The 60,477-nt window shown below is 51.8% G+C and overlaps 1 protein-coding gene across 1 annotated transcript; it reads right to left on the bottom strand.

Moving 5' to 3' along the window:
- Positions 1-539: 539 nt before the first annotated feature.
- CYSTM1 (cysteine rich transmembrane module containing 1) lies at positions 540-30,150 on the bottom strand. The gene is made up of 3 exons (XM_086621691.1): positions 30,107-30,150; positions 16,706-16,953; positions 540-977 (listed from the first exon to the last, which is right to left on the bottom strand). Exons 2-3 carry the CDS (start codon positions 16,932-16,934, stop codon positions 871-873), a joined length of 336 nt encoding a protein of 111 aa, XP_086477817.1. The 5' UTR covers positions 16,935-16,953; positions 30,107-30,150; the 3' UTR covers positions 540-870.
- Between the last annotated feature and the right edge of the window lie 30,327 nt (positions 30,151-60,477).

The raw sequence follows: 60,477 nt of genomic DNA, 5'->3' as shown, positions 1-60,477 counted from the left end.
TGCCCTGAAACAGCCCCCCCGTAAATCCTCAGCACTAAATTAATCCATGGGTTTGGTTTTTCTTTTCCATTAATTTAGCCCCTGCAAGCCCATACTCTGCAGCACGGGGATGATGGATGAGCAGGCTCCGTCCCCCCAAGAGGTGTGTGCACAGTGTGTGCTCCCCCCGGCTCCCTGCCCTCCCAGGAGCTGCTGGTCTCAGAACAGGACCTGCATGTCCAGCAGGGACAAAAACTCCCCTGAGCTGCCCCGTGCAGGACAAGGGGGCTGGGGGTGTCACACACAGGCATGCCCCCCTCCCACCCAGCTCATTTCACAGCTCACACAGAGAACCCCCCAGTGCTGGGACCAGCAGGGCCAGACGCCCGCAGCCCAGGCCCCAGCGAGGGGGTCGAGGCACAAACTGGTGCAGCAAAGCTGCTGGAAGCCAAGTCGATCATTGCTGCTGCGGTCAGTGCCTGCTGGAGGCTGGGAACAGCCGGGAAGCACACCCTCTAGGGGACAGAGTTATGGAAACAGCCGGCACCTGGCAAAGAAAATCAACTGTTGGCTTTAATTATTGCGAACGTCTCCATTTCTAGGCCTAGGAAAACTTTAACTGATAAATACACATTTCATCAGAATGCCTTTGGCTGAACCAGACCATTAGCACATTCTTCAAAGTTACAACAAAAGTCTTAGAAACGTTAAAAAGGAATCTTTTCTTCCCTAAACCAAAGGAGTGCACCCCCCACCCTGCCAAGGCGCTAGGACGGGCAGACGGGAGCTCGTGGCTGTGCCAAGCAGTGTTGATTACAGTGACAGGAGGAGTCGGGACAGGAGCGGGGAGCCTGCGCAGCGCTCGGGGCGCGGGCCGGGAGGCAGCAGCCGTCAGGTCAGCATGTCCCACAGGCAGCAGCAGCAGAGCGCGGTCCAGCACGCCGTCAGGCAGGCGCTCTCGCCCGTGTCATCCCGCCGCCGCTCCTCCACGACGTACACTGTGGGGACAGGAGAGCTCGGTCAGTCGGAGAGCGGCGTGGCAACACCCAAGCACGCCTGCCGCCCCGGCACAGCCGCGGTGCCCCCCTGCACGCCAGCACCCAGCGTGGGTGGCCCAAGCTGGCTGGAGACATTGTGTGCTGCAGCCCCCTGGACTGCGATTTCATCGCTGCAGCAGCACCCCGTGAGGACGTGCTGCCCCCTCCCATCGCTGCAGCACCCCTTGGATGGGAAGGGTCCCCGGGGGAAGCACTTCTTTCCACAGCTGGGCCCAGGCTCCTGGAACCGCACAGTGCCATGATCTGGACACAAGCAGCCAGCGCAGGTCAGCCTGGAAGGTACCTGCTACCAGTGAGCTGCCCTCCCAGCAGTGCTGGTGCTGAAGGCCTCACTGCCACCTCCTGTCCTCTGGCACCCCCCAGCCCATGGGAGATCCCTGGAGCAGAGCACCCACAGGTGCCCCAGCTGAAGCCAGTGCCCCCCCCGCCCCGGCCAGGCACAGCTGCCCTTTCTGGGATGGGGGTAGCCAGGAGGGGACCCTGCACTCCTGTGGCACTTGGGGTGCTGGGGAGGGAGCACGTGGGAGGAGGGTGGGAGGGTGGTGGGGCAAACGTGGCCAACAGCCAAACTCCCCCCCCAGCCGCTCACTCGCTGCCCTCCTCAGCAAGGCAGGATGGGAAAAGAGGATGGGAAAGCGCGTGAGCCACGTGAAGAGAGGGAGATTGCTCACCCACTACCATTGCGGGCAAGACAGGCTCAACTTGGAGCAAATTAACTTCTCAGCAATGAAAAAGAGATGTGGGTAGTAAGGAGCAAAGACATCACCAAAGCACCACCTCGCCTCCTCACCCTGACAGCACAGGGGTTGCAGCCCTGGCACAGCAGCTCCTCTCCTCTCTGCTGCTTCTGCCAGGAAAGGTGATGTATGACCATGTGTGCCACCAGGAGCACGACACCCACGGGCTGGGGTTGTCCCCTGCAGCCTTGGCAGAACCCCCGCGCCCACCCTAAAGCAATCCACATTCCATGTACATTCGTCTCCAGAGGGATTGTTGGGCACCTGGTGAGAGGGAAGGCAGCAAACAGTGCTGAGACCAGCAGGAGCAGCTGCCCTGGCCTAGACCAGGCACTGCCATAGAGCTTCCGGCTGGCTGGAGCTCCAGCACTGATGTGGGGTCCCTGCCAGGAGAACCTGCTCCAGCAGGGCTTGTCTCCACAGGCCCTTTGGGAAACATCCACCTGCTCCATGGTCCTCCACAGGTTGCAGCAAATACCCAGAGCACCTCCTCCAACCTTCTGTTGTTGGTCAGTCTTCTGTTCCCTCCTCTCTCTCTGGCACTTTTTGCCCTTTCTTAAGCATGTTCTCACAGAGGCACCATCAGCTTTGCTGATGGGCTCAGCAGGGTCCTGTGGTAAGTCTGTTGCCACCCACAGCAGGACAAAGCAGTGGGGTCCCAGGGGCAGGAGGTGGTCTGAAGGTGAGATTCAGCTACTGCACAGGAATGAGGAGGTGGTACAGACATGCCCAGAAAGAGCCGAGGTCAATGGCAGAGCAGCGTCTCTCTTGCCTCTCAAGGCTGGAGAAAGCTCACTCTGCATTTTGGGCACAGGGCAGAGGGTGCTTTGCACCAGCCAGCACTTCTCCATGTAGGAAGAGCTCGCCCTTCCCAGGCAACAGGGCCCACAGAAACAGCTGGTATCAGCTCTGGCTGACCCACCTACCCAATTATAAAGCCATGTGGTAACTGTGAGCAGAGCAAGCAGAGGAGACCATGGCAGAGCTGGGATGCATCGCCTTCAGCACCTCCCTCTCCCCCAGCCCCACAGCTGAGGTCAGGGAACACTGACAGTGCCCATGTCCAGAGGGCTCCAGGATCAGCAGCAGCTGACTCGGAAAACAAGCAGGTGGGTTCCTTGCCCTTGGGTCACTTCTGTGCACAGTGAAAACCCACAGTTCTAGCACAGTGAAGATGAGAAGAACCTGCCTGCTGCCAGGCCTGGTTGGGCCCCAGGCAGGAGAGGTTGGATAGGCACGCAGGGCAGGGTTTTCCAGGAGATGCCAGCTTCTGTAGCTCCAAGTGCATTTGCAGTTTGTCTGCTTGCTCTCTGCTCAGACTGGCACCACTAAGTCAGCTGTTCCCTGACACTGTGCCAGCCCCCCATCACGCACATACCTGCCTCCTCCCTTAGGAAGTCAGGGCAGGGTCAGTCCTTGCTCCAGCTCTGTGTCCATTTTGCATGCCAGGAGACTTCCAGCTCTGCCCGCTCAGCGCCCGAGGCACAGCCAGCTTTTACCAGGCTAGGAGGTGGCAATCCTCAGACACCTCACCTGTCCAAGGGCAGGTGCCTGGATCACAGCCCCAGACAGTCAGGGTATTGCCTCACGGACAGAAACCATTTAGAGTCTGCCCTTCGAGGGCTGCCCAGAGGCTCCCAGTGGGCTGTTGGGATTTACTGCGCAGTGCCGGCTGCCTGAACGCACAGAAGGAAGCCCCAAGCGCATGCAGTGCCCTTGCTCCAGGAGTGCCAGGGTGGAAGCACATCTCTCCTCCAGACAGCCCCAGGGAGAGGCAGCAGCGTGCTGCAGTGCTGCAACAGGCTGTGCTGCAGGAGAAGTGCCACATGCTCTCCTCTCCCCGGAGCTGCTGGCCCTGCCCACCCCTGCAGGGTCCAAGCCAGCACCCTCCAGGCAGGAGGAGACCAGGACCTGATAGAAAATTGGCTCCCAAGCACAGACCAGGGCCCTACAGTGGTGGGGGCGGCTGCCCGGCCTCCTCCCCATAGCCTGTGGCCAGCAGAGGGCTGTGCCCAGGGCCAGCAGCCTGCCACACCAGCAAGGAGAGCAGAACGAGGTCAGTGACTTGTGAGCCCAGCACCCTGGGCTCCTCCTGTGATCCAAGAGCACCTATTTCACCCCTTTGAAAGGGTGGACCAAGACCCACCCCATCCAAAGGGGGAATCTGTCCCAAGGCAGAGTACCAAACACTCCGAGAGTCCTGCATAAGATGATGACATGCAGTTGTTCAGCAAGGCACAACACACACCCAACAAGCAGGGATGGCCAAGAGCTCCTCACCAGAGCAGGCTACCAGCCATGCTCTCCTGCCTACCTTCTTCAGCTGGGAGAGGATGCTCACCAGCTCCTGCCGTCCCTCTGTGAACACCTGAGGGTGCTTTTCCCATGGCTGCTCAGGAAGCTCCCAAATCAGCTCCCTGTGCTGGAGCCCTGAGGCAGCTCTGGTTTCTAACCAGCTGCCAGATGCCATTCAAACTGTCCTGCTTCACACTCACGGAGAGCTGGATTGCTGCTGCCAGAGCACTGCCATACCCAAAACGGAGGGCCAACAGTGCCCTGAGACATCCAGATCCACACAGCAGAAGGGGGCTGGGAGAGTGTTTAGAGAAGCATTGGTTCCTGGTGGTTTGGAGGCAGCAGGGTGACTCTGACCTCTGGAAAACACCAGCAAGAACAGATACCGCAGAACTTGCTCCAGAGCAAAGTCCTTGCAGCTTCAGACTGAGTGAAACACAGGGGAACTCGACAGCCTTCCCTGCCCCAGAAAAAGCTCCACAGCATGTGACTCTCCCAAATCGGGCAGAAAGCGTGAAGTTCCACTGCTTTAGAGGTGCCTCACATACCCTGGGCTACCTTGCTGGAGCAGCTGGGATGGACTGAGCTCCCAGGCTGACACCGCACCACCTGGCCCGAGGGTGGGTACCCTCTCCTCTGAGCACTAAGGCATGGCACTTCACCACTGGCACTCCTTGCAGCCACCCCAGCCAAGCCCATCTTTACCCTCGTTGAAGGTGGCTGTATCCGTAGCTGCAGCCAAGGCACCATCCAGGGAAGAGCTCTAACACTGCTGCCTTTTACTGCCAGAGTTAAAGGAATGTTGCTTTCTGGCAGGTCAGTACTAAGCTACCAAGGAGCAATGCTTGAGCACGCAGAAGACACCAGCTGCTGAATGATACACTAACATTGACAAGTCCTCTGTCATAGCACACAAACCAGTGAAGGATTTTGCTGGTTAGTCAGCAACTTGCAAAGAAGTCAGTGAAATGGAGTCTAACTACATACTGTGCTGGAGGACAGGTCTGTGCGACCTTCCCCAGCCCAAAGCAGAGGTGAAAGGGATGCTGCCCCATGCAGTTTATAGTAAGCTGTCCATGACTGCAGGCATGCAAGAAGAGTTGCCTGAAGTATCTATGGTTAATCCATGAGAAGTTTTAAACTACAGCCAAATGTTGAGGACGTACTGGCAAAGCATGTTCCAAGCATGTGTAAAGTGCTGTTACGAAACACTTGCTGAAATATTAAACAAAACAGCTTTTCCAAATCTGGGCCTGTGCAGTGGGCGATGGGCACTTGCACTGCACGGCCACTCGGCTGACTTGCACCGGATGCTGCTCCTCAGCACAAGCGGGTCACAACGGCAGCACCGCTCCTGCCCTGCCAGCCCGCACCTGCGGCCAGCAAGGTCCACACTGAACCGGCTGACACACAGGCACAACTGCCCACCAACAATTCCAGGCAGGACTGGGACAGGAGAAGGACAACAAGCGACAGCAGCTATGTCAAGACCTTCCCAGGACTCACCATGGGTTTGGGGAGTGTGCCTTTCTGTTAGAAACAGTGAATCAGCACCACAAAGAGACTTAGGCTCTCTTCTGCTAAAAGCTGGAAGTCATTTAAACCAGCAGCACATCATGGCACAAGCACCTTTCTGCAGAAACCCTCTGACAAAAAGCTGAGTTTCTCCCCATGCAGGAGGTTACAGCACTTTACCAAATCCATTCCCCTTCCGAGTTCAAGGAAAGCCCAAAGACGACTGTTTGAAATACACATTTGAGAGGTCACTGCCTTCCCTTGCAGTTCCTCTCCCAGAGGGAACGGGAGTCTCTAGAGGGCAGCTCTGTGTCACCGCCAGCTCACAGCAGCTGGTGTCAACTGCTGCTGTGGTTTGCGAGGAAACAGTCACCACTGAACGTCTTTAGGCTTTGAGAGCATCTGGGCTCTACATCAATACTCTAAACGAAAACAACCACCTTTCCTTTACGCTTTAATGATCACTTTCTCTGAGGCTTCATCAATGCTTCAGAAGCTGTAGCTCTGCTGCTGTCACCAGACAAATTGCCAGAGAAACTTCAAACCACAGCCACACAGCATTAATGCTAAAAAAGCTTTTCTCATCAACCAGTTGGCTGTGGGGCTTATACAGAAAGGACTAAGAGCAGAACAGCTGGAGGCTGGTCGACATCACAGGGTAAAAAACAGTTCAAAGGCAGGCTGGATAAACTGTTCCCAGCCAAGCCTCTCATTGAGCTGGAGACATCCTACACCAATCTTCTCATTTTGGACACCGTGCAGCTGAACGTCAGCTTCAAAGCACTAAACCAGTGACAGAAGCACCCAAGGAAACCAGAGTGCACGGCAGAACCTTTACTCACTCCTCCCAGCCTACGTGTTAGCGCTCCTTGAAACGCAGAGTAAGTAGCACAGTGGGAGAGCACAACACAGCCTGAAGCACCTTACTCAAACCCCTTAAAATCATCCCTCAGGAAGTCTTGCAAGGCACCCAACTTCTTCTCAGCTCACTTCAACCAGCAGTCTTCCATTAACAGACATCACGAGCTTTGCCAACAACAAACACCCAACGCAAAATATGCCAGTTAAGGGAACTGCAGGTTTTGTACGCATCTCCTCAGAAGTCTGACTGTCTCCAAGCTAAAGCCACCCTGTTTGCTGTGCTGAGCCTTACTGGGGACTTCATTAGCTGCTTTGTGCCTCTCTTTTGTCTGAGGTCAGGCACTCCAAAGATCTCCCATGGCATGCCAGGGTCCTTGCCACTACGAGCAGAAGCCCATTAGTACTTTGGGTCTGGTGGTCCCATAGAGAAGAGAAACAAGGGCGACTTTTTCTCAGAGGTGCTAGACAGCATTCAGTTTTAGGCTCAAGTTTTGATGCTTGCATTGTTTTTTCTAAAACAGGACAGGAGATGGTATAAACTGAGCAGACCCTTCCATCTTCCAATCAACCTTAAAGAGCGTAGATCACAATGAATCATGCTTAGCCTGAAAATGGTGGCACTCCCTGTAACCACACAGTACCAGCCTGCACAATCCAGTGCAAATAACTCCCACTTTGTTTTTAAAACAAATACCATAATACCTCATTATTTCATGTACAGTCTGCTTTATCTTAAGCATACACATTTTGTTTCTTCTCATACCTAATTGATAGGTTAATCATTAGCTCCATGAGGGAAAGGCATGAGTAGAACTTTTCACCCAGTCAGGTATAAAGGAAAACCGTGACCTTAGACTGCAGCACTCCTTGTCGCGGTGCTTTATTGAGTCTACAAAGATTGCAGCACAAAAAACCATACTGGCTTCGGATGGCAGAACCAGCCCATCCTGGCCCAGGGCGAGACATCACTGTTAAGGTTCTGACTTACCTGCATGTGAAGCCCCTCTGGAAAGCAGGCAGCAGCAGTGCCCGAGAGCTCTGGAGCTCTGCAAGCCCTCCCAGAAGTCCTGCTGCACATCACCAGGAGCACTGGCCCTTGTCTAGGTAGCTCAGGTATGACATCCAGGCAGGCAGATGGCAAGCAAAAGCTCCCTTTAGGCAAGCCAAGGGGAAGGCTCAGCTGAGAAGTCAGCGCCCAGAGAGAAGTGAGGTGTGTGGGACCCCAGGGTCGGCCCAGCCTGGCACCAGCCAGCTGCAGGGACTCTTTCCTCTTCCTAAGGCAAAAGGGCCAGGAGCATGAGAAAAGCAGTGAGTCCTGAACTCTCCTTCTTCAGCCCCGGCAGCGCACGAGCACGCTGGGCCACCCTGCATGCAGACAAGTTAGTTACACTCCCAGCTGCCCCACGCCATTCGGCGACGCCTGGGGTGCCCAAGAGGAAGCAGCAATAAGAAGTTTTACCAACCACTGCTCTGCAGATCAAACATTCTTCCTGCGGTATCTGAACGGCTGTTAGCCACAGTAATGACTGCTCCAAGCAGAAACATTCATTAATACCACAGTCTCCTCATCTGGGAGGAAGCATGTAGCAGAGAAGGGGCCAATAAGCCTTTTCCCACATGTGGATAAAGTGGGGTTTATCACGAGCCACTTGTGCACCAAGAGCTTTGGTTTTGCTTGTCCAGCCAGCAAGCAAGCCTTGCTTGAAACTGCACAATACCATTTTGACAATAATTTACCACCAGGTTAAGTAGTGCCTGCAGCAGATTGTGAAGTCAACTCAGTCTGTGTATCTGGTCCTACCTTCAAAACATTCTTACCCAAGTCCTTTGAAAGTCTTTCCATTCAGGACGGAGGCCAGAAAAGGGACAGTCAGCACAAGAGTGTCTGGCAGCCAAGGGATGCAGAGGTGACAGCGATTAGAAATCTAAGGGTTTCTGAGCCACTCGGTAGGGTGCACACCCCAGGTCTGCAGACCCAGCACTGCAGGAGGAAGGAACATCCAGCCCTGACCTCCGAGACAGCCACATTTCCTGGAGTAAATCCCAGGCAGGCAGCACGTGCAGAACAAGGGATTGCATGGCTGGGGAACAGGGACCCCAGGACTTCAACTAAAACTTTCACAGCAGCTGCGAACAAGTCTCCTCTCTGCCTCAGGCCTCCTCCCTTGCCCACAAGACCTCCTGGGCAGAGCTTGGGCACAGATGAGATCTAAGTCCCTTGGCAAGAAAGGCATTTAATTGTTCTTTCTCCTCTCTGGGAATATTTGTTCATGCTTAGCAGCTCCACGCCTGTCACGTCACGTTCCCTGGCCCTCCAACTCCTTCCTCCCCGGAGGCTTTCACTGTAGGCACAGTCCCTACCGACCATACTCAGATTTCAGGAAATACCTTATCACGCTCCTGAAGCAGGCACCAGTCAGAGGCAGACGGGAAGACAACAGCCTACTTCCAAGCAAAAATCTTCCAAAGTTGCAAAACGCACAGAGCGAGTTTCCCAACCCCCATCTCCAAACACAAACAGCTCTACTGCCAGAGCCACCTGAGCAAGACTCAAGGGTCAAGGATGCAAATCGCTGGTGAGTGCAGGTAGTTTCACCTGCACATCCCCGTCACCAGACAGCTGCTGCTGACCCAGCCCAGATTTCAGCTGGCCTCAAGCAGAAGTGACTGATCTGTAACTACCCACGCTGGCACCAGACCTGCCCTCTTCCGTGGCTGCATGCTTAAGCAAGCAGGTTAGGAAAATTCCTGCCTTTCAGTTCCTGCAAGTCTGAGAAGCTCTTACGGTCACCCCAGAGAGCTGTTTCAGCTTTCAGGGAGCTGAAAAGGCAACACATTTCAGGGAAATTGCCGTGCAGGCGTGCCAAGCGATCGCTTTCCAGAGCCAAGCCGCACTGGCTGTGTTTCACACAAGGGTAGAGTTGTTCCCCGCTCACACACTGCACATGCTCCAAGCACGGCGTGTGTCTGACCATAAACCCTGCAGAAGGTATTCTTGCAGCTGAGGTCAGGGCTGGAAAAGAGGGGAGTTTCCTCACCTGAGCACACAGGGATGGGATTCAGAGAACTCCGAGATAATGGAGGTGATACTAATCAGCATTTATGGAGTATAAATGTGCCTGGGAAGGATTCAACACCTCTAAAAAGCAGGGCTACAGGCCCTCTTTATAGGAGAAGAGTCTACCTTACACAGGCAGTACTCAAGCCTCTGTAGGATGCCAGCAGGCATCAGCCAGCTCTCCAAAGCACCATAAACCCCATCACACAGGTTAGAAAGTGTACAGGACATGTCATACAAGAAAACAGTGTCCTCCCAGCTCAAAAGTACAGTAATTTAGGGCTTCAGACCCTTCAGTTTTCTTCTAGACTGCAACAGATGTGGACACATCTCCAAAACTACAGAATTTGAGAACTTCCTCTAACATTTTTTTTTTTTTTCCATCAGTGAAATCTTAATTTACTGTTAAAGCAAGGAGGCATTTTCCACCATGTCAACTGCAGGGCTAAGAACAGCACAGGCCTCAGCTTGAGTCAGTGTCTTCATTGAAAATCAGCATCAGTCCTAAATTTAAACAAGACCTGGCTTAGAGGGATTTACACAGCACAAACTCAGTCTTAGAAGGGTCTTGCAAGAGTGACAGGGCAAGGGTGGCAGTCAGGAGGGACAAGGTCCAGCTTTAAAGCAAAGGGAACATGCCACAGTGAGTAGTCACTCAGGGTAGCCAGACTCTCCTTGAGCAGTCCCCTCAGGGCTCCAGTGCCACAATTTGAGTAGGCTTGCCATGCTGGAAAAACACTTTACACCATTTGCTTCTCGCCCAGGCTAGGTGCCCAGCTGACGAGGGCAGCAGCCTCATTTAATTCCGTCCACTACAGAGCCAGCCTCAGCCACACTCAGCCGGTTTGCCTGAAGCACATTTTCAAGATACAAGACCTGGATTTGGAAATCGTTTTCTTTGCATCAGGCTTTTCTCAGATTATCCCCTCCTCGGGGGTGCAAAGCAGAGCGGATGAGGTCAGACAGCAGCCCCAGGACAGCACTGTGTGCCAGCAAACAGCCCCGCTGTTCGTGCGGTCAGCTGATGAGTCAGGTATGATACAGCAAACTTGGAGAAAGAACATCAGGTTTCAACGCGCACTACAGTATCAGAAGCAGGTAAGAGGACAACTGCCAAGGGAGATTTTTTTGGTTTTTTGGCAGGACACCAGCTGTCTGGAGTTGCAGGTCCTGAAGGCGCAGCAACAGTTAAGCTAAATGCTCTGAAAGAGTGTTTGGAAAGGGTCCATATACAGAGAGAAAGCCCGCTGGAATTGCTACAGGCTGCCCTCCAAACTAACTTCTGCTGGGGAAGGCTCAGTTTGACACGGTTTGAGAAGCGAGAGTGACCACTGAAAGGCACCAGAGAGCCTAACCAGAGCGATCAGAATCCCCTCCTTTCCACAGTGAGACCCATACAGAGGAAAAAATCTGCTCCTCTGGCAGAAGGCAGTGACTGTACCGAGGTGACCTGTTTACTCTTGCAGCTGGCCAAACATTCGGAGGCAGGCGGCATCACTGTGACTATTACTCTTATCACAGCTGGCTTTGCTACAAGTAATCAACTTCCAGAAATAAGATTTCCACCCTGTGCATACAATAGGTCAAAGGCAATCCTGAGCTTTGTTTGGCTTCAGCTGGAAGGGAGGCTGCTGACAGATCCTGCTTCCCTTTGGCACAGCATGGAATAGCCTCGTCCATTACATCGCTACATATCAATGGGAAGGGGGGAGAGAAACGAAGCTGGGCAAATTGCTAACATCAGCTAGCGCTTTGGCTCATTCCACTTCTCTTTTAAAGCACGCCATTATCAACAGCATTACTTTCACCTCTAATTTACACTGACAAGAAAGTAGCTGCTGACCAGTCAGCAGATACTGTGGCTTCCTTACACCAGTTGATACCGAATTGTTCTGTAATGAAAATACCAATGGGGAAACGAGGTATTTTCTGAAAGGAGATATTTTCTTCCTCCTAAGCAAGCCCCTCCTGCTCCAGAAGGCCCGGCTACTCACATCATGCTCCACACAGGCACCACGTTCCTACTGGTGCCCATCTCTCAACTTTGTTCCGGTACAGGCGAGTTCCTTCTAGCTACCAAAGCATTGTGTGACATTGAATGGCAGATCTACGGTACTCCAGGAACTCACGCCTGGACAGACACTAAGACAGCCCTCGGTTTTGACAGCAGGAAAGATGCGGACAGAAATCAGCACAATTCAGTTCACAGAGTTCGGAAGCTGAATCAGATACCCTTAGGGATAACGTCCCTCAGGCTCAGCATAAAAATTATCAGCTCTAAAGGCGAAGGTCAAGTTCTTTACTTCTAATGAACAACAGCCAAGTCAGTTGTTAGCCCTTGCAAGACGCAAGGGGTGTTGTTTCTTTGGAGACTTTGCTATCGGCAGCCTGTGCAAGCACAAAAGCCAGCTATCAAAAAACCAAAACCATAGCCATGAGGTCTTCTGTGCCACCTCAGCAAGTCACCTAGCCTCTCTTGCTTGCTGCTTCTCCACCTGGAGAAGAAACACCTGCTTCGAGGCCTTTCACACCCAATAGTGTCGGGGTAGCTAGGGTGGCTCTGAGGAGCTACAAGTTTGCACACCCTGAACTCCATCTACTCTGGGAGAAGGGACAAAGCACCATCAACTGCTGTTATCAGCTGCAGTCACTGTTTCTACAGTGCTGTAATACACAGGAGTCGGATGGCCAACACCACTAAGCCTTAACGTGTCAACTGCAAGCTGATTTTTGTCATGGCTAACCAACCCTACAGTCCAGAGCAGAATGTACTTGTTGTCCTTGTTCAGCTCTGTTCTGGACCGCGCGCTCCTCTAACAAGCCTTTATGTATGTCCCTCTATTCCATGTCATACTGGAAAGATGGCAACATCCTCCCGCTCTCACCTATTTCTAGCGGAGCCATTGCTCCCTTAACAGTAGTAACTTTCCAGCCTAGATGTTCCCTACCCTTGCCAAGCATGACCCCAACAAGAGGGACTGAACTTTCCAGTCTGGGCTTACAGCTCCCACCTCCTGAGGACAGGGAGGAAGAGGTGCTGCAGCACACACGCCCGGCACAGGCAGCATAACTCACATCCGTGCTGCTCAGCCCAAGGAGTCCTTCAACAGCAGCCTTTGAAACAAGGCTCAGGGGTTCATGAACTCTTCTGCAGGGTGGGTGACACAACCAGTACCAAGTTTAACCTGTTTCATGGTTACATTGCAGATGCTGCTTTCTTTTTAATACAGAAAGTGGGTCATACGAGTTTTTTTCTTCCCCAAGGGCCAATCAGACAGGCTATGTCTGTTGCTGCTCCAGACAGCCCACAAACCATCAGATTAAAAAACAATGTTCACCATAAAATGCTACTTCACCATCAGATTTTGAGAGCTCAACAGTAATGAAATAATTCCATGATCCACTCAAGACCAAAATATGATGCGTAATTACTTCCACACATTAGCACACCAGCTACGATCCACAACATAAAAGCCCACTTTGCAGTTTGTCTACACAGTAAAATACTTTAATGCATAAAATTTGAAGTGCAGTAAATGTCCTAGTTTTCAATGTGGACACGCCTTTGTTCGGAAATACTAATGCATTACTTGGACATTAGATTAAGCAAAGTCATCTAGGAGGGCAAAACATCTGCTCTGAAAGGAAAGCATCCACACAGCAGCTCTTCCCAGATAACTGCCTGGAAACACCGCAAGAACTGACAAGCCACATGAAATCACACCAGACCAGCTAGGCAGACTGTAATGACTTCACTAAATTTAGATGTCATTTTTTTTATATTTGAGGTTCAGCCTCATCAATAGATATATAGCAATAGTATAACAGAGTTTAAAAAAATTAGCTTTTATGGGGCACCCATTCTATACTAGAGACTCCTGGAGGTGATCATTAAACAAAGCTTCATTGAAAGCTCTCTCAGAAGACTTCTGTTAAAGTGTCACAGGACAAAGATCAGGCTCCAGTTTGATGGACTAGCCAAAAAGAAGCAAGGGCGAAAAAGGGTGTTTAACAGAAGGAGAATCAAGAAAAAGGAAAAAGCTTTTGCAGCTAAACAGAAAGTTAGAGCCCTGACTTCATTTTACACACGTTAATAAATGATTTGTACCTTACACCCACTTCAGCAAAAGCAATGAAAAATTGAAGGCTCCCAGGTTGGGTTCAGAGACCACACACGGCTACAGGAAGGCAGAGTTCAAAGACAGGACTTGCTGGAAGGTCTTTGGTTTGTGGATTAGGGCGATGCTTCTGCAGAACTGCAGTTGTGTTAGCTCAGGTTTAACAACAAAACCATGCCTCCTGCAGCGTAAGCCTGGGCTCTCGGTGAAAGACTCACTCGAACATGGAGCTACTTGTCCTCTCCAACTTCCTAGCCTACTCCTTTGCACTGGTCCACAGGTTTGCGAGCAGAGCAGAGAGCTGACCTGAGCGAGCAGAGCAGAGAGCTGACCTGAGCAGAGGACGTTCAGTGTCATCAGTTCCCTGATCCAGGCTGATATGAGATCCTTTAAGTCTTCAAGGCAGCAGACCTGGCTCAAAGCCAGAGTATCCAAAGCAGCAGACCCACTCTCCCTTCGGCTTCTGCTGGCATATCCCTTTTTATGGCTATAGCACCAAAGTGACACTTGCACTCACCAAGGATGTTCTACATGGCAGACTAGGAATTTTCCCCTCTCCCCAGTATCAAGAAACGCCTGTTAGCCACCTCAAAACTATGTGAGTTTCCCATGGAAAACCCTGATTACACTTTGAGTCAATGTGGTGGAAGTGGTCAGAAGCATCACCATGCTGCTGCCTCCTCCTTCCCAAAGGCACATCTTTGAGGTTTTCACTCTGTAAAAGAGGAAGCTGATTCATGACTTGCACTTATTCAGGCTCTTATTCACTCACACCAATTGCCTGCTGCTTACATTTAGGTCCTCTGGCCAGATCCACACCACAATATTCCTGACATCTTACATCAGCTATAAATCCAGGAACACTTTTATACACACTGGTCCAGTAGTCCACCATTTTAGCCAAGAATACTGGAAAAAAAAGAATTCTTGAAAACATCCTCTCCACAATTCAGCCTGTCCACCCATCTATGTCAAGCCTCCTTTGGATTCACTGCAGTGGAAAACTCTTGCTGGGAACTTCTCAAGTTCCAGTTTCCCAAAACACATGGGCTTTGAAAGACCTTTGTCACAGCGTGCTGTTGAGCCAGAGTAACATGGAGTGGCAGGGGGGCACAGCAGGCAGTTGTCTCAACATGCAGCAAATACATATGAGACCTTGGTGCTGAGCAGGCCCCAAGCGCAAGTGCACGTTGTCCCAAGAGTATGTGGAGCACAACCTTTACGCCCAAAAAGAGAGCTTCGCATAGCAGCAAAGGCCTCAGGGTACTGCCCTAGTCCTGGCAATTTCTCAAGTGATGTCAGCTTCAATACCCACTTCATCAGCTGCTCTTTACAGCAATGCTGTCCAAAGTGCTAGGGCCTTACACAGCTGTACAGCACTGACTTTCGTTTTGATTTGAGTCTCATTTCTTTCCACCCCAGGTTAGTCTGTCCATGACCATGCCAGACACACCCAGCACATACAAACCCTGAGTCTCCTTTCCTTCCTGAGAGCAGCTCCCACCTAAAGCACAGTGCCTGGACAGCACCTCTACAGAAGTGCTCCCCACACTCCCTCTCGCAGAACTGCCCTTTGGTAGCTCTGGCCACGTCCTCTGCCACCCCAAGGCAGTCAGAACAGCTACAGGTACTTAAGACTCTACTCAACAGCTCAGGTCTGTTTGTGATAGTCTCTGTAACAGAAGAGGGGTGATGATGGTTTCTGGCTTCCCAGCCTGGATGAGTATGTCTATCACTGAAGAAGTCTGAAAGAAGGCACTGGAGTTGGCACAACAGCATGAGTCTCCATGCTGATGGTGAGGGGGTGAGTACACCCCCATGATATATAAGCAGAGGTTTTACAACCAAAGCCTGTGAAACACTGATGAGAATAAACTTGATCTCCAGGCAACTTTCCTTACCAGCAAGACAGAGTTACCTAAAAACCCCAAGCTAAATCCTCCTCTTTGCAATAGGGAAAGGCAAGGACCATACACAACCTTGCCAGAATCCCAGAGTTGTTCAGGTTGGAAGAGACCTCTGGAGATCATCTGGTCCAACTCCGCTGCTCAAGCAGGGTGAGCTAAAGCAGGCTGCCCAGGACCACTGTCCAGTCAGGTTTTGAGTATCTCCACAGATGGAGATTCCACAACCTCTCTGGGCAACCTGTGCCAGCGTTTGATCACTCACAGTAGAAAAGTGTCATCCTGTGTTCAGAAGTAACCTTTAGTGACGTTTCAGTGTGTGCCCATCGTCTCCGGTCCTCTCACTGCACGCTACTGAGAAGAGTCCAGCTCCCTTTTCTTCACTCTCTCCCATCAGGTATTTATACACATGGGCAGGCCACCCTGAGCCTTCTCTGGCTGAGCAGTCTCATCTCTCTCAGCCTGTCCTCACACAGAGATGCTCTGGTCTCTCAATCATCTTCTCGGCCCTTCTCTGACAATTGGAGCCTGCACCAAGCACTGCAGCAAGCTCCACGAGTGCTATGGGTGCCAGAGTAAACCAGCATACCATATTGAGGGGACAGCACACAGCTGGACCAGCTAGCTGCCAAGGTAAGTTACAACACCCTCTTTCCCTTCCCCAGAAATCTGTGGTTTTCCACAGGAAAACAATAGCTTCAGAGAAAAACCCCAAAACCCAGGAATTATTCCAATGGCACTATTAGATCACTTGGACAGATAGTAATGGGCTTAAGAAAGCTGATGTCCATTAATTCGTTAGGAACTGCACATTTGAATATTACAAGCTTTAACTGTGCAGCCTTCAGCTGAAACCTACCAAGCAAAGGACAGGCAGAATGAGTTATGGCACATCTACAGCCAGCAAGAGGCACGTATAACAACCTCAGCACAAGGATTCCCTTGAGGGATCAGCATTAAGGACGTTCAGCAGTATCTTCCAACAGCCAGAGAACTGTCAGACACAGCAGCAAAATAACACAGGAGAACAGGCTGTAAACAGAATTGCCACTTCAAAGGAGTCTCAGCCTCCCCCAGTCCCATCTGGGCCAGACGCTGGTAACCGTGTCACCTCAAGGTCAACCTGTACTCACGCATTTGCAAGCCAGAAAGGGTCACGCATCACGGCTGCTCCGCATACCTGTGTTTTTAGGCCCATCGGCATACACTGGTCCTGGAGGCGGAGGTGGATTTTGCCATCCATACGGGGGATAGCCTTGATAACCTGGCTGGCCCGGCTGGTAGGGCCCGGTAGGTCCAGGAGGATAGCCTGGGTACGGGCCAGGAGGACCACCCGGTTGTTGTGCATAGGGTGGGTAAGGGGCAGTCGGGCCCGGACCGGAGTAAGGTGGAGGATTTTCGTAGTTCATGTGGGATGCAGAATCTGTCCTGCAGAAGAAGGAAAACAAACAGAAGAACAGGTTTGCTTTTGTCTGCTTCACCCATGACCATGTAATTCCCGTTTCAGACTGCTCTCCAGAGGGGTCTACACTAGATGTGAGAAACAGACCTCAAAATACCTGGTCAAGCAGTAGGTTTATCTTTAAGCCTATTTTTAACGCACAGGAGCAGAGACTGAGTTGAAGTTATTTCTTTTAAGTGACACGAGCTTAGCTCAGCAGCAGAGTGACCTGCTGCTTTTCAGACATGCATCAGCTGTTCACCCTAAGACATTTAACAGTCTCGCAACCACAAAGCAAAATCCTCTGCTTCCACTCACAATTAAATTGCTTTGAAGAGAGATTTAGGAGTGATTACTTCATGTTTCTGTCAATAGTAAAAAAAGAAAAACGTGCAGAAACGCAGCCTGTTTCAGACACATTTGATAGCCTCGACAGGAGAGAGTGAACCCGAGTGTCCATTACACTTCTGCTAATTGTGAGAAGCATCCAGACCAGCCCTCTGGAGCAAGACTGCATATGAATAATTTCCCGATGACACTGTAACCCAGCACATGGCTTATTCCTCCAGTAACATGCCACTGAATCACCAGGCAGCCACAAGCAATCAGGCCCTGGGCACAGTCTCATTTAAAAAGCAGCATTAAAGGCACCTCAGAGTCGATGTCCATAAAACCTATCTAACACATCACTCGTGGTACAGCCAGCAGAAGGCCCGACTGTCACAGTAACACAACTCTAACTGACCGCCAAGCAGCGTGACTAAGCAAACCATTTCTTGCGTTAGGTCTCTGATGCTTCCTCCTGTTTGAGAAACAGGAGTGTCCTTAACGCCATGTGTTCAGGAGCCATCCTGACCAACGTAGTTGTACTCAATGTCCTTCTACCATGACAGGGCACAGAAGGTCACCATTTCCCCTTTGCTGCACAACTGCTCCCACATGCCACTGGCTTCAGGGAGAAACACCAGGAGCATGTTTGCCTCTGCTGAGGCTCGCTGCTGCCGGCACGGAGCAAGAGAGGCTGACAAGCAGGATCCTCTTCGGATGACACTGGAAGGGGCATGCAGCTGGGCTAGACTGACCTGGATGCTCAGTACTGTGCACCCACTCTTAGGGACATGCTTGAGTCCTTGAGTCCAGAGGAGACCATTACATCTAGACTGAGCACTGGCATGATGCAGATCGAAGGATTTCACCTTTGTAACTCTATAGCAAGCCCGGAGCAGCCATCTGCCAGGCAGAAGCCAAGGGAGTCAAGCCTCTGGGGCTATGTTTAGCTGCTGCAGTCCCTGGCAGTGTTGAGATGAGCTTTGATTGTGTATGGCTTGCTATTTCATCACCTCGGAGCGCACCGACTGTCCCTCCCCCAGGAAGGATCCCTAGGCTCTCTGCTTATTTACACGTTACTCCTGCCCAAATGCCACTAGCACAGGCACCACGGGGCTCTCCCACGCGTGCAGCCCCGTCCCACTCTGGCAGTAACAGCCAATCTGATCACACGCGATGCCCAGGAAAGCATTGCCGACTTGAAACGACCCCAGAGGTGCACTCCAAGGGAACAGGGCTACGACACCAAGAAGCCCTTCAGTCTTGGCAGGCTGGGTCTTCCCTGGCCTCACCACACTGCAGTTGTCCTTCACCCAAATTCATTCTAACACTACTCTTGCTGTGCAAGCCAGGCACGGTCCCAGTTAACTGCTCAGGCAGCGCTGTTACCTTTCAAATGAGATTTCTTAATGTCTTCACATGAGTTTTCACTGCTTAACTAATGCCAGGGATTAGAGGAATTGTACTTACTTTCTTTCCTACTGCCAGGCCTGCCAGACAGCCTAACTACTGATTTTAAAACAGACAAGCACAACGTACGTCTAACTGGAGGCTCTTTAACTACCGTACTGCACTGCAATGTCTCTACCAAGTCTGCAGCAAGGAAATTCTCCCAAAGAGCCAGTGCAAGGCAGGCAGCAAGCCCTACAACTCACTTTGGTGCAACAAACTAGAGAACTGGGACATAATGGGTCACTAATGTTCATCTAACCCAGAAAATCATCCCAAAATAGCAGCCAAAAGCAAGTTCCCAGGGAAGAACAAGGCCAGAGCGAGTGTGTGTGTATACCTACATACCATTGCACATGGAAGGGTAACCACTTTGTGCCCAAGCCAGACAGGGCCCAGGCAACCAGCAGACTCTGATGAACTGCCCCTGAGTCTGCTCAGCCTCCCTGAGACAGCATACAGCAGCAGTGTCCACTTCCAGCATGAGGGGATCCAAAGCTCTGCTCCATGCCTTATGGAAACTCTCCTGCCCCTCCGGGGTGACTGCAGGAGATAGGGACCAGCAGTCAGCCTCCTGAATTTAGGGATTCACCAAACCAGGGAGAAGGCATGTGGGACCCCCTGTGCCAGGCTGAAAAGCCCCAGTCCACTGTCTCGCCCTTGGGCAGGAGTCAGCCCCTCCACCCACCTCTCCCTTCTCTGAGGCCCTCGGGTCTGTTCTAGGCTGTAAGCTGGCATCCTAGGCATACGTATTTGTGTATATAAATACACACACCCCAGGCATTCAAAGGCAGCAGACCACAGATCATGTGTTTTATTCCTAAATCTCTTCTTAAGAACCCCGAGGGCTCAGCTTGCTTTGGTGATCACTGCCAAGCTCCAGCAAAGAGTCACATTCACTACTTTGGTTTTCTAAAGCCCTCCTACTTAAGACAACAGCCAGTTCAGTCCATCCTTCCCAGTGAAGTTCAGTAAAGTCCAGTCTTCTCTTCTGTCCCTTCGTGTGCATCAATTCATTGATCTACATTCAATATCATTGACATCTTAGTGCTGTAGCAAGGCTTAAAAGATGCTGCAATTCTTCAGTTGTCTGTGAACTCAAATTCAGGCAGTAGATAAACAGCCATCACACTGCTCCCTTGCCATGGGGACTGGCATGCCCCAAGGGCCATCCTCCACCATCAGGGCTGGCCATTCACTCCCTTCCCTGTTCCCTTCAGTACCCAAGCAGGGAGCCAGCCCACCATCCCATGGCTGTCTGGTTCCTGTAAAAGCACCCAGTGTGGGACGATACCAAAAGCCCTTCGGAGAGCTGGTACAACTGACAAAGGAACCACATGGGTAGAAAAGCACCTCTGCAGAAGGGTCTGAGATGGCTATCAGCTGTACAAGGCTGTACCTGGTAAAGCTTAGAAACCACTGAAAGAGCATGGTAAGACGAGAGCATGGCTAAAACCCACAGCTGTGGGGGATAGGTAAAGAGAACTGCACATCAGCAGCTCTGCAGAAAAGTCTGAGAAACTGGACAGGAGTTAAAAATCCAAGTCTGACAATGGCTTGAGCAAACGGAAATGGTGGCACAAGGAATGCAAAAGAAACACCGGCACTCTTGTTCTGTTTAACAGCTCCATGTCAGCCATGTCAAAACAGTTTTCAAGAGGCAGCAAGTTTGGAGGGAAGCTAGTAACTGAGCTTCTGCCTGTTAAGGTGGGAGAGGGACTGAGGAGAAAACTGGAGAGTCTACTAAAAGCCAGACAGATGCCTGGGCATAGACCTCAGAAGAACAACAGAGCAGCAGAAAAGATGAAGAAAGAGATTAAGAAGGGCATGTTCCACCAGGGCAAAAGTTTCTTTTCCCCTCAAACTTGAGGGTAAAGCAACACAACTGAGATTAGGCAAGAAGTGGAAGAGAGCACCCAGCAAGAACGGTTTCAGGTAGATCTCCAATACAGTTGCTGCTGTGATGAATGAGAACAGAAAACTCCTGAAGAATTATCAAGACATTCAGCAAACCCTGGAGGTGGTGGTGGAAACCAGGTCCAGGTCCTCCAGAGGACCTAAATACTACTTCTGTTCACTCCCTCCCAGCTCCGCCTCAGCTGTGAAGGTCAGCCTTCCTGCAAGGGTTTTTCTCCCCAGCTACATTCTCAGGAAGAATTTCTCCTTGTTCTCTACCTCCACTATCAGTTACTGCCACACATACACCCTTCCCTACTCGCCCTTTTTGAACTGTGTGACAATATTTAGATCTTCCTCATTCTCAAGAGCTCATACGTGAGTTTACAAGCTTACTAGCCCTATTTACTCACCTGGCTATGTGTTTGCAAAGCAGAGCCTTGAATCATTAAGCTGCTACTTTTCAGAGACATAGCTGAGCTCCTAGTCAAATGCTTTATCAAGCTTTGTTGTGGGTTCTCACCCCAACTAGTAATTCCATGTCAGCTGCAACCGAGACCAACTTCTATGACCTTGCATCAGGGCTAGTATCTGTGGTTACCAATGAGTACCTCCGGGAGACAACAGCTCGAAAGAAGGAAGCCAACGCATCAGTGAAGCGTTTTTTCACGGCGCTGCAGGAGGTCCTGATGGCAGTAGAGCACTGGGCAGCCTGACCCCATGCGAAGCTTCATTTAGGCTGAATCCAGCAAACAAAGGCTGCCACTAAGCATTTCCCTATCTGTTGCTGGTTAACGACGCAGAAATCAATAGTCCACCTGAAGAGAGTGACAAAACATGTTCCTATTCCTTCCCTTCACCCCCTGCCTTCGCACTTTTGCTAAGAGGTAAGTTCATTAACATATCATTAAGTTTCCTTAAGCTATCTTCGAACTCCTTTGTTCCACACTGCTGAGCAAACACCATTTCCCCTACCCTAGCAGAAGGGTTTTATCTTTAAACAAGCAGCTTACCTTACCGAAAAGGCTGCACCATCTCCCATTCGGTCTGCAAAAACCAAACCACTGAAGTAGGAGAACACACACAATGTATCATATAGGGAATACATATGGTACTGTATGTGCATTCACACGTATAGACACACATGGAGATAATCAACACGTAGGAACTACCTACATAGTGAGAATGTAAGTCTCTACATCCCTCTACCTGTCTGTGACTAAGACTTAGCAAAAGGTGCAAGTACAGAACTATGATGCTTTGTATACACTACATACTTTTTTTTTTTAACCTGTCCATTTTGATAAACAATACACCTTAGAGAAACAAATTTCATCATTAAACTTCGAAAATACCTACTTCTGATTGCTTTAAGCTTACTGTCGCACACAAGGCCAGCATACCAGCACAGCCACTACAGAACTAGTCGGTCACTGCTCCTGACTCTCCTCTTCCAGCACGCTTATGAATTTATCATCTTTTTTTTCTCCAGACATCTCTCCAGAGCTGAGGACTCTGCATCTACAAAGCCTGTCCTTGGTTGTTCTTGCCACCCATTGCTGTGCCTTTAGTTTTACCGTTTCCCTGAGACGGAGCAAGCAGGCTGCATGAAGCTGTGCTGCAGCTGTCTTCTGCTTTCTGTCCGTTCCTAACCCCCTTCCAGGACACCTCTTGCCATACATCAAGCCAAACACAAAGCTCAAGCTGCACTGTACTGACTGCAAGATCCTTCCAAGTGGGAATAGCTCATGTAGAGCCCATCACTGCACTCATCCAGCTAGAACCATCATCCTTCTCACAGAGATTGCTCTAAGTACAGTCTCTTCCACATAGTGAATCATGAATCAAATGATATCTACTTTCAACCCATCCAGTTTAGAAACCACTGCAAAGGATTTCCCCACCCACCCCACCCCCAACTAGGAAAGAAATTGGTAGCCTCATTTAGATACTTGACCGCCACCTCACTCTGCAAGAGTAGCCCTGCAGCACACCGTGAGGGCCCCAGCAGGCAGAGCTTTTGGTCAGAAGACAATGTGTTGCAGGAAAATAACCAAGAACGAAGAGCACAAGGGAAAGCGTGATGGAAGGAAAGCTCTTCTGTTAGCACAACGGGTCCCTAAACAAAGAGCCTTCACACTCTGCCAAAAAGATTGTTTCACCCTTTCCCTCCTCCAAAAGGCCACTTAAAAGGCTAGTGCTCCCAAGCATCTCTTCTGAGGTCAGCATAATTCTGACCTTCAAAGTGACTGGAGACCAGTATGAATCTGCTTCTACCTGTTGGCACTGCAGACACCTTGCTATCTTGGAAAAACTGGAAAGAGCATGTACAGAAGAACCATCTGCATTTTTCCACAGTAGGTGTTCACAGCTGCTGTCCCCCTGCAAAGAAATACCAATCCCTACAGATGGCTGCCTGCAAGTCAGATCCTTCAAATGCAGTCTCCTATGTGAGTGAATCCATTAAATAAAAAGCTGTGTACGTGGGGGGAGATGACATCTAATCTGGGTATTGAAACAGGGTTAAATGCCTTCTGTTGCACAGGGAACAGTGCAAGAAATAGCCCTCTGAAAACAAATAGGGCATTAGTAAATCTAAAAAACCAAGGCAGATCAGCCTGGTTCCAGATCAGTGATCTGGAACACAACCTCCCCCCCAAAAAAATAAAAAAAACACAGCAGGTTTTAGGAATTTAAAGGCAAGAAGTGGTTTGTTTTTAGGACAGTAGAACAAGCACCGCATCTCTCATGCTGCTCTAGTCAGGAGGAACCACGTTTTGGGCAAGTCAGTTATTGATTCAGCTGGCCTTTGCACAGAGGAAGATGGAGGGCATGGTGAGCGGCACAGATCCTGAGAAGGGCAATCAGGGCACCCTGATGTCACCCACCCCCTCCAATGCCTGCAGCGCTAGGAAGTAGTTTTCCAATACAGAGCTCTAATGGAAAGTACATCTAACATCAACAATCCAGCTCCTGGCAACTAGCCTAGAATTTAAATTACATTTCATATGAACAGTATCCAAATGAAAAAAGCACAAGCGGCATTTAAGTGGCACTGGTTCTGTGTTTCCCTCTTACCAGCAAGCTCCATTTAGTGACTGCATGAAAGGTACATTAAGGATAAACTGTAATTCCATTCTTGCTCAGTTCACTTCCAGGACGAGCCTCCTCCCAAGTTTGCCCACCCACTTCACCAGGCAGCACCACCAGCCCAGAGGAACAGGTGATGGGGACTTGCACAAGAACTGTATCCACCTTTTCTGCCAAAAAGCTGTTCAAAACTGGTTTAATTCCCGAAATGCAGGTCTAGGCAGAAGAGAACAGCCCAGGTTTCTGCTACCAAAGGAAAAGCTAGAAAGTGCTGCTTTGTTCAAGCCTATTTCCTTAAGAGGCCTCCAAGGCTATGGGATACTTCACCACCATTAGGAAGAGGTGTATTTCCTCACCTCGAGTGGCTGCCAGGCATTTCCTGCACAAAAAACTCCACTGCTGTTCCAAGTGGCTGCAGCCACCGATCAGGCAGCTCTGTGGAGTGGACAGCAGTGGTCTGGATGAACAGACATCTAACATCTAACCTTCCGAATTCCTGAGTGTCATGGTTTAGCCCAGCCAGCAGCTCACTTACCACGCCGTCCCTCGCTCACTCCTCCCCTCAGTGAGGTGGAGAGGAGAAAAACTAACAAAGGCCCGAGGATGAGACAAGAACAGGGAGGGATCACCCACTGACCATGACCCCCGGGCAAAATGGGCTCAGTTTGGGGACCAATGAATTTAATTTGTTTATGGCTCATTCAGAGAGGATAACAAGAAATGAATCCAGATCTTAAAAACACCTTCTCCCCATCCCCTCTTCTTCCAGCTCTGCTTCCTCCCCAGCGGTGCAGGGGGACGGAGAATGGGGGTTGCAGGTCAGTTCATCACACGTTATTTCTGCCACTCCTTTCCCAAAGGAAGAGGACTTCATACACTCTTTTCCCCTACTCCAATGGATCCTCTCCTCACAGGACAGTCCACAGACTTCTCCAACACGAGTCTTCCCTGCAGGATGCAATCCTGACCCATCAGATTGCTCCAGCACGGGCTTCTTCCCCGCAGAGTCATGGCTTCTTAGGAAGCTGCCACCCACTCTGGCATGGGGTTCTCCACAGGGTTTGGATGCCTCTCCACCTTGTCGTCAGCTTCCAGCAGCTCATGGAGATCATGCTCTATGATCTCCTTCAGGCGCAGGCATCTCTGCTCCAGTGTGGGGTTCTCCACAGGCTGCGGGTGGATCTCTGCCCCACCATTAATCTCACGGGCAGCAGGGGGGCCGCTGCTGTCTCACCACAGGCTGCAGAGGAATCTCAGCTCCAGCACATCTCTTCCCACTCAGTCTTTACTGTCCTTGGTGTTCACGCAGCCATTTCTCTCAGGTCAGTCCTCTCGATGAACCTCAGCAGTCCCGACAAGTCAAACTCCTTCCAGGGGGTACCCTGGGAGCGGGGCACTTCAGAGCTCTCCAAGCTGCACTGCTGTGGCCACCTCCAGTCCGGTAGCGGTGGCCCAGCTTGGGCGGCCACCCACCTAGGAGGCCGGGGGTCAGCCCCCGCCTCCCCACTCTCCCCAGTGTAAGTCCAGCCTCAGTTCGGGCTCCTTTGTCCCAGTCTTAACTAGGGCATTCGCAGAGGTGCTGGTTGGCTCGGCCCCGGCCTGAGGGGATGGGGAGGGTGTGACCTGGCCAGAGGCCGGGTCCGACCCATTTTGGAACTGGGAAAGCTTTTCACAGCTACTTACAGGGGCCATTTCCACAACCCCTCCTGTGCTACCAAATCCCATCACGTAAAGCCAGCACATTAACCTTTTAACAGCTACTTACAGGGGCCATTTCTGCAGCCCCTCCCATAAACTCAGCACACTGAGCCAGGTATTCCCTCCTCCCAGTACCCTCCGGAGGCCTGAAGTCTAGCCATCTATGCGAATGAAGAGCATATCGATGTGCGAGGCTGACACTTGTGTCCCCACAAATTGCCTCTCCAGTCCCATCATCTGTCCTGCCTTCTTGGCAAAACCTTGATTGATACACGTGTTTCCAGGTGATTCTGGTTTCATAAACCAGAGTTCTGACCAGCTGTAAAGGGCCTGTAGTCATGTTGACAGTATTTGCCTCAGACACAATGTCCTTCATAGAGCTTCGCAGTCACACGATCTGTCCTTGTTGCTCTATCTCCAGAGGACTCTAACAATGCAGCCTCACGCCCACGAGGGTTTGAATGCCAGGATTTTCCTTCTGCAGACAAGGTTCAGTGTCTTGTCAATCATCACAAACACACAAAACCTCTTCAGAAATACTACTCATAACTCACTGCCTAGTTTTCCTGCTTGCAGTATCCTGTCATGGCATAGGTCCACCTACATGTTCTGCATGGCAGAAGTACGAAGCTGAAATAGCTGCCTGTGTAGTTCCTACAACAAAAGCGTCAGTAAAAAAATCAAATCCAATGCTCTGCTACTGTCATTACATGAACTGCATCCTTATGGGGAAAAATTTTCAAGTTTTTTAGACATCTGATGAAAAGTTTCAAGAACACATGCGTTAACACCAGAGTCTAACAATGACAATGCCAGGAATTCCCACAGCACAGCCCCTCCAGTGCTGTAAGCCAAGGCACTTATTGCCAACACACCAGCTGAGACTCTGCCCAGCGACAGAATAGCCTGCAGTCAAAAGCACGAAAAAGCAAAGCCGTGTGCACAGAAATCACTGCAGATACAGGCACTAACACTACCCTGGGTTCAGGTTTTGAATGCTTTTGCATGCACTGCTCTTGTTCAAGTCTTTGTATAACGTGCTACATTAGTTACTTACGGAAACACATAAATCTATTTTGCTCTTAAAGGAACGTATTAAGACAGTTTTAAGGTGCAATAAATCCTAAAAACAAAAATCAAGGAACACATCCAATTGTCAAGTTAAACCAGACCCTGCAAATAATAGTTAAAGAAAGAAGCTTTGTTGGTCCAACTGAGAAGAGAATGTGAAACAAACAACATGACTGGCAAGAAAATTAATGAGCACAGTTAATACATTCGTATGTGTTACTCAGATGGTGTTCTGGCAGCGTCCCAGCAATGAAACAGCAGTAGTCTTTCACGACAACCTCCCCAGCTCTGATCCACTGATGGATTTGATGGAACACACTGCCCGGACTGCATGATGATTTTCTATCATCTCAAGTAGGACACACGCTGAAGGGCAGCATACAGCTCCTAAGACACAGTAAAGTCAGTGTATGCAGACAGAAATACATGCATTTTCTACAGCTAAATCTCATCATTCAGAAAGATAATTCCGTGACAGGCTGGAAAATGGAATGAGACAGATCCCCCCTCCCCCCCCGCCATGTTTTCTCACTTTTTCTGCTTTTCCACACCCTACGTGTACTTGTAATACGATGCTTTACTTTGCCCACAGGGCATACGCAATAATCTTTTAATGGCTGCGTGTCACGGGGCACCTCTGACACCAGTTGTCAGGAAACCAAGAAAGCCTTTGCCTCACTCTGTCCCAACTGAAGCTAAACTGACAAGAAGCTATTACAGCTCAGGGTGCTGCCCTCAACAGCTCCCAAGACCAAATAATGCCTTAGCAATACATTATACCGCTAGTCTGGAAAGAATCTTCCTGATATGCAAGTGAAAAACAGCAGCTTTTGTTTAGCAGTGGTGGTGGCTGCCAGAAGAAATACAATAGATCAGACAATAGAAGCCCCCTGCAATCCTGATGGGCCGTGGGCAGGCACAGAAGCACAGCACAGCTCCCTCTCCAAGGAAGCAGTGCTGTAGCAGCAGGAACACAGGAATGTGCTTTCATATAACCAGGTCCTGGCTGGAAAACACTCCCCGGGATATGACTGCGGAGGGCAGGGCAGCACAGCACACGCCTGCCCCGCAGAACGGGTGCAAGGCCAAGCACTTCATCCCAAAGTCCAGAGAAGGCAACCTCTCCCATCCCAGGGCGAGTGGCCTTGGAGGCTCCAGGCTGCTTTGTGCGAAGCCAAGCTGCAGCCAGCAGGATGCCAGACCTGGCACTACCGACTGCCTGCTTGAATGACTCAGGCTTCTTGCTATCTTCCCTTTTCCCAGAAATGAGAGTGCTATTTTCTACTTACTGAGCCACACGGTTTCAATTCAGAAACGGGAAGTTGAGAAAGACAGAACATAAAACCGGGAGAGCAGACAACACCAGTATCAAAGGCAAATATTCAAATCCTGCCCATTCAAGTCCTCAGCTCCCACTAGAAGTTCTCACAGCCCCCCTGCGAAGCCTAAAGCCACACCACAGGGAGAACACCTAACAGGAGAAACGCAGACCTGTGTGTTGCAAATCCAGAGTTACACAAGCTTGCTCTGTCCTCCTAGAAAAAAAATTAAGTAACATATGAATCCCATCATGTGCATAGAACTACCCCTGAAAATAGGTAACTCCTCTGTTTACCATAAACATAGCCCTCCAGGTAATTCTCCATCGTCCCAGTGCAATGCTATGAGCAGGAACATCTTTGCTTATGCTCACAGGACACCTCTGGTTTTTTGAACAGCAAACCACTGCTGATTTTAAATGTAATATGGACCTGGGGGGACACCTGGCAGCAAAACATCAAAGCCCTCTCCTCTAACTGACACTGGAGTACCACCTTGCAGGGTCTGCTCAGCCCACGTCAGAGCCCCCCCTGACACATCAGTGCCACTTGTTTACACAAAACTCTCTCCTCCTCTTCAGCCTCTGCAGTGAGGACACCCACCAGCCTCTGTAGATTATCAGTTACTGCTCTCCAATCGTTACAGGAATGACAAATCAGTATTTTAACAAAGATGGCCTTTATAGCACATGAATAAGAGGCAGCATGTAACAGGCTTAGCGCTGCAGAAGTTTCAGCACTTGGTAAAACACTATTCTGTGCAGTGCAGAAGATTACTGTCCAACATAAATGCTAACTCTTGACCATCCCCCAAAAGCACTGAAATACAATCACTAAAATTTATCAAGTCTCAGTGTTTTCAGCCTCCTCCTCAGGCTCTCTGATATAGTAATAGTATTCTTACCACTGAAAGTTTCTAAAGTCAGTCTTTTTATTAAAGCAACTGATGCAGTTGAAAGAAAAACACACATTTTCCGACACAGGAGCACTTCCCACACCTTGTTATCTTGTCACTGTATTTACCCTAGCACGAAAGAGGAGGCAGCTGCTCAGCACAGTCACATTAACTTACCCACACTTACTAGCTTACCAAGACTTGCCCCGTTTAGACAATCAGGTTGTTCGCACAGTGCAAAAAGCACTTTTTTTCCTTTCAGACAGAGCTAAACATGAATCTGGGATGACCAGGACAGATCTTGGCACTCCCCTGGAGAGCAAGTCTCCCCACTGCTATCAGAAGGGGCTGCCGGATCCGTGTGGCAGAGGAAAGGAGGCAAGTGCTCTCCTTTCCTCTGCCACACGGATCCGGCAGCCCCTTCCGATAGCAGTGGGCTTATTCTCCTATTTCACCACAACATCTAGTTATCCAAATGAGGTTTCCAACAGCTGTAGGAACAGGAAATATAAATCCAGGACAACCGTAATGGCTTTTAAACACATGATACAGCGTTATTATTTTTACTTGGTGAGTGCTAGCACACCTCTGGCTCCACACTAAATAAACCCATTAGCATTAAACATGCCCATCTGCGTTGAGCACAGACGCCTGCCTTCCTCTTCTCCCCCACGTTGCATAAACAACCGCAGCCCGGCAGCGCTGCTCTCCCTGGTCCACAGGGCAGGACTATAAAACCCCACAGCACTCCACAGCCAACTCGCTCCCTGCAATAAACCTTGAGAAAGTTTAAAGCAACTTTTTTCGGAACAAACGCATCGTTAGAGCAGGCAGACAGGGTGAGGCACCCCCAGGCCAGCAGCACCGCGGCCTGGGGGCTGCACTGGCAATGCCCCGTCCTGCTCCAGCACAGCACTCACCTGAGCGGGCCCCTGGGGGATCCGTGCTGCCCAGCAGCCGCCCAGAGCCGGCCTCAAACCCGCCAGACGGGGCCCGCTCCTCACCCGAGGTGTTTCACCGTCATCCTCCTCAGAGCAGGAACCCTGACCAGCACGCTCCTCGCAACAGGGAGCCCATGTCCCAGTCCGGCCCCACAGCCCACCCCTCCGCCCCACAGTGGGGGCCGCCCGCGCCACACCGGCCCCTCACGCACACCCGGGGGGCCACCGGCCCCTCACGCACACCCGGGGGGCCGCCCGCCCCACACCGGCCCCTCACGCACACCCGGGGGGCCGCCCGCCCCACACCGGCCCCTCACGCACACCCGCGGGGCCGCCCGCCCCACACCGGCCCCTCACGCACACCCGGGGGGCCGCCCGCCCCACACCGGCCCCTCACGCACACCCGCGCGGCCGCCGCCCCTCACGACCCCGCCAGCACTCTCCTCCCCGGTACCTCAGGCGCTGCCCGTCTCGCGCCGCCACCTGCTGCGCACTCCACGGCGGGCGCTGACGTCAGGCGGCGAAGGCAAAAGCCCCGCCCCTCCCTGCGCGGGAAGGGGGAGGGCACGTGACGAGCCGCGCGCCCCGCCTCAGTGGGCGTGTCCCGGCGGTGGGCGTGGCCGCGCGGGGCCGTGGCGGCGGCGGCGGCGGCGGGCGGGGTGGGCTCGCAGCGGGCTCGCAGCGCCGCTGTGCCGCCCGGCCGGCCCGTGACGCGGGGCGGCCGCGGAGCAGCGTGCGTCCGAGCGGCGCGACGGGCACAGCGTCCCGTCCGGGTGGCGGGGCGCCTGCCGCCTGCCCGCCCGGCAGCCGCGGGGCGAGGAGTCCGCGCCGGGCCGTGGGAGGTGGCGGCTGACTGAGAATTGCGCTCAGCGAGGTCGTGAAAGGGGCGTTAGAACAAAAAGCGGCGTGCGGCAAAGGGAGAGCAGAAGGGCGGAGGAAGCAAAGCCGCTGCGTAGAGCGGGGTCGGGGCGGAAATGGCGGGGCTCAGCCCCGAGGGCGAACGGGGGCTGTGCCGCAGTGCCCGCGGAGGCGGGCGGCCGGTGGCAGCGGAGGGCGGGCGGGGGCCGGTGCTGGCAGCAGCGGGGCTCGGAGAGCCTCGTCCCGTCAGGGACCCCCTGGGCGCGGTGCGGCCCGGGCTGGGACCTGCAGCCCCCCCAGGCACCCCCGGCGCCATTCCTGTTCTCGGTCCCGTTTCCACACGGGCCGGTGACTCGGGCCGGCACACGGTGCCTTGGCGCCGTCTGAGAACAGGAGCCGTGCGTGAGAGAAAGCCCAAGCACGGAGACTGGGAAAACGATGACTCAGGTGTGCCCCGATAAAACAGGTCAGGGGCACGGGTCAAAGTACGAAATTACCATCCCCGCCTCCAGCGCATGACCGTGACTCAACGGCGGTGGCCGGTGGCGTGGGGACGGCTGTGTCCGCCCGCAGAGTGACGCTGCGCCTGGCGGGCGTGAGCTGGGGTTGGGATGGTGGTGGTCCATGGGAAGCAGAGGGACGTGATCCTGCTCCTGTGCTGCCGTGCACGCTGAAATCCTTTTCCCCTTCGTTGATTAGTAGATCTAATCAGACCAGTTAAATACTGGGTCCCTAATGAGGCTCAGCCAGGAAGAAATTATTTAAATTGGTTCTATGACGTGCTGTATTCTTATGCAAGAGAGAAAAACCAAGATACAAAGCTACCAGTGCTCTGTATGAAGAACCCTGCACCCTAAGTGCATCCTAAATGAAACCTTCTGGCTGATGGGAGGTGTGGGAGACACCGGACAGCCCTTTCCAGGCAGCCGCCTGATCCGGCAGAGGCTGCGGTTCCCTGGATGCAGTGAGTGAATCCACCAACCCACTGTTCCCTGGCCTCGTCTGCTGCAGTCATGCTGCCCTTGTCAGGTCCACAAAAGGGGAGAAAACTAACAGAACAAAACAAGACAAAAATCCTCAGGATCGTTTTGTGCCCCACCAGTGAGCCCAAGTGACTGATGCCAAGGGTGTGAGGAATGAGAGAGCTGGCACAGAGGGCCAAGGGGAAGGCACTGCACGTGTGCCTGTGAGCAGGGGATGCTGCTCCGCTGCCCTAGAAGCTGCAGATGAGTTCCCTCACACGCAGCTTTCTTTGGCCTACAACATTTTTACATATGCATTAGTAAATGATACTGCCTCGCCAGGTCCCTTGCAGCAGACACAGTATACGTTGTTCCACTGGTTAACATTAAACTCGTCTTGGTCCTTTACCCCAGTGCCAGTGGACACGCACCGTTGTCTTGTTAAACATTAACTGAGGAAGCCGCTTGAAAAACATTGCTTGGATTCATTAAAATGACACTTGATACTTAAATCTCCTTATTACCCAGTTTGCACACACTTCAAATATTAATGCAGTCCAGGCTTTATTGCTCTTATTACCCCTCTACAGGAATTATATATTAATTTTTAAGTGCAAATATCTTTACCATTAAAATGAGGTTGAGATGTAAGAGGCAGGTTTCCTGCTGAGCAAGGACACGTGGAGGGTACGTTCACCCAGTTTCCATCAGGTGCATTAGTGCATTCCCAGAAGCTAGCTGAGGGGTGGTGGGAGCATGCCAGAGGTGTTACACGCGTAGAACTAATGGGTTCATATGAGCTCCCACACAGGCTTTGCTACGCGCCACTTGTCTGAGTTGCTGCAAGACAGACCAGCTTTTGTACCTATGAAAACATTCTCCTTGGCACTTTTCTTTTACCAGTGATTTTCTCCCATGCTTTCTCTTATATGACCTACTGTTATTGGCAGACATGGGAAAGGAGATGTGAATCCTGTTCACTGAGAAACTTGTGCCACCTGGAAACTCTGGTTTAACAACGTTGAACATTTATCTCTCCTAGCCCTCCTCACTCCTGGCAAACCCAGTGGTTCTACAATCACAGCTTTTGTCTTTGACATTTACTTTTTTTTCATTCTGCTTGCCTGAAAGACACAAACCAGAGGGAAGGGCTTGGCCTTGCAGAGGACGAATGCAGAAGCTGGACCCACACAGCACTCCAAGCCACAGAAAAGAGGTGAACTGTAAGAAGGGGAACAGCAGAGTGCAAGACCATTGTCCAGAGGACTCGCCACAGTTGCTTGCCCCCATTCTGGCTGCCTTTTGCACCTCTTTCCACAGTCATTTAGTTAAACTTGTTGTAAAAGCCTTGTGAAACACCCTACTGTGTTGCAAGAGGTTGCAACTACAGGTTGCAAGCAGGGCGGGGTGGTTTTGCTGGCTATCGCTTTTGGCAGAGGTGTCTGCAGGGCAGAAGGGATCAGGGAGGAGATGTCCTTGTCCTCTTCTCTGTGACGGTCCCAACCGAAGAGATCCCAGTCCATCTCCACACTTCCCCCAGCCTGCATGTTCATTCCTACCACATGCCAGTGCCTCTGCACAAAGGTACCCTTTAGGACTTTGTGGGCAGGTCCAGGATGGATGTAACACCTCAAGATGAAAGTGATTCCTGGGATGATAAAGTCAGTGGATCTGCACTCTGTGTGCTGAATCCCTAGGCCTGCCTGAGACAAAGGTCTTTTTTTACCCATCACCTGTACTAGCAGGAAATTTTTCTGACTTGCTTGATAAAAACTACCCATGTAAAAGTTCAGGTCCAGAGTTTCTTTCAGGGATACAGATGGCTTTAGAAGAAGGTATTTGTCTGCCCTGCTAGGAGGCATGCCAGAGTGTCTGATCCGAATCAAATGAGTGCTGACAGATCTGGGAGGGGATGGTGTTGGTATTCCTGATAGCAAACCATGGTCCTGTGAGCAGAGAAGCAGCTTCAACCTTGGCTGCAAAACCGACTGGTGAAGTGGGTCGCTGCGGTGCTGGCTGCTCCAGCCTAAGTCACACCCTTCTGGAAAGATGCTGTTGAATAGATTCAATGTCCCTTCGTATCTTGCCAGCCTCATCTGGGTGAATCTAAACGCGGCACTCTAGAAATCAGCTCTGTGACAGAGAAGCGGTGCCTGTCCATCCCTTCTTCTTCAAGATGTGGCTCCTGCTGGCTTACCAAGCCCTCCAGCTGCTCCTTGCTGCAGTTGCTCTGTCTGGCAGTGAAGTGCAGCATTACTGGCAGCATCTCCCTCTCCTCCGTCCTCTCTTCAAAGGGCTGGGAAGCTCCACATGCTAGAGCAGTGCAGAAGGCTGTTACATTGCTCACTGTGCCCTGACCCAATGCAAGATAGTTCTGAAGTTGATCTGCTCTTCTGCGCACACATCCCGGGGCTCTGTGTCTTCCGAAGCTGCTGTCTGGTGTTGAGTCTCCCTGAAGACTTGGATCTCTGTGCTCCATCACACTCTGTCTTTAGATCTCTGCCTGCTTTGTGCTCATCTCTCACTCCCACCCAGTAAAGCAAGATTTATACTGGAAGATAAGGTAGGAAAGCTATTATATTTGAGTATGTGAAAATGAAACACCATCAAGGGCCAGGCTGATCACCAATGGAGAGAAAGCAGATCACTTGGCAAGGCTATAGCCTCAAGGACTCCCACATGAAGATGCCTGCTGCAGAGGAAGCTAGAGCCATAGTTCTTCTCCTGCTGTTCCAGGGTAAGAGAGGCTTGGGGTGTATCTCAAACACGAGTGCTCCCTGCGCGCCAGTGTGGCTGATAGAAGTAACGTTATTTTGCTGTGCTGCAGTTTTCTGCAAGAAGAGGCTAAGCACAGGCCTCCCCTGGAAGCATGGATTTCAACTCACCATCGTTTGTAAATGAGGTGAAGAAACTCCAGGCTGGGTGCTGTTGAAAGGACAATGTCACTGTACTGGAAGAAGCGTGCAGCAAATCCACAGGACTGAGTTCAAAAGGCAGGTGTGATCACTTTGCTCTCCATCCAGTGTATTCCAAGGGCTGTTCCTGAGGCGTTTGGGCAGACAAGCTCTGGCTGCTCTCAAGGAGATGGTTTAGTCCAGTGCTTCTACAGCCATCAGAGCTGAGGGAGCTGTTGAGGAAATACCCCTTGATTGAGCACTCTGCAGCCGAGGGAAGGCACATTTCAGTTCTTCTGACACGGCTCCAGAGGCTTTTAAGCCTTGGGAAACCAAGACAGCAGCAGCAATAAGCCAACAACAATACATCATTCTGGGCTGGCCTGGCCTGACTGCAGTTCAGCAGAAGAGATCAATGGAGGCTTGGCAGAGCAGATGTGGGCTGCAGAAATCTTACCCTTGTTTAGGCCACAGGACTCCTGTGTGGTTTTCTCCAGGAGCCCTGAGGAATGCCAGAGAGCCCTGCCAGCTGCACGAGACTGCAGGGAGACATGGAGAGCAGCAGCACTGCAAGCCTTGGATGCAAAGGATTGAAGAAGGTAGGGGAATGGTCTGAAAGTGATCTTTACAGAGCAGAACAGCTGCCAGCCAGATAGCTAGGGGAATTCACCTGTGTGGACACAGGATTTGCAGACCTGTCATATTTGGAGTACCTGATGCCCACAATGTTGATGCTCTGCAGAGCATATGGGCTGCTGGGAGGCCAGGCAGCAAGTGCCATAATGCTTGTAGAGGGGAATGTCCCCAACAGGTGCTATTTTAAGAGCGGACTCATAGATGGGATAACTTGTTCTTGCCATAGTCCAGGCTCTCATGGCAAGGCCACATGAATCTGGCCTCCAAAGGGCCAGGATTTTTGTCTCCCATCAGGATCCAGTTTCATTACTCTGATGCTGGCCCCTGGACACCTAAGAGGCTGTAGGCACAGGCCGGGCTTGGAGGATGTTAGGGCAGACCAGCACTGCTCTTAATATAGACAGCATCTGCTTAGCACCAAAGAGCTTCAAAGCAGCCATAAATCAGCCTCAGAGTAACCCCATTCTGGTCTGGACCCTGGGGCAGACCACTGCTGCCTCCTTGCACTGTAGAGTGAGGAGTAGGAGCTGGACATGACCTACTCCCTACTCCAAAGAGACCAATCTGCATGGCCAGGAGGCTGGGGCAGTGCTTGGGTGACCTGGATATGTCAACTGCTGCCACTGCAAAGGGAGTAGTGTGTGTGGAGGATGGCATGTGTCCATGTGGACACAATGCTCTGACCCCAGGCAAGTCCGGGGAGAGGAGGTGGTGCAGGAGAAGTCAGTGTGGGTTTTACCGAGTCCTGCATGATGGCTGGAAACTGGGAAGAGGTGAGATTTCGCAGTGGGAATTATATCTTGATGGCTGCAGTTTTATGCTGTTAGTAGGGAAACTGCCACCCCTCAGAGCAGGTACCCTGTGGTATTCAGGAGCCCTTGGCTCCTGGAAGGCAGACAGAAGAGCATTAGGGAGAAGGGAGTAACATTGACACTCTCATAACAGTGCTTTGTGCTCCCTACAAAGCGTTTTATCCCAAGAATGCCAAGTGCTTTGCAAGATCCTAAATAATTAAGCTGCAGAACAGTACCATGCAAGACAGAAATATCTCCCTCCCTCCTAAAATCCATCCATCTGGGGTGGCCCACAGTAGTGTGACCCAATGGGCAGGGCAGAAAAGGAAAAATGCTCTGAGCCTGCCAGCTCAATGCACTGAGGGACTCAGAGTAAATACTGCGCTGCAGTTTCCCTGGCACACTCTGAGCTCTGCAGGGACTTTTCAGAGCATCACAGAATGGTTTGGGTTGGAAAGGACCTCAAAGATCATCTAGTTCCAACCCCCCTGCCACGGGCAGGGACACCTTCCGCTAGACAAGGTTGCTCAAAGTCCCATCCAGCCTGGCCTTGAACATTTCCAGGGGTGGGACGTCCACAACTTTTTCTGGGATACTCAGCCTTTACCAGGGTAGGAGGCTGTGTCTCAGCAGCAGTCCTCTCCAGACCTTGATTTGTTCAGTGCTTCTCTATTAGCTGGAATAATCATGGGTTTTGGCCCTGGTCCTGGAAGAACTGGGCATGACCCTTACAGCCCTGGAACAGCCCTGTCCAAGGGCTCTAAACGTTGCATGTGGGAGTTGCTTCAAGCCCCGTGGCTGGTGTTAGGAGCTCCCCAAGTGCCACTAACCAAGGGGTTTTGACTCAAGTGATACCAAACTTCACAGGACACCCATGTGATCTGCCTACAGCCCTTCTGCTGGCACTGCCCCGTGGCCAACCCCAACCCAGAGGACCTGCTGGTATCAGACCCTTGCACAATTGTGCCCTGTCTGCTAGCGTGGCCCTTCCCTTGCGCTTGTGAATCCCATTTGCACACTATTTACATCCCGCAGGACAGCACGTAGGCGCCTCTATCAACAAAAAGCTGTGCGAGCCCCTTCTCAGCCAGCTCCCCTACTGCTGTGGACTGCCCTTGCTTCCAGATGCCTCAGCAGCAATTTAGAAGCTTAAGAGCACAGGGAGAGCCCAGGTCTGTCTTTTTTGACATTGGCTTTCCACCTCCCAGTAGTGGGACCCAGGTCACCTCAGCCTTGTCTGTGCTGGAGACATGGCATGGCAACCTCTGCACTTGAACTCCGCTTTTCTGGTGCGAACAGGATCGCTGCTGTGCTGCCACACAGCTCAGCCGAGGAAAACCTCCTTCTGCTTAAGAAGCTGGCACAGAAGGAGGGAGGAGTGGATGAAGGGAGGGAGTGGAAGCCTGAAATCTCTCTAGGAAGTACTGTGAGTAGCTGCTGAGCCTGGGGAAAATCCCAATTGGAGAAAAGGCTCCATCTGAATGACCTTCACTGCCAGCTGAGCTTGTTTAGGCGCGGAGGATCTGACTGGGGCTCTGGGAGGCTGTGCCAGGGGGAGCAGCTGCTCCCTGAAGAGCAAACACTTCATTGAGCCCAGTCTCATGATCTAAGTGCCTGGCCTCTCCTCTCCAAAAGAGCAGGTTGAGAATGGACTTCTTTCCTCCATGTACTGTGGTTGTCCCTCTCCCTGCTCATGGCTACAGCTGGGTGGGACCCTGTGGTTCCTGGGCCCTTTAAGGCACCCAGTCCTCACTTCTGACACAAGACTGAGAGGTTTCCTGCAGAAAGCCTGGCTTGTGCATCTCTTTTTCCTATTCTTACACCTGCATTTCTCTCCACTGTGGTGCTTTATCCTTCACAAGGCCTGTCCTGTGTGGTACAGCTCTGGTCTCACCTGGATTAATGGGATGGCTTTTGAGTCCTCAGACTTATGCAGGGAGAGAAGCACCCACCAGCTGAAGCCAACAGTAGCAGCAAAGACCTTGCTTTATGCCAAAGGACTGGCCCCCGAAGCAAAGGGAACTGGGTTGATGGTTTGTACCCAAGTCCCTCCAAGGTGCCTGCTGTAGTTCGGTCAGTGGAGAGAGGGCCAAAATTTCCTCCTCGGGTGGCAGGAGGCTTTCTAGGTGTTGGGGTCATGGTCACAGGCACCCATGGTCTGGCACAGCCAGGCTTATGTGGCCCCAGGGTCCCCAAACCTGGATAGAGTGCTGCTCACTAGCTTGCTCAGCAAGCCAAGCCCTGCAGCTCATCAGAGCAGGTTTTGGAGCCCATGTACTGTCCTTTCTGGGCAATTAATGCAGATTTGTGTTTTCTGGAAGCTCTGGAGGGATCTCCCAATGGGATCCCGACATTAAAGCATACTCTTTATGAGAGCAAACTGTGGCTCCTCTGTTGTGGGACATGTGTAAGCTCTTGGCTCCAGCCAGGGGCCTGTTCGTGATGTCCTGGAGCCCCAAACCCAAGCACAGCTTTGATTAAGTATTTTGATTGGGGTTTATTTGGCTCACCAGGCCTGCACTGCCATGGGGAAGCTTGGAGAGGGCTGCAGGGCTGGGCAGGTTGGTTTCAGTTGTTCTGTGCCTGTTGTGAGCTCTCTGCCCTGTTGGGTGTGCTGATGGCCACAGAGGTGCAGGTGTCCTAGCATGGACGAGGCCGAGCAACCTCTGCAAGAGGTGCTGGAGCCACTGGCATAGCTCAGCCCAGTGCGCAGCGTTGTAGCTGCCCCTGCCAGTGCCCCTGTCTCAGACTGGGTTCCCTTCCCAGACACCCAGCCCGTTGCATCTGCTGCTCGAGTCCTACGGCTCCACAGCTGGGCTGGCTCTGGCATCTGAACTTCCAAGGAAGGAATTTAGATCTGCAGTTCCCACAGCATCACACAGCCCCAGGACCCCTCCTGCTCCCGGCTGCCGGAGAAACCTTTTGCCGCAGCCAGGAGGGGTGAGGCGAGAGCAGGGGGACAGGACAGGGTGGGATGGGGACAGGTTTGTCCTGCAGCGCAATGCACTGGCACCCTCTAATGACACAATTATGTATATTCAGTGGATGCCCGAGTCGCTCGCCCCAGTCCTTCCTACCATGCTATGGCTGACTGGTGCACTGCTCACAGGTACTTTGAAGGCTCCAGTGGGGCAGGGCCACAAACTGGGTTCCCTCTTCTTCCCCCTGCTGTGCGTCAAATCCTCAGCCTCAGCTCCCCATGCTGCGATTTCCCAGGGTGTAAACAGGGATGGTGCGAGACAGCAAGAGGAGTTTGTGTTTATGCACTTCTCCTACCAGGTGCAGTGTCAGCGAGGACTCTGTTCCCATCCCTCCCAGCCCCAGGAGCAAAGCCAGCTGTGGTTGACCCTGCACTGCTGGAATGGGAGAGCTGGTGAGCCTGCTGCCAGGACGTGTAATCCCAGCTTTTTCCCATGCTGCCCAGGCCAGCTCAGGAAGCCCTTTTACTCTGACTCGTCCTGCCCCAGAGACTCCAGAAGAGTTTGCCAGCTTGGTTCCCACAGGCTCCAATCTCTCCTTCCCAGCCTGCTTTGGGACAAAGCCATAGAGTGTGCAGCTGAAAGGAGATTGCTCAACTTCATCCCGAATGATGCTGAACCTAATGAGAAGCAGAGCTGCACCACACCCGCAGCATTTGGCTGCTTGGTAACACTGTGCCTTGGCCAATGGTCTGGGTGGCCAGTGTGGGCTTTGGAGATGCACAGCAGGACTCTGTGTCCCGCGTGGCAGATTGGAGGGAGACTGGGCTCCTCTGCCAGCTGCTGCAGCCCTGCTGAGCCCCTACAGCGTGGCTCTGAGAGCCTGATGGAGTTAAAATCACTGTGGAAGAGTTTGGCTTTGCTCAGTAAGATTGGTTTAGCCATGCTCAGCAAGGGCCCAGACCCAGTGGCAGAGCTTGCCACAACGGCAGGCAGCAGCAATCTTAGCGTGGGGTGGACAAATAAGGTTAGCTCTTCTTGGATGCTGTGTTAGGTTAACAAAAGGCTTTGGTGCCCTGGGTTTGAGTTTGGACATCTGGACTAGCAGGGCATGTCCCAGTGCTGTCCTGCCAGTCTCTTGGCCAAGATCAGCATCTCTCTGCCTCTCACCACTGGGAACTCTAGGGAACAGCCCTGGCAAAACCAGGATTGTGCATCTCTGTACAAACAGGCCAACAAGATCTCGAACAGTGAATCAACAGCATGAGCAGGGCCAGGGCCAAGTGCTCCAAGGGATGCCTTTGCCTCTTGCGGCTGAGACACAGGCAGCAGAGCGCATGGAGTGAGCTCCAGTCTGTGTCCCAAAGCACCCCTCCAACAGCTCCTGTGGGAGCTGCCCAGCACTAATGTCCTCCCAGGAACTGTCCTCAGAAACCTCTCCCTGCAGGAGTGGATGGTTGTGGTTGGGGAAGCCTTTGTGGACACCGTACAAAACAGAAGGATAGGGATAGAATGGGAATGGGGATGAGATAGGAACAGAAAGGGGATGGGGATGGGGATGAGATGGGAATAGGGATGGGGATATGAAAGGGGTGAGGTGGGATGTGAATGGGATGAGAATGGGGATTAGAGTGGGGTTTAGATGGGGCAGGAATGAGATAAAGATGGGGAGTAGGATAAAGATTGGGAGGAAGAGAAAGGGAGTGTGATAGAGGTGGGAAGGGGAAGGAGTGGTATAGGAGGGGAAGGAATGATGCTGAGATAGAGATAGGAGAGGAAGAGGATGGAAAGGGATGAGAAAGAGATGGCTCCTGTTCAGAGAAGCACATGTTCAGGCGGCATCTTGCACTAGTCAGCCACCATTGGACACAAGCAGCCTTGGAAAGCACTGAATGCCTTTCTTTTCTGTTGTTATCCCAAGGGCTGTGCTGCTGCTCAGCCAGCCAACTGTACCAGCAGGTTTTTATTTTACATTTATTTTCCTAATGACTTGGGTGGCCTGAAAACTTGAGCAGTGAATTGTGACTGCTCAAGATGGGTAAAAATCCACACAATGGATGTGCTCTGCAGTGTGGCATCAGGGATGAGTCACTGACATTACAATTAGGGAAGAAAATAACAGTGGGTTTACAAGCTTCTTTCCAGGAGCATTGCATTTCTCCTGAATTGCAATGATGTTTTAGACAAGTTTATGGGACATTGCCCATGTCAAAAAATGCACAGAAACGGAAGAAATGGTAGCTGACATAAAACAGTTTAACAATTAAGGGAGGAAGAAAAAACAGCATTGTTTTTTACAGTGACAGCTTAGGTGCTTTGGGAGGGACACTTTGGGGTCAGCAGAGGAAACCATAGCAAAACTCAGGGACAGGGGACAGTGTTTTGTGCTCTGACACAGAGTCCAAGGTGATGCAGGTAACCTGAGCAGAAAGGGCACGCAGGGAATGAGTCCCCAGGAGTGATGGGAGTCCCACGAATGCCTCCTCCTCAGCTATGCAAGTCTCAGCACGTTGCTGGAGAGAACCTCTGCAGAGTGCAGCAGTCAAGGAAGATGCATCACCCATGGATTGGAGCCCAGCATTTGCATTTGCATTTCCATTAGTCCAGGAAAGCAAAATCTGATCTTTTTATTGTTTTCCAGTAGCTTTATTTTATCCTTCTGGAAAGGCACGTAATGCTTTGCAATGACCAGGGTTGTAAAGCACGGAGCAAAGAAGCTCCATTGTGAACGGGCACATATATAATCTTTATGGCCTTGCACTCGCACCAGGTTTCAGCAGGTCCTGGCGACGAGGCTGAACACAGCCCTCCAGTCCGCGCAGTGCCAGGGAGACTTGTGACACCCACAGTGGCTGTCACCTCTTTAGCACGCTGCCCCAGTGCTGGGAGGAAAGGCTAGCAGGTCCCAAGGGCTCAGCAGGGCTCGGGCACAGGCCGTCCGTGTGGGTCTGTCGGGCTTGCCTTCGCTTGGATATCAGCAACTGCACGAGAAGCTCTGCGAAACCCGGTGCCCTGGGCATTCAAGTCGTCACCACCTCAGCCAAGAGACACAGCTGTGCCACCCGCACTAGGACCAGGGCAGAGGAAAGCTGCTCCTCACCCGTCCCCAGGCGGGCAGCAGGCGTCAGCCAGCTCTTGCCTGTGGGCTCTGAACAATCCTCAAGTTCATCTTCTTGGATTTACATGTTTTTAATTATTTTAATTAAACACAGAGGAGATGTTCCAAGGTGGAGACCAGACAGCTGCTGCTGCCATTGGGAAGAAGAGCCCTGCCTGCTTGCTGTGATCACTCTCCCGCACTGCCTCCATCCCCAAAGCAATAGGACATAATGCTGGAGAGAGCCATTTTCCTGTGCCCTGATTCTCCCAGGCAGCCATCAAGCAAGCCATCTAGTCCAGCCTCCAAGGACAGACTTTCCAGCTCCCACTGTCCCTGGGAAATCCTGGCAGGAGGCTTCTGGAGTGCTGGCATTTCTTCCCTCTAGTTTTCCCTCCTTTTCTGGGGACTCCCTTCTCCTGGAGCACCATGTATGGCAGCCACCATGCCCACACCACTGATGACAACCAGAGCAGCATGTCCCTGGGTTGTGCTTTATGCCAGTGACATCACGTGATGGGATGTTTGCCAGCTACTGGCTATTTTTGGTCTGAGATCCCATCAATCCTTTCTGTCCCAGGACTCCCAGATGTGCTAGACCTGAGCCCCTGTTGGAGCATGGTTTGTATCTCTATCATTAAGACCGTAGGAAGAAGCAGATGCTAGTTAGTCCCCTCTGTCACTGGAGACACTGTTCTGGTGGTGCCATCCAGCAGCATCTTTAACGCAGTGGGAAAATTCCCTCAGTACAAGTTAATATGGGCTATTCCCAAATACTTTGTTGTGGAATCATACACGCAGTTACAGTTGGAGTTTGACCTTGATGATTGAAGCCTGTGTTCTTGATGAAGTTGGGAAACACCGATAAAGAGGAAGAATGCTGATAAAAAGGAAAAAGGAGTGTGAGCAGCTGGCATGGGGAGTGTGAGAAGCTGACATTTAGCTTAGCAGATAGAAAATGATGCTTTTTTAGGCATATCCAATAGCAAACTAAAACAGGCGCGTGCACTACTGGTAGTAACCCATCCTAACTAAGCAAAGGGTGTGTGGACACATCGTGGCTGGAAGAATGATCTATAAAAGCTGCTTGTAAATTGTAATAAATATCTCTGGGATCACATCTATGGAGTCCGTGCGTTAACCTGCCGCACTTTGTTCCATCCCTTGAGAAGGTCACTTCCCCAAAGATACCAGGGACCAGAGCTCCCTGGATTCCAGAGGATGGTGACAATCTCCTGCCCTTAAATGCCGCCAGCTGCTGCCTGGTCAGACTGTCCCCAGCCCATTCCCTGTCATGCCTCGCATGGGCAGCTGCACATGGTCCGCAGCCCGGGTAGCGCAGGGCACCTGTAGCTCTGGGCAGTGATGGGAACATCCACATCACTTAATCTGCCTGGCTTGCGGCTGTCCCTGCTGTGTCTGCTGGTGGGTGAGCGTGGCGTGGGAACTTGGGAGCCTCCCTGAGAATGGATGATTGAGCCTTGTAAATGTCCTCTTGAAGGAGATGACTGAGCTTTGGTGCTTGCCAGGAGCTGCGGAGCTGAAGATCAATTATTTACATACCTGACGCCCATTATGCAGGGTTTGCACCCTATTAAAACAGCAGCACGGCATGCGTCCGGATCTCCAATGAAGTGCCTGTCTCCGAGTGGCAAAACCACAGGGCAAGCTGTGAAATGAGATGTCTGTGCAGCATTTCACCTTGATGTGCAACTTTTGGCTAATCAGACTAATCTCAGTGTGCCTATCCCTGTCCTGAGATTCCAGGAATGTGCTCCACAACAGTGCTTTGCAGCTTTCACTGCAGGACAACACCAACTTGCTGCGTTTAGGAGCACATCCCAGTTTGTGAGGAGCTCAGTGGTGTCCACTTTTGAACACCTCCTTCCAAAGACAACCAGAGCCAAGCATAGCAAAGATGCTCAGTCTCTTCGGGTTAATTGACACAAGTGAAGAGTCAGTCCTGGTCAACATGGGGTTAGATGTCTGGAAACAGCTGCTATTTGGCTCCAGGAGGAGAAAATATGGAGAATCCACAGCTGGATAGACAGGTTTGGATGAAAAATATCCTGTCTGGCTGCTGAGGACTGATGGAGGGTGATGTTGGAGTCTCAGATGCCTCATCCTGAAGATCAGGACAGGGTGAGACAGTGACTGTAGACTTCAGGATCCTGAGGGGAGGGAGGAGGGTGAAAAGCAATCTCACAATCCTGGTCTTTAAGAGGGCAGACTTTGGCCTCTTCAAAGATCTGCTTGGAAGAATCCCCATGGGATAAAGCCCTGGAGGGAAGAAGGGCACAGGAAAGCTGGTTGATATTCAAGGATCACCTCCTCCAAGCTCAAGAAGCAGTGGGTTGGGTTTATGTGGTGGGGTTTTGGTAGCAGGGGAGGGGCTACAGGGATAGTCCCTGTAAGAAGATGTTGGAAGCTTCCCCAGCTCCAAGTCGGACCTGCCTCTGGCCAGGGCTGAGCCAATCAGTGCCTCTGTGAATAAACGTATTTTAGAAGGGGACAAAGGAACCTGTGCCATGTGGGACCTGCAGCTGAGAGAGAGGCGGGGGAGGCAGGGCCCTGGACCCCAGCCTCCTGTGCAGGTGGCTAACCATGCTGAGCCACTGCCACTCGACTGGACATGGCTGTGGTGATGTGTCTTGTAGCACTCTGAAGTGCCTTGCTCCTGGGATGCCTGCTGGGTGGAGTTCATCCAGCCGGGACTGCCGAGGTTCATTGAACCGGTCAGGCCCAGTGCGGCTGCAACGGAGAGAGGACTGAGACCTGAGAGAAGCGGCTACACAGGCACCAAGGTCAGTGAAGATGGAGTGGGAGGAGGTGTGCTGGAGCTGAGATTCCCCTGCAGCCCATGGTGAGATGGCAGGTGGCCCCCCTGCTGCCCGTGAGATTAACGGTGGGGCAGAGATCCACCTGCAGCCCTTGGAGAACCCCACGCTGGGGGTGGGTGGCTGGGCCTGAAGGCGTTTGTAGAAGACTGTGTCCCATGGGAAAGGATCCCACGCTGCTGGAGATGAACAGTGGAGCAGAGATGTATCTGCAGTCTGTGGGAAAGGGACTCCACACCGGAGTGGATGGTTGTGCCCCGAGAAGCCGTGACTCCATGGGAAAAGCCCACACTGGAGCAGTCATGGGTAAGGACTGGATTCCTCGGGAAGGATTCATGTTGGAGAAGTTTGTGGAGAACTGTCTCCTGTGGGAAGGGGCCCCACGTTGGAGCACGGGAGGAGCATGAGGAGTCCACTCCCTGAGGCGGAAGGAGTGGCAGAAATAACGTGTGATGAACTGACCTGCAACCCCCATTCGTCATCCCCCTGCGCTGCAGAGGGGGAGAAAGCAGAGCTGGGAAGAAGGGAGGGGTGGGGGGAAGGTGTTTTTAGGATCTGGCTTTGTTTTTCATTATCCTCTCTGATGTGATTGGTAACAAATTAAATTAATTTGTCCCGAAGCAAAGTCTGTTTTGCTCAGGGCTATCGTTGGTGGGTGATCCCTCCCTTTTCTTATCTCAAGCCTCAAGATTTTTGTTACATTTTCTCCTCTTCGTCCCACTGTGCAAAGCGGGGTGGGGAGGCGGGGAGAAGTGGGCGAGCGGCTGTATAGAATCATAGAATCATGGAATGGTTTGGGTTGGAAGGGACCTCAAAAATCATCCAGTTCCAACCCCCTGCCATGGGCAGGGACACCCTCCACTACACCAGGTTGCCCAAAGCCTCATCCAACCCAGCCTTGAACACTGCCAGGGATGGGGCAGCCACAGCTTCTCTGGGCAGCCTGTGCCAGTGCCTCACCACCCTCAGAGGGAAGAATTTCTTCCTTATATCTAATCTAAATCTGCCCTCTTTCAGTTTAAAGCCATTGCCCCTTGTCCTATCACTACACACCCTTGTAAAAAGCCCCTCTCCAGCTTTCTTGTAGCCCCTTTAGGTATTGGACAACTGCTATAAGATCCCCCTGGAGCCTTCTCTTCTCCAGGCTGAACAGCCCCAACTCTCTCAGCCTGTCTCCATAGCAGAGGTGCTCCAGCCCTCGGATCATCTTCGTGGCCTCCTCTGGACCTGCTCCAACAGCTCCGTGTCCTTCTTGTGTTGGGGACCCCAGAGCTTAACGCAGCACTGCAGGTGGGGTCTCATGAGAGCAGAGTAGAGGGGCAGAATCCCCTCCCTCGACCTGCTGGCCACACTGCTTTGGATGCAGCCCAGGACACGGTTGGCTTTCTGGGCTGCCAGTGCACAGTGCCGGCTCATGTTGAGCTTCTCATCAACCAACACCCCCAAGTCCTTCTCCTCTGGGCTGCTCTCCATGCATCCTCTGCCCAGCCTGTACTTGTGCTTGGGATTGCCCCGACCCATGTGCAGGACCTTGCACTTGGCCTTGTTGAACTTCATGAGCTTCTCACAGGCCCATCTCTCCAGCCCTGTCCAGGTCCCTCTGGATGGCATCCCTTCCCTCCAGCGTGTCCACAACACCACACAGTTTGGTGTCATCTGCAAACTTGCTGAGGGTGCACTCGATCCCACTGTCCATGTCGCCAACAAAGATGTTAAACAGTGCCAGACCCAATACTGACCCCTGAGGAACACCACTCATCACTGACCTCCACTTGGGCATCAAGCTGTTGACCACAACTCTTTGCATGGTGCTTAGTTGCAGCCTGGAGTTAAACCACGACAGGCAGGAAATCCCAACAAGCAGGAAACCAGGCAAAAATGCCAGGATACCTGCATAGAATCAATCATAGAGTCATAGAATGGTTAGGGCTGGAAGGGACCTTCAAAGGTCATCTAGTCCAACCCCCCTGCAAGGAACAGGGATATCTCCATCTAGATCAGGTTGCTCAGGGCCTCGTCCAACCTGGCCTTGAACGTCTCCAGGGATGGAGCATCCACCACCTCTCTGGGCAACCTGTTCCAGTGTTCTACAACTCTCATGGTAAAAAATTTTTCCCTAATATCCAACCTGAATCTACCTCCCTCTATTTTAAAACCATTACCCCTTGTCCTATCACAACAGGCCCTCCTGAACAGCCTCTCCCCATCTTTCTTGTAGGCCCCCTTGAGGTACTGGAAGACCGCTATAAGGTCACCCCGGAGCCTCCTCTTCTCCAGGCTGAACAGCCCCAACTCTTTCAGCCTGTCCTCATAGGAAAGGTGCTCCAGCCCTCTTATCATCTTCGTGGCCCTCCTCTGGACCCTCTCCAACTGGTCCATGTCCTTCTTATGTTGGGGGCTCCAGAACTGGACGCAATACTCCAAGTGAGGTCTCACAAGGGCAGAGTAGAGGGGGAGAATCACCTCCCTCGACCTGCTGGCCACGCTCCTCTTGATGCAGCCCAGGATGTGGTTGGCCTTCTGGGTCGCAAGAGCACATTGCCGGCTCATATGCTCTTATGCATGGATGAACAAGGATCACCTGACCAAATTCAAACACGGAAAGAAAATATAGAGGGTGGAAGCTGTGTTGGATGGCTACAAGCTCTTCAGGAGAGATAGGCCAGGCAGGAGAGGAGGGGGAGTGGCGCTGTACGTTAGGAAGGGTTTTGAATATCTGGAGATCAGCAATGGTGCTGGAAGGGTAGAATGCTTGTGGGTCAAAATAAGGGGGAAGGCCCATAGGGCTGGCATCACAGTGGGAGTCTGCTATAGACCACCCACTCAGGAAGAAGATGTAGATGAAATATTCTACAAACAATTGGAGGAAGTCTCACAGTCACAGCCACTAGTTCTTGTGGTGACTTCAACCTACCAGATATTTGCTGGAATTTGAATACGGCAGTGAGGAAACAGTCCAGGAGGTTCCTAGAGTGTCTGGAAGAGAACTTCCTGATACAGCTGGTGAGGGAGCCAACCAGGGAAGGCTCCCTGCTGGACCTGCTGTTTACCAATAGAGAAGGCCTCATAGACGGTGCTAAGGTTGGAGGCTGTCTTGGCCATAGTGACCATGAAATAATAGAATTTTCAGTCACAGAAGCAGTAGGGAGAGGGGTCAGCAGAACTGCTGCCTTGGACTTCTGAAGGGCAGACTTCAACCTTCTTAGGAGACTGGTTGGAAGGGTCCCTTGGGAGTTGGTCCTGAAAGACAAAGGGGTCCAGGAAGCCTGGACAATTCTCAAGAGGGAAATCTTCAGAGCCCAGGAGCAGGCTGTCCCAGCGAACCGCAAGACGAGCCGGAAGGGCAGAAGACCAGCCTGGCTGAACAGAGAGCTCTGGCTAGAGCTCAAGAAGAAAAACAAAGACTATGACCTATGGAAGAAGGGGCGAGTCACTCACGAAAACTACAAGGATTCTGTGAGACGATGCAGGGAGAAGATTAGAAAGGCAAAAGCCCAGCTGGAGCTTAATCTGGCAGCCAACATAAAGGACAATAAGAAAAGTTTCTACAAATACCTTAACAGTAAAAGGAGGGTTAGGGAGAATCTCCACCCCTTGCTAAATGCAAGGGGAGAAATAGTGACTGAGGATGAAGAAAAGGCTGAGGTACTCAATGCCTTCTTTGCTTCAGTCTTTCATGGTCAGACCAGCTCACTGGGTGATGTGCCTCTAGAACCAAATGGTGGAGATGGAGAGCTTTATCAAGGTTTCTTTCAAGAGCAAATGGTAAGCAAACTGCTGCACAGCTTAAATGTGCAGAAGTCCATGGGGCCGGATGAGATCCACCCAAGAGTTCTGAGGGAGCTGGCGAAGTGCTCACCAAGCCACTTTCCACCATTTACCAACAATCCTGGTTAGCAGGGGAGGTGCCAGCTGACTGGAGGCTGGCAAACGTGACGCCGATCTACAAGAAAGGTAAGAGGGAAGACCCAGGGAACTACAGGGCTGTCAGTCTGACCTCAGTGCCAGGGAAACTCATGGAACAGATCATCCTTAGCGTTATCATGCGTCATGTACAGGACAGCCAGATGATGAGGCCCAGTCAACATGGATTTATGAAGGGCAGGTCTTGTTTGACCAACCTGATCTCCTTCTATGACAAAATGACCCGTTTAGTGGATGAGGGAAGAACTGTGGATGTTGTTTGCCTCGATTTTAGCAAAGACTTTGACACTGTTTCCCATAGCATTCTTCTGCAGAAGCTGGCTGCCTATGGCTTGGACAGGTGTACGCTTTGCTGGATCAAAAACTGGCTGGACGGCCGGGCCCAGAGAGTGGTGGTGAACGGAGTTAAATCCAGCTGGCGGCCAGTCACCAGTGGTGTTCCACAGGGCTCAGTGCTGGGGCCTGTTCTCTTTAACATCTTTATCAATGATCTGGACGAGGGGATCGAGTGCACCCTCAGCAGGTTTCAGATGACACTAAATTGGGAGGTAGTGTTGATCTGCCTGAGGATCGGGAGGCTCTCGAGAGGCACCTGGACAGGCTGGATCGATGGGCCGAGGCCAACTGTATGAAATTCAACAAGACCAAGTACCGGGTCCTGCACTTGGGCCAAACAACCCCCTGCAGCGTTCCAGGCTTGGGGAAGTGTGGCTGGAAAGCTGCACAGCAGAGAAGGACCTGGGGGTGCTGGTCGACAGCCGATTGAACATGAGCCAGCAGTGTGCCCAAGCAGCCAAGAAAGCCAAAGGAATCCTGGCATGGATCAGAGACAGTGTGGCCAGCAGGAGCAGGGAAGTGATTGTCCCCCAGTACTCAGCACTGGTGAGGCCACACCTGGAGTACTGTGTCCAGTTTGGGGCCCCTCACTTCAAGAAGGACGTTGAGGTGCTGGAGCAGGTTCAGAGATGAGCAACGAAACTAGTGAAGGGTTCGGAGAACTTGTCCTGTGAGGAGTGGCTGAGGGAGCTGGAACTGGTCAGTCTGGAGAAGAGGAGGCTCAGGTGGGACCTTATCGCTCTCTACAATCACCTGAAAGGAAGTTGTAGGGAGATGGGGGTCGATCTCTTCTCCCACGGTATGAATGACAGGACGAGAGGAAATGGCCTCAAGTTGCACCGGGGGAAATTTAGGTTGGATATCAGGAAGAATTTCTTTCCAGAGAGGGTTGTGAAGTATTGGAACAGGCTGCCCAGGGAGGTGGTGGAGTCCCCATCCCTGGAGGTGTTTAAAAACGGTGTGGATTTGGTGTTGAGGAACATGGTTTAGGGACCCTGACAGTGCAGGGCGAATGGTTGGACTCGATGATCTCGAAGGTCTCTTCCAACCAGATGATTCTGTGATTCTATGAAGCAAGGATAGGTAACCTGAGAGTCATACAGAGGCACTGTTAAAGCATGCAGAGATGAGGTTAGGCAAGCTGAAGTCCAACAGGAATTGAAGCTGGTAAGGGATGGCAAAGGCAGCAGGAAGGGCTTCTGTAAGTACATAGGTGACCAAAGGAAGGCTAGAGGAAATGTGGCCCACTGCTCAATGGGACTGGGGACCTCATTACACGGACATGGAAAAGGCTGAATTACTGAATGTTGCCTTTGCCTCAGGGCTTCAGAAATCCCAGGGGCCAGAGACCAGGAGGAAGGTCTGGAGCACGGCAGATGTACCCTTGGTGGAAGAGGATCGATCAGGTCAGGGAATATTTGAGCAAACTGGACATACGTAAGTCCATGTGTCCTGATGGGATGCACAAACAAGTGCTGAGAGAGCTGTCAAATCTCATTGCAAGGCTGCTCTTGATCATCTCTGATCCATCATGGTGATTGGGAGAAGTACCCAAAGCCTGCAGGAAAATATGTCACTCCTATCTTTAAGAATGACAAGGAAGAGGAATCAGGGAACTACAGGAGGATCAGCCCACCACCATCCTGGAATGGGAGCAGCTAATCCTGGAAACCATTTCCAGGCACATGAAGAACAAGAAAACCCAGAGTAGTCACCATGACTTCACCATGTGGAAGGCCACATCTGGAGCACTGTGTCCATTGCTGGGCCTTCCAGTACAAGAGAGACATGGACACACTGGAAAGAGCCACAGAGATGGTGAAGGGACTGGAGCATCTCTCATGAGGAAAGGCTGAGAGAGCTGGTACGGTTCAGCCTGGAGAAGACTCAAGGGGAGTCTCATCAATGTTATATAAATACCTGAAAGGAGGGTACAAAGAAGACGAGAGCCAGGATCTTTTTGGTGACCAGGGACAGGACAAGAGATGATGGGCACTAACTGAAACACAAGAGGTTCCTTCTGAACACCAGGAAACACTTTCTGACTGTGAGGGTGACTGAGCACTGGCACAAGTTGCCCAGGGAGGTTGTGGAGTCTCCATCCTTGGAGGTATTCAAAAGCTGTCTGGACAAAGTCATGGGCAACGGCCTCTGTGTGGCCTTGGTTGAAGAGGGGGTTAGACCAGATGACCTACAGAGATCCCTGCCAACCCTAACCAGTCCGTAGTTATGTGATTCCATGACTTGTCACAGAAACGTCAGAGTGAGCTTTGGGGCAGGTAGGACAATGTAGGCTGGTGGGGCTGGCACTGCCAGGTGTCCACCCAGAGACTGTGGTCAGACGACCTGCAGAGGTTCCCTACTAACCTGTGCTGACTGCACTGGAGGTGAAACAATCACAGAGCTGCTCACTTTGCTGGTTTTGGTGCTGAGCCAGGACATCCTTGTGCATTTTTCATCAGACTATGAGCATTCACCATATGGACACCAAGGTGTGTGAGGTGACCTGTCTCCATCGCCTGGCTGGCATCTGGATGGCACACACCCGGGCTGAGCTTGCCCAGGGAAGAGCGAGTTAAGTGCGTGACAGTTTGCAGGATAAGCTGATTTATCGTGCGGGCCGGGAGAAATGATAAGTACTTAAATATCTGCTTTAGTCTATATTTAAACAGCTACTCCGAATTTTCGAAACTGCCGTGTGCTGAGCGGCTCCTGTGAGATACAGACTGTTGGCTGAGCTGGCTGACATGCCAATTAAAGGTCAGCTTCGGGTGACTTTATTTCGAAGTCCTGGGCTGGTGTTTAACAGACACACGTTTCCTGCGAGCATCTCACGTGAGTGCCAGAACCAGCGTACGCAGAAATGGAGCATGGTCAGCCTTGCCTCTAACTCACAGGGCTTTCAGCTGGCCAGGTCCTCCTTGTGGGATGACAGCTCTTGGCAAAGCGGAGTTTTAACCAGACGTGAAGGACCACTCCTCCTTTGGCTGTGAAACCAACCCACAGTAACAGTGGCAACGTGCATCCCGTAGGTGACACTGAGCAGTTGCTCGGGTGGTCCCCTGCCACCGAGGGGGCTGCGCTGGGGGGTGGCGAGACCATTTCCCCATAGGGATTCATGTGAGAGGGGAGGGATGCGCGCCAGGGTTTGGACCACGCGGTTTAAACACGCTGGTGCAGGGTTTGGAGCGTGCAGTTTAACCTCGTGGGTGCAGCCCACACGTGGTGACAAGTGGAGAGGTGGCTGAGCTGCTGCATGGTGGCTTCAGCCCTGCTGTGCCCCTCTGTCCCGGAGCAGGAGGGAGCCTCTGGGATGCTGTGTCCCACCGGCGTGCTTCTGACATCTGCCCAGGGCTCTAGGGCTATTCCCCCTTAGACTCACATCTACTTTGCAGTTCCCTGTGTCTGCCCCTCTGCTGGAGCAGGGCAGAGCCAGCCAGCGTGAGCCCGGAGGAGCTGGGCAGCACGACCTTGTGGTTAGAAACGCTTGTTTCATGTTTAAGCAAATGGTCAGGCTGGGTTTCGATCCTGTTGTGGGCACAGCACGTGTTTTCTGTCATATCCCCCTCTCCCCTGTAGTGGACAAAGCTGTTGTGCAGGCATCTCCCATGCCTTTTCCTAAAGAAAAATCAATGGCTCTGTGAGATATTTAAATAGAACAGTGAGTTGCAAAAGGAGTTTTGGGAAAAGCAGGGTTATAAAACCTGATTTCCTGCGGTGTCTCTGAGGGCTTGTACTGCGGTTGAGCTTTCACTGCAGTCTTTCCATACCAGAGGAGCAAGTTTAGGTTTCTTTCTCCTGCCTTGGCCACCACTTCTCATGCAGCACAGAGGAACTTAATCACCCTGATATCTCGCACGTCCTAATTTTTACTAAAATTTCGGAAATACAAATGTTAGTGGGGAAAAAATGAGGCTGTGAGAGTACCCCCTCTGAGCAGGCTCAGCGGAGGCTGTTGGACCGTGCGGTGGAGGACGAGCTAACACGTGGGCAGCAAAGTAGGCCAAGTGCTCGGCTCCCAGGGCTGTCCTGGCCCGCAGCAGGAATGAAATCAGGGACACGCTGATGATTTTGCTGCAGAATCTGGCAATGAAGCAGGACGGGAAGAGCCTGTGAGTGCATGGGGGCTTAGCAGAGCCGGAACGGTCCTGGCATCGGCGGCGCAGATATCCCTGGAAAGATCCCAGGGGGACGTGCAGCAGAAAGGAGAGGGGGAAATCCCGGCAATGACACAGGGAATTACCACCAGAGGGCACTTAAATATTGCTCTTGCTGAACAAATGGTATTTCCCAGCAAGCGGCCAGCTCTGGATTGCCTGACAATGCACATCCAAGCCTGACTCATTGCTGGCACAGAGAGCAAAGGAAAGCACTCAAAAGGCATTTGAGAAATCATGCATGAATGGGAATTTACTAGCAAGACACAGAGGGTTGAACTTTTCTTCCAGACTTTTTCAGAGAGGTCTGCCAGTGAGTCTCCACCCTGCCTAGTCCGGTGAGGTGAGCAGTGCATCGTTAGACTTTGACCTGTGTGGTACCCACGGGGCTTGGCACAGAGGAAAGGAGATTTTTTTACACCTCCATCCTGCTTGTTATGAATATGTCCTGTCTACTATTCATCACGAGTGCTGAGGAGACAAGAATCACAGCCCTGGCAGGGATCCTGGCTAGGCACTTGCTGTGATGCTCACCTGGGTGCATCTGTGCCGTGCTTTTTATTTCAGAGCTGGGCAAGGATAGAAATATTACGTGTCTTCTAAGAGAAACTGCAGAGAACGGATAAAGAAGGAATTGGGTAGGATTTCAAACCCACTTCAGACAGCTCCTCAATCATAGAATAATGGAATGGTTTGGGTTGGAAGGGACCTCAAAGATCATCTAGTTACAACTCCCCCCTGCCATGGGCAGGGACACCCTCCACTACACCAGGTTGCTCAAAGCCTCATCCAACCTGGCCTTGAACACTTCCAGGGATGGGGCAGCCTGTTCCACTGCCTCACCACCCTCAATGTAAAAAATTTCTTCCTTATCTCTGATCGAAATCTCCCCTCTTTCAGTTTAAAGCCATTGCCCCTTGTCTTATCACTACATACCCTTGTCAAAAGTCCCACTCAGCTTTCTTCTAGGCCCCCTTCAGGTACTGGAAGACTGCTATAAAAATACCCTGGAGCCTTCCAGGCTGAACAACCCACACTCTCTCAGCTTGTCTTCATAGGAAGAGATGCTCCAGCCCTCGGATCATCTTCATGGCCTCCTCTGGACCCGCTCCAACAGCTCCATGTCCTTCATGTGTTGGAGACCCCAGAGCTGAACGCAGCACTGCAGGGGGGGTCTCACAAGAGCAGAGTAGAGGGGCAGAATCCCCTCCCTCGACCTGCTGGCCACATATCTGTGATGATCTGGGTGCCAAACAAAGTCTGCAGATGTGAGGACAGCCATGTGCCACAGATGAAGAATCACATTACAAGGATGAAAGAGAAGAAGTTCCATCCTTGTTTTGAGAGCAAGCCAGAGCATCCTGTTCATCACCCACATTTGTCTCAGGGAGGTACCCTCAGTAGTGGGATGTGATGATTTGGCTGGGGTCACAGTGCAGCTAGAGGTCTTGGTGCCATGCTTGTAGATCTGCTCTGAGCACAGAGCTTCATGAGGATCCTGAGGCCAAAGCAGCAAAAGCTGAAAGTGCTACAGGTGTAGGTGATGGAGAACTGAAGGGATTGCGGTGTCTAGAGAGAAAAAGACGACTGCAAATGACAGAAAGCAGATGCTGTGTTGGAAATGCTATTATCGGACTTCTTCAAATATCTGGAGAAAATGAGTGTAACCCTGCTGGCAGAAGAGAGGCCTCAAGGCCTCACAGGAGCACCCATATGTGCTGAGAATCTCACCTGGATAGTCCCAGGGTGCTGGGAGGACAGGAGCAAGGCATCTGTGGAGTTCTTCTACTATGACCTGCCAAGCAAAAGTCCTCCTCTCTCCAGCTGGACCTATCAGCTTTGCTAGGACTAGGTTCCCTCATGCTCTTAGATTTGGCTGATTACTTGCAATTAGCACTAATTAGTGTCTCTTTTGACAGTGCCTTGTCTCTACTTCCCTAGGTCTTGTCCTTGACACATCACTCTGAGTGCTGATTCCCATTTTGTCCTGAGGCACCTCCACTGGTCTCGGCAGCAAAGCCAGGGGGTTATTTTGGGGCTGCAACCTGTTGTCCTGCAGGGCTGCACGTAGGTGTTTCAGTCTGGGGGGAGGCCTGTTTCATCTCAGCTTTCCTGGAGGCTCCCTGATTTCTTTTGCTCTGCAAAGCTGTGGTGCTGGGCGTGCTCTCCCATTGCCCAGGCAATTTTGGCTTTTCCTCAGGACCAGGGTTCCGAGAGCAATGTTACAGGGTGTCCTCAACCACTGTTGGCAGAATGGGACCGTGGAGGGCACTGCTGGGCAGCCTCGCCCTTTCCCAGCCCCCTTGAGCCATCCTGTGCCCTGTCATGGGACTGGAGCCATAAGGGCAGGTTGGTGGGAGCAGGATTGCTGGCACTGGCTGCCCCTGCTCCTGGCGCCACGGGAAAGCCCCATGCAGGTTCTCAGGAAGCTAAATCCTGCTGGGAACTGGTGCAAGAGAGGTTTCAGCAGAGGGTCACATTTACTGATGCAGTCTTAACCTCTGGAAGAGAGGGAGCTGAGGTGGCAGCGAGAGGTACGGGATGGTTGTACGAGAGACTCCCTGCTTCCCTGTGAGCAAGCCCAGGAGAAATGGAGAGGAACTCCCAACAGGGAAAGATGTGAAAAACCAACATGCAAATAATATATATTCAAGCATTGGCTCTGCAGAGGTTTTTGGAGAAGGGCAATATAAGAAACCCTCAGATGATGTCCCAGATGCCTTGAGCAACTCAACAGGGAAAGCTGATTCACAAAGCAACGTGCCATGGAAACCTCCACCCCTCATCACAGCCACTCCCTCCTCTTGTCTTCATATGTTATGTTCATGGCCCCCTCCAGCTCTGGAGATCTGCCATTTGATGGTGTCTCTCCTGCCATGGGAAGTCATGGCCTTGGCACCCCAGCCCTCGCCTGCACACGAGTGTGCAGACACTGTGCAAACCTGGGTGAGCTGTGAGCGTGGCTGCGGTGCCACACGATGGCACGGGCTGGACGGGTCAGCCACATCAGTGGTTAAACCATTACAGCAAAGTCTAACAGAGCCTCCGCTCCAGAGTCCTCCAGCACAGCTCCTGGTAAATCACAGTTTTCCTACATTTTCCCAAAAGTTCCTATATTGGATTGCTGGGAGAAAGAGGAGCTGAACCCAAGATTTTTGTGAATACCAGTGCAACCACTAAAGAGTCGTCTACTAAGCCCACAGTATTTTACAGTTGATTAATCTAAAAGGCTTCCTGGAAATGTATTATCACCTCCTTCTCCCCAGGCCTGGAACCTGATCACATCAAACATAAATCTTGTAAACAGATTTGTACTTTTCTCTGGGAATTATTTAAATAGATGAACATTTTGTTTAATCTCACAACCATTAAATGTGTTAGGGCTAGGTGGAAGATCTGGGCGGAAATAAAGTGTATCACATTTTGGATGGGGCCATTTCGGTGAGGCAGTGAGGGTTGAAGCCATCGCACCATTTGTGGTCTTCAAGCACCTATGTAAAACCTCCATGCCAGCCAAAAGCTGTTGGGAAGCAAAGAGGGGAGGCCCTGTTCCTTCTGGGAGGTGTTGGGGAGCCAGGCACAGGGATGTCAGGGTAATGAAGTTTCACGTGGATGTTGTTGGGTTTAGACGTGACTTTGGTGGATCTTTGCACACACGCGTTGGCTTCATATGTCCAGCTGGAAGAAGAAGAGCTCAGGACTGCCCAGGTACTGCTGAAATCCCCAATACTTCAGCTAGATTAGAGCCCTGAAAAGCTTTGATCTGTATTTTTTTGATACTCACAATAGTGTGGTTTGGTGCCTAGTAAATAGCTGTTTAACAGCAGAACATACAGCAGTCGGCTTCACTCGTCTTTTAGAGATGCTGAATTTGGAGAAAAATATTTAAAAGGCAGAAGAAAGAAAAGGATTAAAGAAAGGATGCAAGGAGGCAGAGTGACCAGACACAAGCACCCCAGGAGACCCAGATCCATCTGGTTACGGTCAGGAGTGCGGCTGGGAGCGGGAGAGGGGGCAGGGAAGCCTGCAGGTTATCAGGGCTCAAAGAGCAGGACGTGACGAGCCTCACGGGGCATCTCTTTCCCATCTCCAATGTTTTGAGCACCAAAGCCCCAGGTCACCTCCATTTCCTCTTACCTCCCAACCCAGGCTGAGCACCTTGCAGGTCTCCTTTCTTTTCCTCTCCAAATTTGCCTGGCCAAGGTTTTAAATGCTGGTTTTGCATATGGCTTGCTCAGGATTAGCTACTACAGCAAGTGGAAAAAACAGCTTTTTACCTCATTTCAAAGTTATTTAAGCCAAACGTTCCTGTGTGGACATCAGGTGAAAATCACCACATTGTTTTGAGCAGGAAATCAGCTTTCCTAGAGTAGAAAGAGAAGCATTTCGTAGTCAAGCTTCTTGGTTGGATGCCGGGACACAGCAGGAGGGCTGCACTGCGCGCTCTGGGAAAATGGTCTTCCTCCAGCCCGGTGGAGGGACAGTCCCCTTAGACCTCTTGGGCTGAGGAAAAGGGAAGGTGATGAGCAAAGGTTTGGCTGAGCCGTGGCTGGCGAGACACGTGTGCGTGGTGGCGGGGCAGCACAGCCCGCAGCAGAGCCTGCGGCCCTGGGCCGACGCTGGCGGGTGCCCCCCCGGCACGGCAGCTCGCGGCGCGCCCCGGGCGCAGGCTGCGGATGGAGGGGCGGCAGCGTGCCTGCCTTCCTCCGCTGTGAATAATTACTGTCAATGTTCTACTTGAGATCACAGCCCACGTGCTGGACGTGCGAAGGAAGCGATGAGTTATTATCTTCAAAAATTGCGGTGTCATTAAAAAAAATCGTAGCTGAGTCCGCCTCGCCCAAACGAGCCGGTCCCTCTCCAGCTCACATGTGTGAAGGATCTGAGAGGTCTCTGCTGTTACGCTGCTCAGCAGATGGTTTACGTTCTTCCGAATCACGATTCCCATTCCACGTCAAGGATCTGTCTGGGCAGAATTATCTTCGGGTGCACAACTGAAAGGCAAAAAAGCCAAAAAGGCAGTTCTGCTCTGACTGACCCAGCTCTGCACCACAGAGGGGTCCAGCAGGAGCACAACCGTCACTGCACTGCCTTCCTCATCCTCCTCTTCCTTAGGCACCGCTCCCCTAAGAGACTGGAAGCTTCCCCGGTGCATCCGGCTTCACTCGCGGTGATTCAGGTCCAGCAATCCTGGCTCCGCAGGCGGTGGCTGCCCGTCTATCTGCCTGTCGCCAGGGCTCGGGTGGCACTTTTTCCAACAACCTGCAATGGAGATCTTGGGTGAGAGGTGAGCACATAGGGCCAGGCTGCCCATGGATGAACGAGGAGCTCCTGGACCAACTCAAACACAAAAAGAAGGCCTACAGAGGGTGGAAGCAAGGACAGGTAGCCTGGGAAAAACACGGAGAAATTGTCCAAGTGATCAGGGATCAGGTTAGGAAAGCCAAAGCCCTGAGAGAGTTAAATCTGGCCAGGGACATCAAGGGCAACAAGAAAAACTTCTATAGATATGTCAGTGATAAAAAGAGATCTAAGGAAAACGTAGGCCCTCTCCGGAAGGAACTGGGGGACCTGGCTACCCGGGATATGGAGAAGGCTGAGGTTCTCAATGACTTCTTTGCCTCAGTCTTCACTGGCAAGAGCTCCAGCTGCACAGCCCAAGTCACAGGAGGCAAAGGCAGGGACTGGGAGAATGAAGAACCGCCCACTGTAGGAGAAGATCAGGTTCGAGATCATCTAAAGAACCTGAAGGTGCACAAGTCCATGGGACCTGATGAGGTGCATCCGCGGGTCCTGAGGGAACTGGCAGATGAAGTTGCTAAGCCACTATCCATCGTATTTGAGAAGTTGTGGCAGACTGGTGAAGTTCCCAATGACTGGAAAAGGGGAAACACAGCCCCCATCTTTAAAAAGGGAAAAAAGGAAGACCCAGGGAACTACAGGCCTGTCAGTCTCTCCTCCGTGCTCGGCAAGATCATGGAGCAGATCCTCCTGGTGACTATGCTAAGGCACATGGAAAATAAGGAGGTGATTGGTGACAGCCAACATGGCTTCACTAAGGGCAAATCCTGCCTGACTAATTTGGTGCCTTCTATGATGAGGCTACAGCATCGATGGATAGGGGAAGAGCAACTGACATCATCTACCTGGACTTATCCAAAGCATTTGACACTGTCCCACACAACATCCTTGTCTCTAAACTGGAGAGACATGGATTTGACGGATGGACCACTCGGTGGATAAGGAATTGGCTGGGGGGTCGCTCTCAAAGAGTTGTGGTCAACAGTTCAATGTCCAAGTGGAGGCCTGTGACGAGTGGTGTTCCTCAGGGGTCAGTACTGGGACCAGTGCTATTTAACATCTTTGTTGGTGACATGGACAGTGGGATTGAGTGCACCCTCAGCACGTTTGCAGATGACACCAAGTTGTGTGGTGTTGTGGACACGCTGGAGGGAAGGGATGTCATCCAGAGGGACCTGGACAGGCTGGAGAGGTGGGCCTGTGAGAACCTCATGGAGTTCAACAAGGCCAAGTGCAAGGTCCTGCACATGGGTCGGGGCAATCCCAAGCACAAGTACAGGCTGGGCAGAGGATGGATGGAGAGCAGCCCTGGGATGCATCAAAAGAAGCGTGGGCAGCAGGTCGAGGGAGGGGATTCTGCCCCTCTACTCCTGAGACCCCACCTGGAATACTGCATTCAACTCTGGAGTCCCCAACACAAGAAGGACATGGAGCTGCTGGAGCGAGTCCAGAGGAGGCCACGAAGATGATCCGAGGGCTGGAGCACCTCTGCTATGGAGACAGGCTGAGATGGTTGGGGCTGTTCAGCCTGGAGAAGAGAAGGCTCCGGGGTGATCTTATTGCAGCCTTCCAGTGCCTAAAGGGGCTACAGGAAAGCTGGAGAGGGGCTTTTGACAAGGGCGTGTAGTGACAGGACATGGGGCAATGGCTTCAAACTGAAAGAGGGGAGATTTAGATTAGATCTAAGGAAGAAATTTTTCACTTAGAGGGTGGTGAGGCACTGGCACAGGTTGCCCAGAGAAGTTGTGGCTGCCCCATCCCTGGAAGTGTTCAAGGTCAAGTTGGATGAGGCTTTGGGCAACCTGGTGTAGTGGAGGGTGTCCCTGCCCATGGCAGGGGGGTTGGAACTGGATGATATTTGAGGTCCCTTCCAACCCAAACCATTCTATGATTCTGATTCTGCAGACAGATTTACTGTTTGACGCAGGTTTGATCGTTTGACAAGCTACCTGAACTGCACGTGTTCCTGGCTGAACCAGATCTGCTGCCAAACTCAAGCTTAGATGTGAACTGGGGTGCTGGCCAAGGACACCTCGGCCATCACACCAAGGAGTCCATGAGACACCTCACTGGGTACATTTGTGATGTGAAATGAAAAGAATTAGAAATTT

Source organism: Tauraco erythrolophus, chromosome 16 (genome assembly GCF_009769465.1).
Source record: "Tauraco erythrolophus isolate bTauEry1 chromosome 16, bTauEry1.pri, whole genome shotgun sequence".
NCBI lineage: Eukaryota > Metazoa > Chordata > Aves > Musophagiformes > Musophagidae > Tauraco > Tauraco erythrolophus.
This window is presented reverse-complemented; position numbering and strand designations above follow the sequence as displayed.

What these genes read in the sequence shown, in the direction of transcription:
- CYSTM1 (XM_086621691.1), bottom strand. Translation starts at nt 16,934, where the DNA reads ATGAACTACGAAAATCCTCCACCTTACTCCGGTCCGGGCCCGACTGCC. An exon ending in CGATGGGCCTAAAAACACAG is followed by an intron (nt 978 to 16,705) that starts GTATGCGGAGCA and finishes CTGTCCCCACAG; the next exon opens with TGTACGTCGTGGAGGAGCGG.